At 46.0% G+C, this 72089-nt stretch overlaps 3 protein-coding genes and 2 pseudogenes across 3 annotated transcripts; 4 read left to right on the top strand and 1 right to left on the bottom strand.

Moving 5' to 3' along the window:
* Nucleotides 1-2370: 2370 nt before the first annotated feature.
* On the bottom strand, nucleotides 2371-14671 carry LOC136510630 (uncharacterized). Its single transcript, XM_066505017.1, has 6 exons — nucleotides 13643-14671; nucleotides 13247-13378; nucleotides 11402-13158; nucleotides 10937-11058; nucleotides 6144-10693; nucleotides 2371-6052 (listed from the first exon to the last, which is right to left on the bottom strand). The coding sequence occupies exon 1, from the start codon at nucleotides 14669-14671 to the stop codon at nucleotides 13649-13651; it is 1023 nt and encodes a 340-aa protein (XP_066361114.1). The 3' UTR covers nucleotides 2371-6052; nucleotides 6144-10693; nucleotides 10937-11058; nucleotides 11402-13158; nucleotides 13247-13378; nucleotides 13643-13648.
* Nucleotides 14672-23643: 8972 nt separating this feature from the next.
* Nucleotides 23644-48019, top strand: LOC136510632 (uncharacterized; annotated as a pseudogene).
* Nucleotides 48020-49651: 1632 nt separating this feature from the next.
* Nucleotides 49652-51142, top strand: LOC136510633 (uncharacterized). Its single transcript, XM_066505018.1, has 5 exons — nucleotides 49652-49782; nucleotides 50046-50068; nucleotides 50366-50527; nucleotides 50620-50820; nucleotides 51021-51142. The coding sequence occupies exons 1-5, from the start codon at nucleotides 49652-49654 to the stop codon at nucleotides 51140-51142; spliced, it is 639 nt and encodes a 212-aa protein (XP_066361115.1).
* A 1763-nt stretch (nucleotides 51143-52905) lies between these two features.
* Nucleotides 52906-53899, top strand: LOC136510634 (uncharacterized). Its single transcript, XM_066505019.1, has 4 exons — nucleotides 52906-53073; nucleotides 53169-53261; nucleotides 53340-53438; nucleotides 53582-53899. Exons 1-4 carry the CDS (start codon nucleotides 52906-52908, stop codon nucleotides 53897-53899), a joined length of 678 nt encoding a protein of 225 aa, XP_066361116.1.
* A 3737-nt stretch (nucleotides 53900-57636) lies between these two features.
* LOC136510635 (probable auxin efflux carrier component 5a) lies at nucleotides 57637-58345 on the top strand (annotated as a pseudogene).
* Nucleotides 58346-72089: the final 13744 nt, after the last annotated feature.

Here is a 72089-nt window from a genome sequence, read left to right on the forward strand (position 1 = left end):
CCGACGCGAGCACTAAGGGGAAAGGGTCCACAAGCAAAGTTGCCAACAGTATTAAAGGCCTATCCTCGAGGATCACACTAGGGACCCACCTGTTAGACACCACGATGAAGGCAGTTGAGGGAAGGCGCTACCTTGGGTCGGCCGACCATAGGGGTCGCCCGACCCCTACCTGCGCTTCTCACCTTCAACTCCGTGTGGCGCTTCCTTGTGAGTCCTCCAAGGCGGTTGTGCACGGATCCCCTAGAATATTCCCTGCAAACCGACCATTAGACTAGTATAAATAGAGGGAGAGGCCCCCACTCTTACACACACCACACTTGAAGCCTCTCCCTCTCCCTCTTGTCATCTTGGGTGAACTAGCTAAGAGACTTATACACTTTCATTCCTTGTGAAAATACGATAACATGAATACTTCCGAGTAAAGTGCTACAACGTTATATCCGTGCGCTTGCGGATTCTTCGTAAATGTTAAGAGGCATGGACACACCGCCAAGTCTGAATAGAAACTTGCTAGTCTCGGGTTGCTAATTTATAATTGAACGGACACTCTGTGGAGATTTACGAACACTAGCTCTATCACAGAAAGTCTGTAGCATCTAGAATGTTTGGCTCTCTGGTAGTAGGATCGGAACGTTCCGTCATGGGTGACGGACCATCTGTCTAGCCGGGTCTGTAGGGTAGCTTCCACGAAACGTTCCGCCAAGTTTGATAGAAACTCTGCCACGAACTAGCTGCTCTCGGGTTCTCTGGAGATTAAATTTATAATTATGTGGACACTCCTAGACCTCTCATGGACACTACACGGAGTTACTCAGTGCTCTGCTTAAGTGCTGACAGTCGAGTTGCAGCAGTGACGGACACTCCACCGCATATGACGAACACTCTGTCAACTGACTGACAGTGCTTTGTTCATACATCTCGAAATCTAAAACTTACCCTAGAGTGTTTGCATGTGTAATCCATCTCCAGGGTAGCTTCCTAGCATTCTATAGAGCATATCTAGCTAGGTGGTTCTAGCTACATCGTGTGCAAACTCGCTCTAGGTCACAAATAAACTATTTCTAGGTTTAGACTCATGTGAAGGAGGAAATAAATGGTGTTTAGCTCAGGTTTGATCCATACCAAGGGCAGCAAAACAAGTTTGCGAGGCTTGTCAAGGTGGTGGAGAAGCTGGATCTTCCCTTGGTGACTCGAGCTCTCCTCTTCTTGTTTCCTTCTCCTTGCTCCAAATTGTGATGGTGAGAGGGCTCCTCCCTCTTCCAACCCCTACCTCTTGTGGTGCTAGGCTCCTAGGTGAATTCCATGGTGATGAGCCACTACAGCAATCCCCAATCCCCTTCTCCTTTCCCCTCCTTTCTTCCTCCTTGCTTTCTTTGGTGTGAGAGAGGGTGTGAGAATGGGAGAATGGGCTGGCAGTGGCCTCTAGTTTGGCTCTCCATGAGCTAGATAGCTGTGGTGGTTGGGGGTCCAAAGGCTTTACAAAGTGACACGCCAACTCTGCTGCATGAGATGACTAGGCTGGCAGACACTCCACTGGCTCTAGCAGAGTCTCCGCTGCGAGTCGAAGTGCACTGATAGAGACCGATTTCTGTCAAACTGTGCAGCGGGTCTGACGGACACTCCGTCACACCCGACGAACCCTCCGTCAAAACCAACAGTGAGCAGTTTTTAGTTTAGATTTTGCACAAGTTGAATTCTAATTTGAGATTAGAATGCATATGATGCTCATGATGAGTATGATAAGCAACATGTCATGATCGGGTCATGATAAAAGGCCAATTGTTAGGGACTGTGCATTTCATTTGTTGTCTGCCTCTGTCACTCTTTTGTTTCCATTTGAAGGGATGCTGCAGCCAATGTCCATGAAGCCACAAGCACCGACAATGACCTTGACCACCAGAATTGTCACCCCGGCAATCCATAAGGTGCCTCCCATCGCCCTCCCTTTCCTCCTCCCAATTCTTGATAACATAAGTTTAGCACACATCAAAGAAGTTATTGTGGTAATGGATTCCGCAAATTGAACATGAAGATAAGATATTTTAGAGTCATGTAAAAGATTTTTGTTGAATATCTACAATTGAAATACTTGCAGGTGACATAATTTTGTACTCCCTCTATCCATAGTTATAAGTCATTACAACTTTCTTGGAGAGTCAAAACATCTAAAGTTTGACCAAATTTATATAATAAAATAATAACATTTATGATATCAAATAAGTATCATTAGATTCTTCATTAATTATGTTTTCATAGTATACTTATATGATGTCATAAATCTTTGTGATTCTTTCTATAATTCTAGTCAAACTTGAGATACTTTGACTCACAAAAAATTGAAATGACTTATAATTTGGAATGGAGAAAGTATTTATGGGGGAACTTATAATATTTTTACCTCCTCTGAAACTCAATGCCCTGTGTGACCATGTTCGTACTTGAAGAATTTAACGGATAGTGATAAAAATAAAGGGATAGCTGCTCACAAGAAGTCATACCACTTTAATTCTGTTATCTAAACTCATGAACTTAGAGAAACTAGTATAATGCCCGTGCTAACGCTATAGACAAATTAAATAACAAATTTTTTTGTAACAAAATATTTGTTTGCCAATCAACAAGATATTTGTTCACCAATCAACAAGATCTAAACATGGTACGAAAATATTTGTTTTCACATGTTTGGCACCATATGCTTGGAAGAATAGCATATTATAAGCCAATAACCAATACAACTTTGTTTTCTTTTTTCATTTGGACTAACAAAAATGATAAGTTGGCTATACACATGCATACAATAAAGCAAGGCTAATCCACCATTGTCCTAAAGCTCAAAATACAACTGAAAAGAGAAGTGCCGAGGTTATACTACCCCGGGTATCTCAAGACACCGATTAGGTAGCCACTCAAGCGGCCCACAGTACATCAGCTAGTATAAGCCCAAACGATCGAGGCCTAGCTAAGCTACGCGAACCTGGAACAAACACCAAGGTAGGGTTCGGCCATGACCTCTTCCTTCAGCCTTCACCGCACGCAGCGCAACTCCTCACGACCTCTCCCCCATCCCGAGCTCCGAGAGGAACGGGGAGAGATCGAGCCGCGCCAAGCACACCTGCTCTGACAGGAGCAGGCACGCCGCACTGACCCTGCAAGGATCCCCTCGGTCCGGTCAAGACACCATCCCTGCACCATGCAGCGTAGACAAGACAACATCACCGAGCGGTGGCGGCCAGTACGGCGGCCCACCGTCCAAATACGGCTCGACAAGACGGATGTACAACTCCAACCACTACGGGATGGAAGCCACGATAGAGGCCTTGACTTTTGAGGCCATCTAAGCCAACGATGGCCACGACCCCAGAGCACGGGATCATGACTACCGGCTCCACAAGCAGCAAGACGACCAATGACCTGGGTGTGGCTACCAACTCTTATACGACATCCGCGGGAGATCAGGAGGTGATGATGAAGGCCACAGCGAGTCCACGTTGCATAAGACGGTTGGTGAAACACCACCGAGCCTACAATGCCTCCACAACCGGCACAGTACTACCACGCCACACCATGCCGCGACGTGGGCACAAGACCATGACGATAACCACGCCCGGACGTGCACTACAAGATGGCGTTACTTGCTAGCCAAGTTAGCTAGGTTCCCTCCCTCAAGCTCACGACCCCTCGGTCGAGAGAACCTTCCTCTTTGTTTGTCACCTTGCCCCAAACTCTATATAAGGGCAGCCAGGGCACCCTTTCGTAGCATTAGACTCTCGAAGCTCTCATTCGGACAATCCATCTCCTAGCTCTAGCTCTCCTACCTCTTCCACCATTCTTGCACCCCTGTTGTAAGAACTTCAGGGCATTCAAGCGAGTAACACACACTCGATCATCTTAGAGACTGGACGTAGGGCTCCGGCCTGAACAAGTATAACTCCTCATGTCTTTTGGATCCTACCATCATCTTCCTGTAGCAGCGCAACATTCATATAAATTCACTAGTCTGCCTAGGAAACACCGAAAGTTGGCGCGCTAGGTAAGGGACAGTCGCGCACTCTCGTTGCTGAGAAGGAAGCGATGGCTCCTTGCACTGTTGATGGATTCGCCCATGGAACGGCCCATAGTAGCCGCATCCGTCACGGGAACCCTGAGTTCATCGGCGTCGAAGGTTCAGTGCCCATATCCGTCTTCGGCCACAGCCAAGTCCTCCACCCTGGAGACCTAGACACTATGGCCTACAGCAAAGATACTCTCAGAACGGCCCTCAATGGTTGCATCCTAGAGTTCACCTACATAGGTGGGCTAGTACCCTCTCTCATCACCGGCCATGGCCATGTTTTCCACCCAGGAAACCAGAGGCCTATGGTTCATGGTGAGCTCACCCACGGAATGGCCCTTGGTGGCCACATCCTTCGGGGAAACCATGAGATCATCCGCACTGACGAGTTAACGCCCGTCACCGGCTCTACCCCGTCTAGGCCCACCGCATGGGAGGCCTAGATCCCATAGTAGAGCCACGCTCTGAGCAGCTTCTCCGCTACCGGCAGAATGTGGCAAATCAGGGCACAGACGAGCGACAAAACTATCCGCCGCCATGCGGCGTTGTCACTAGTGACCAAGTGACCATCCGGTGCCACGCCTCGCCAGGCCACGCCTAGAACCAAGGTCAAATCCCTCATGACGGACTAGCCATCCGTCATGCCATCACGAGTTGTCAGCTTTCACACGGAGGCACGTGCATCCAAGGAAGCGAGCTCTCTGAGAGCACGACGCACCACGCCGAGCAAACATAGACACGTCGCCCTTGGAACCCACTTCCGCAACGATAGGTTGCACTAGTTCTTCATCAAGAGTGGCAACACCACCTAGAAGCGAAGACGTGACAACGTCGCGCCATGAGGACTCGTGCATCAGAATGCACGAGGCCTCTCAGCCATGGACTTCAATGAGTTGGACACAAACAAACCATCCCCAGGGGCTCGCGAGCCCGCCGAGGATGAGGAGTCGACAAGGATCGACCCAAGGTTGCTCGAGAGGTCGACCCACACCGGGTGTGACTGCCCCGAGCGATAAATAAGCAACCTCACCAGCTTGCGGTTCATGAACCGCAACAATCCTGCCACGGACGAGTGCTCGGGGGCTCGACACGCCGCGAGCAACGATAGTAGGATGAACAACGAGTCCCTGAACGCCCACCGGTGATGTCAACTCTATACCTCACTTCATTATTCGATCGCATTCGCATACACACAGAGATACGTTAATAACCCTAAATGGCTAAAATGGAGTGTGGAACAAACTTAGGCACCGTTCAATTAGCACTATTGCCGGCCATTCTAGGCCAGAACTATCCCAACGTTATGTAAATTAGTGAAGAAACCCTCTGGCTAGGAATCGTTCCCTCAAAACCGAACAAGGCCATAGGGGTACGAAATTCACACGGCTCGTTTCAAGGGCGCCCACCCTCGGGACGGCCCAATCCGCTTCTCGCAAGCGGCCAATACCATTAACCCACGGGGGGAGCGCACACGAGATTCCCCGCCAGCATACACCGCCACCGTGAGAAGCCGCACTTGCTACCCACGCACCCTCACCGCCTGCGCCCCGCAGCATGGCAAATACACAGCATGACATGCGACCTCTAGCTAAAATCTACACATTGTGGGAAATCAATCCCTAAGCAAGGATCATATGCCTCCCCATGCCGAAAAGAGAGTGCCACATCAGCGCAAACAAGGGAAACGTGAAACCAGTAAGAAGATTGTCGGTAGGCCATGCACACGGACGACTTAATCCTCATAACCTCACCAACAACATACACAAGTTTGCAAGCCAAGAACACTCAGCACAACTTAAGGGACCTAACCATAGCTACGAAGACTATCCTCTATGTTCACAATAGTCGCAGCGGTTCCCGCGACAGCGGGTCATCCACTAGCGCCAGCCCCCCGCTGGGCCCTGGGAACCACGCCGTGGCAGTGATTCTCGTTCGAGAGGCCTTCCTGGAGATGAGCCTCCTCCACCTCAACACGATACGCCGTGAGCTGCCCCTCCAGAACTATAACAAAAAGGTTCCCATTAAAATCCAAGAATAAAAAGAAAAAAAGGGGACAGACGACCACAGGAATTAGCGACAGCAGGAAACTCACCGCTTGCTCGCACCCGAGCGACGGTGGCCAACGCTCGCGCCTTGACGACCTCTTCTCTTGCCACCAAGAGGGACACCTAGAGATTCTCTAGGTGGGCCTTCAGCTAAACCGCCTCATGGGCAGAGTTCGAGTGCAACCGATGAGCCTCGTCCCTCTCGAACACGAAGACCCATATTTCCCACCGCCCGGTAGAAAGGGAAGAGTGACAGGGACTCGTCGGTCCTAGAGGTGGAATGAACCAGGGACAGACGGCGCCAGGAGGGTCCCCAATCCTCAACGTCGCACGGAAGGGGCAATCCTAAAAGCACAAGCAGTCAGCACAAACAATTCTAGACCTAAAAATGATTTAAAATCACTTGCCCTTGATCTTGCAGAAAAGAATGGAGACGCGACAGCGAACCATCAACCTCTAGTGACTCCTCGCGCTAGCATTTCCTGCAATACATCGCCCTGACTAGACGGGACAACTATGAGCACACGAATGGGACAAAAAAGAGGGTGATGCAAGGGACGGGGAGCGAACGCTTCGCACTGTGCACTGCACCATCGAACTTATAGCCACAAAGAAGACCCCGACAAGCGCCCCAGGTCCGTTCACGCTCTATGCCCATTACTAACCGCTTCAATAATCTCATAGAACAGGGGCAGTGACCGGGTGGAAGGCGGAGCGACAGCCGCCCACGCAATAAATCGAACCAGAACAGGGGCGGTGACCGGGTGGAAGGCGGAGCAACGACCGCCCACGCAACAACCCGAACCAGGTAAGCCCTGTATATTCCCACTTTCCATATCGTTTCAGTTTACGTGCTCGTGTTCTGTGGATGCATTACTGCTCGTGAGTGGGCGCCATTAACGCAATGTGATTAAGGAGGTCAAACACCCCTGAATCCGTGTGCAGAGCGACCCACCACGAACACGCCTCGCATCGTGCTTAGGAAACTTACTCTTGTGCCAGTACTTAGATGGGCTTGAGGCCACAAAGGGATAGAGGCAGGGTGAGATGGCCCCCGCGGCTCTTATCAGTGGTGCAGAGCCACATGACCATCTCTCCCTGTGTTCGAGTCGTCTGCTTCGAAGTCGCCTGGGTTGACCCCCTCTGGGGGGAGGCATCTTACCCTCTAACCATTGCGGAGGCAGTCGGGGACCAATGGGTTTCATGGCCGACGATTTATGCGATGTCTCACAATGAGGCACAGCCAAACTTCACGTCGATTATGGAGGATATCAGGTCCTGCTCGAACTACCCATCGACCCCAACGAGGTGCACCACTTCGACCGCGTGGTTACGATGGACAAGCCTCTCCCCACGTGGGGCAAAAACTAAACCTGACTGTAATAAGGCAGTACGACCCCTTAGGGTCGAAAAGGGCAATAGGGGGAACACGGAGCCGAGTCTAGGCGATCCCATTAAGGGCAGGGACCAAGCCACGACCAGCTCCTCCCCAAGTCCCAAAACCACGACCTAAGGCCAGCTCCCAAGCCTCGCATACCGACGAGGATCGATGACCCCTTTAGAGGAGATCGATGGAGCGGATGGCTAAGGTTGCATAACAGCACCTTCCTTGTGAAGCAGCGCTAGATCCCGCAAAACGCGACAGCGATCTGACCATGCATAGTCAAGGCCACTCAGCTCCCAAAAGGACGGTCCTCAGCCTCATGAAGACCACCCGAACAGACCTGAAAGCGTGGACGTAACCCCCTAAAAGCTGTCAGACCAAAGCGCTCGAGAGGAGAGGCCCAAGGTCGCAAGGCGACCTCGTTGCCCCATGTGGCGAGAGTTTAATGACCCGCTCGAAACCTACACCTTGGGCCCACAGACCCGATCCCGACCAAGTGGTCCAGGATTCAACGAGATCACACAAGAGGTCACAGGACCCCGAAAAGAGAAGTCCTTAAAGCTTTCATTCGAATATAACGATTACAAAGTGAACGCGGTCCGACCACATACAAAAAGGGTCAAGTACCTAACCAACCAAGGCCAAGGCACTCTAGCGGAAAGGCCCAAGGTCGCTAGACGCGCTCAACACCCTGCGTAACGAGAGGTCGATGACCCACTCGAGAGACCGTGATTTTGGACTAATGAACCCGAACTCGGCCAAACGGCTCGAGGGCTCACCACGGTTTCACAAGAGGCCGCAAAAACTCCAGAGGGAGGATTCCTTGAGCTTTTATTCATGCTTCATGATTACAAAGCGAAGTGCGATCGATCTACACACAAGGAATAAAAAACCGATACCACCCACTGAAAAGCCCCTAGGGAGCACGCTGCACGAGGACTCGCAAGCCCTCCTGCAGCATCGCAACCACCAAGGAGCAGAGCACGGGGAAGAAGAAAGCGGCAGAACTATCTAGTTCCAACAAGCACCTTGGCGACCACTCCGATGCCAAGGAACAAAAGGGAGGCCAAAGTGCAACCATGTCACAAAGGTTGCACGACCCCCTACACGACAGCCAGGCCATCCTGTCCTTCCCCGCTCGCAAGTCTCCACCTAACACTAGTTGTTGGAAAGGGCAGCGCTAGCTTTTGGCCACCGCAAGCGACCCTAGTGAGTCGCATGCTAGAAACCTCACTAGGAGCTCACTATCTCTCTCTCGTTTAGCCCTTCAAAAGGACTAAGAGCAAGTTTGTAGAAGTAGCTGCAAGTGGTTCGAACAGAAGGAAGCCCCTTATTTATAGGCCCAAGGGCAGACTGGGCAGCCTGAGACCCCCACATCACGTGGCAAACCACAGGAGGTCACAATCAATGTCAGAAGCCCGCATGAGGTCAGGAAAATCAGGATCCTCTCAAAGGCAGAGCCGGTATAGCATCGACGAGACCACTCGGCCCCGCCTGGATCACGAGCCTCGATTCGCATCACACTGACACGACCGGGCTCAGCAGTCATGTACCGCACAGTCAAGCCATCCTAGCAAGACTGAACGTAACAGCCGCCTACCACATTCAACGCACTAGCCCGCAAGGGGTCGAGCGACGAAGCTCGAATAGCCACAACTATGAACCCGCACACAACGCACATGAATATCAGCGCTTTAACGATCACTTCGTGATCGTAAAACCGCTCGGGGGCAACTGTCAGGGTTATGATACCCCGGATATCTTAAGACACCGATTAGTTAGCCGCTCGGACGACCCACGGTACATCAGCTAGTATAAGCCCAAACGATCGAGGCCCAACTAAGCTACGCAGACCTAGGCCAAACACCAAGGCAAGTGTCAGCCATGACCTCTTCCCCTAGCCTTCACTGCGCACAGCGCAACTCCTAACGACCTCTCCCCGTCCCGACCTCTGAGAGGAACAGGGAGAGATTGAGCCGCGCCAAGCACGCTGCTCTAACACGAGCAGGCACGCCACACTGACCCCGCAAGGACCAAGGGGACAGAAATCCCCTCAGTCCGATCAAGACACCATCCCTACGCCATGCAGCGTAGACAAGACAACACCGCCAAGCGATGGCAGCCAGTACGACAGCCCACCATCCAAATACGGCTCGACAAGACAGATGTACGACTCCATGCACTACGGGTTGGAAGCCACAACGACAGCCTTGACTTTTGAGGCCATCTAAGCTAACGAAGGCCACGACCCCGGAGCGCGGGATCGTGGCCACTGGCTCCACAACCAGCAAGATGACCAATGACCTGGGGGCGGCTACCAACTCTTGTACAACGCCACCGGGAGATCAGGAGGCAATGACGAAGGCCACAGCGAGACCACGTCGCACAGGACGGCTGACAAAACACCACTATGCCTACAATGCCGCCACCACCGGCATAGTAGCACCACGCCATACAATGCCGCGACGTGAGCACAAGACCATGACGAGAACCACACCTGGACGTGCACTACAAGATAGCATTACTTGCAAGCCAAGTTAGCTTGGTTCCCTCTCTTAGGCTCACGACCCCTCGGTCGGGAGAACCTTCCTCTTTGTATGTGACCTGGCCCCGGACTCTATATAAGTGTAGCTAGGACACCCTTCCGCAGCATCGGACTCTCGAAGCTCTCATTCAGACAGTCTATCTCCTAGCTCTAGCTCTCCTACTTCTTTCACCATTCTTGCACCCCCCCATTGTAAGAACTTCATAGCATTCAAGCGAGAAACACGCACCCGATCATCTCTGAGACTGGACGTAGGGCTTCGGCCTGAACTAGTATAACTCCTCGTGTCTTTTGAATGCTACCATCGTCTTCCTGGAGCAGCGCGACATTCGTATAAATTCACTAGTCGGTCTACGAAACACCGACAAGAAGTGTCAACATACTTGTTCGATGTTCCTAGACGGCTTGCATTACTCTTAAAAAAATCAATGTATCTTTTTGTGGTTCTTTATTTAGCGCAACTTCCAGCGATTCTATCAACTCATCTACTCCTTTTCTCTTTCCGTTTCCTTACTATCGGCGCTGAAATTTGAAGACATCAAATATTAGTAATTGAAATTAAAGTTGAAGAAAAAAAAGCCAATATGTCAGTGCAACATGCCGCCTGAAGACTTGCAAACAATATAACCGGTCAGGTTCAGGACTGAAATTTAGTAATGGAAGACCTGCTGCAAAAAAAATGGAAAGCATAATCTGGTGAGTTAACAAAAATCAAATTAGATTTTGTACTTTAAAATAGTTTCTGGTTTGTATCTAGCACTACAGTTGATTCCAATATGTAATCTGAAACAACTTTGGGTAATTAGAGTTCAATCCAATAGCTAAACAGATAACTAAAACTCTGCAAACTGTATTTAACTATGAATTAGGTCATAGTAACTACTTGGAAAACATTGTGGTTCAGGGCAAACCTTCCTGAACAGGTGATGAGCTTATTGGAACAAAATGCTCCTGGGGTCATTGTACTGGCTAATTATTGCCATATAACACAAAGCCCTGAATTTATGGTGACTAAGAAATCATTGAATAAGACCTGAGAGAACAGAGAAACATTCATGCACTCAGAAAAATTCAGCTATAATAAAGATTGGATATAAAATTGTCCATGAATTAAAAATCGAGAAATTGTTTGTCGCAACTTCTGGAAGGCATGTGCTTCCCTTGACAATACATCTTAAGACAAGTTTTCTGCTAACTTAAACAAGTTGCTGACACTTTGGCACAAGTGACCATGGACCTATATATCCACAAGAAGCACATTTGGAAATTTTAATTTGAGTCACTAATTGTAGTATGGTTTCATGTATTGCAACTAATGTATGCACAGGCTGTAGAGACAAAAAAAAAATGGGGGATTTGAGATTCGAGAACTTAACTGTGAGACCGCTTACAATCGGCGCTTGATAGCCATGGAATCAACTGGCGGACTGGAGTGGGGTGAGCTCCCTAACAAACAATGTTGCTGCTGCGTCCCTAACAAACAATTGTAGGCATGGCACTATAGCTTTGTATGAGCTCACGAAGGGTTAAAGCATGGTCTAAAGATGAAGAAAAAAACTTTGATTTTGCAGCTAAGCAAATTAATCAAGAGCAACTTCGTAGTATAGTATATTTGTCTGTGCTAACGCTACGGGCCACATTAAGTCCAAAGTTAATTCTATCAACTTTGAAGTACTTAACTAATTGTGCTTTGTTAAAGCTGAGTCAACCATGTTACAGGGTACTAAAGATTAAAAGATCAAATCAATTCAGGGTAGGAAATTGTAATTAACCTCAGAATATCAATCATCATTTGATCAACACTCTTGTAGCACAAAGGCATGTTTGCACATGGATTAATCACAAAAGTATCAAAATAGTACAAGTAGAATAGCATGCCACTGATTTTATGTGGGGTGTTACATTAGGGGGGGGGGGTTGACACTCTCGGTAGCTCACCACATATATATGGACCACTCCTTGGTACACCCCTCCACGGGCACGTGCAACAAGGGTTGATGCTCCTAACCTCAGAATATCAATCATCATTTGATCAACACTTTTGTAGCACAAAGGCATGTTTGCACATGGATTAATCACAAAAGTATTAGAATAGTACAAGTAGCATAGCATGCCACTGATTTTATGTGGGGTGTTACATTAGGGGGGGCTGACACTCTCGATAGCTCACCACATATATATGGAGCACTCCTTGGTACACCCCTCCACGGGCATGTGCAGCAAGGGTTGATGCTCCAATACCATCTGTAACACCCCGCAAGGGTTGATGCTCCAATACCATCTTGTAACACCCCGCACCGCATTCAAAACTGCCACGGGCACGTGCAATAAGAGTTGATACTCCCGTCCAAAATTGTTTATATGGCCCAGCTCCGCACGTGGAACGGGCCTGCATACGCGTAGCACGCCTCTTACACTTTCGTCCTCGTTTCGTGCAAAAGGGTTAATGCAGAGGTGCTACGCTTGGAACAATAAGGCTTATAAGCTGGCCCTCACCCTCCTAAACTTCCAAAGTGGTACTAAACCCACCAACAACAACTCCACATGTGCCACTTGGACCAACTTCACATATACTACAGGCTACTAATGGGCTGGGGTGTTACAATTCATTCACACAATGACACTAGAAGATAGAAGGGCCACTCACCAGATGGTTTATACGAGGGCAGTAGATTCTGCTGTTCGGTGCAGTGCCAGCCTCAAGCGTGCAATCATGAGGCTGCTATGAGATGCAAGTCAACCATGTTACAGGGCTCAGAGCAATCATGTTTCTTCCTCGACAGTTATGTCTAGTATAGGCTTCTCTTAGTTCAGATGGTCCTTTCTTAGCTATTCCGGAAATTAGAGCCTACTCCACTCCTAATCAAAAGCTAAGCTCTTATTATACTCATCCTATGTAGCAGCATAAGTTTTGTTTTTTAGACAAGCTGCGGTATAAGTCTAGTTTCCTGTGACATGACTGATAGAAACTACCTACCTGATAATCCTTGTGGAAACAGAGCCTGAGTTCTTGAACTTAGCCATTCTTACAGACAAGTAATGGCATTGCCCCAAATGCATACTCAATGACAGCAACAATATTGGCCCAAATGCATGCTCAATGACAGCAACAACATGGCACCAACATTAAGATCTACAACATAGCAAAAGTAATCACACTGAGATGACATACTTGCAGTGGTTCAGACATCTCATTCTAAAAAAGTTTGAGAAGCTTGCACCTTATTTATGTTGAATTTGGTTGGTCTGCAGCATGATGGCCAGCCCCCATAGTTGTACTGTGGCCAGAGACCAGCAGTACAGTACTTGGATGCAACTGTCTTGAGATCTATTGCTTTGGGGCCGAAGTGCAACTGCACAATGCATAAACATGGCATCGTTTACAGTTGCAATGGAACACCAACACATTTCATTTCAGTGTCAAGAAGTGCAACACCAGTTTATGTATGATGGCAACCAAACCAGCTTGTTGAAACAACAAATCAGGCAGTAAACTATTTGGGCTCACTGTTACTGCTCAGCATGTTTTACGTTCATTTTCAGATGCAGCAAAATAAAAAAAAAACACCAACATCTAGGGATTTAGGGATTCACCATCGGAAAAACAGAGAGGGCACCTGGGATTAATGATCGTGGCAGTCACAGGTGGAGGAGGTGCAGGTAGCCGTGTAGAAGTCGTCGTCGTGCTTCTGGCGCTGCTGAGCATAGAGCGCGGCGGCGAGCGCCTCGGCGTTGGTGGTGTCAGCGGCGTTGTCCAATGGCTCCCCACGAGCGTCCTGCTCCTGATCCCCACGTGCGTCGTGGCGGGCCCACTCCTCCTCCTCCTCCCCGTCGCAGGCGCGGAGCAGGGGCCCACCACCGGCGCCGGAGTCCCCGGCGCGCGAGGTAGCCGCAAGGAGCGCAGTGAGCAGCTCGTCCTGGTCGGTGGCCTCGCGCTCGAGTCGCTCGGTGCGGGCGCGCAGGTCGGCGGCGTCGGCCTCGGCATCTGCGAGGCGCGCAAGGAGGGAGGCGGCCTCGTCCCCGGCGGCGGCGGCGCGATGGCCCGCGAAGATCTCGGCGGCGCGGTGGCCCGCGGGCGTTGGCGCGGTCGTCCTCGCGGCGGCGCGCGCGGAGCTGCCGCAGCTGGTCCTCGGAGCGCCGGGGGAGGAGCGACTGCGACTCTGGCCAATCGGAGGCCGACGGAGCTGGAGAGTTCGTCGTCCGCGGCGGCGAGGGATGGCCCGGAGGCACGCCGGGCAGGAGCGGGGCGCGCGACGCGATGGGGGAAGGGAGGAGAGGGGGCGTCGGATGGGACGAGTGACCAGGCGTGGATGGTTGGATTTGAGTGAGTAAGATAGCTTTCGGTTTGAGGGATAAAGTGGGATGGGATGGGATGGGATGGGATCGGACGGACCTAGACGAGCTATATTTAGTTGAGTAGGGTGAGGATGTCCCTCGCGGGAATATTTTTGTGAGATACGGGGTGACCCTGTCCCTATAATTTCAATGGACGGGGGGCGTCCCTCCTGGGACGCGGGCTTGCGCGTGGAAGAACGACGCCGGTAGTGGGGAGCAGAAGAGAGAAGGTGGTCACCGCCAAGGTCCGGGCGCGGAGCTCCATCGTAGCTGTTGCACGGGCGAGTGCCAGGTCCAGCTCCGCCCGCCATGATCCGGCCACCAGGTCGCGTGGGGGGAGCTCCAACCGCCAAGATCCGGCATACACGAGTGAGCTCGCGCGTGATGAAGCCCTGCTGCCGCCGACCGTGCGGGCGAGGTAGAGCACCGCCACGAGGGTGAGCTGGAGCCACGTCGCTGCCGATCGCGCGGTAGAGCCCCAGCCCCGCTGGCCGCCGCCACGAGGACTGCCCTGCTGCAATGCCGACCACTCGCGGGGGAAGGAGGCGCGGGTGGAGGACACGAGATGCGCTATGTGCCCGTGCCCGTGCACGAGGCTAGGTGGTTGGAGATGAAGGGATAAGGAGAGAAGAAAGAAAAGGAGAAAAAAACTGAGAATTGGGTCCCACTTGTCCGTAGTTGATCCCACTTTTGTTGTCTCTGATCCAAACAGAAAACAGGTTCGTCCCATCCCTCCTCAACCAAACAGATAATGGGACCATCCCATCCCATAAACTAGAGTCAAGAGCATCCCAGTCCACCTTGACTCCTAACCAAATGCTACCTAAGAGAAAGGAGAGGCTAGGGTGCGATCTCGTCCGTTTGTTTAAAAGGTTGGTTGATTCTAGGTGTAATTTGTTTGGTGCATTTAGGAGAGGTCATGACTGTCAGAGATATGTGTTGGGTAGCTTTAATAAAGTTTACAACTGGTACTTTTATATTGTTAGAGAAGAGATAGAGATAGATATTCTCATCAATGGTGGTAAGTACACATAGAATAATAATCAAACTTGTCCTACTACTCCTGAATAGTTGGATAGAGTAGAACCAGGAAATGGGAGGATTAGTGTCCTTTGGCAAGAGCTATCAAGATTGTTAGGGGGATATTTGATCACAATCCTATTATTGACACTAGGACAATGCAACAACAAAAGCATCTAGAATTTAGATTTGATCTATTATGGCGGCTTAAGGATCCTAAATTCTTTACATATATCAAATTAATTTGGGATAAGCCTGTCAGAGCTAAGACAACTTTTGATAGAACCTAATCCAAGCTTAAGGTCTTTGTTTTTTTTCAAAGGCTGGGGTTTTAATATTTTGGGTGAAAGCATCTAGGCCCCTATTTGGGTTTCGATGATTAATGACAATACAAGATTACTATGACTAACGTGTGTTTTGCAGAGGCAATTAAGTTTGGTCATGATAATGGAGATCAATTGGGCAATCAAGGTGGTCAAGCCCCTACGATGGAAATCATTTCGGTTTTCAAAGGATGGACGACAAGGTTAAGGATGACTAGTTCTAAGTGTCGATTGGAGTTGGAGAGACACTTAGAGTAGTTTAGGACTTTGTTTTTCCTTTAGCCATACTATTAAGGGGGGTATGGACGGGTAGCTTAACCTAGATGAGTCTAGTGAGTTAGGTGTAGTGCACACTTGTTAAAACTAGCACTAGGTAGCTCCACCCTTGATCCTTACGTGGATCAAGGGGGAGCTACACCCTTGCGCGGGTGCTCCAACGAGGACTAGTGGAGAGTGGCGACTCTCCGATACCTCGGCAAAACATCGCCACGTTCCTCTCTCTCAATTTACTTTGAGCATTTACTTTGAGCAATTCAATACTTATTCTTACATTCATAGAATTGCCATGCTAGAATAAGTTTGGAACATAGGTTGTAAGTCCCTTGTGCGTTAGATTATTAGAAACACTTTTCTAGGCACAAGGGGTTAATTGGGCTAACCGTAGGATTTAATTATTACAAGAAAATTTAGAATTAACCCAATTCACCCCCCTCTTAGGCATCTTGATCATTTCAATTGGTATCAGAGCCTCGTGCTCATGTTTTTAAGCTTAATCGCTTAGAGCAAGATGTCTCACGGGGATGGACCTCCTCCTATCTTTGAGGGAGATAACTTTCCATATTGGAAAATCCGTATGGAGGCATACTTAGAAGCTCTAGACGTTGGTATACTTAGAGCCGCCTTACAAGGCTTCCCAAAACTTCGAGATGCTACACATTTACAAGGCGATGAGGTTAATTATGAAAAGTGAAATGCAAAGGCTCGAAACACCATCTTTAGAGGCCTTTGCAAAGATGTGTTCAACCGCGTAAGGAACCACAAAGATGCCTATGCACTATGGTCGGACGTTTGTGCGCTCTATAAAGGAACCAAGAGTGAGCGTGAGGAACGCTATCATCTTGTAATTAAAAAGCTAAATTCATTTGAGATGCTTCCTAAAGAATGTGCTAATGAGATGTATTCACGTTTGAATGTTCTTGTAGAGGAAGTCAATGGGCTTGGACTTACTCAAATGTCACCATCCGACATTGTGAGAAAGATCTTGAGTGTCCTCCCCATTGACAAATATGGGCATATTGTGACCGTGCTATACCAAGGTGATCTTTCCACCGCTACACCGACACAAATCTTGGGAAAGATCAATGCTCATGAGATGTACATGCACATCACGCCACAAGATGGCTCATCCTCTATCAAGAAGAAAGAGAAGGACTTAGCATTCAAAGCTAGCCAAGATAAGGGCAAAGCAAGACTTGAGTATGAGAGCTCATGTGATGAAGAAGATGAAGATGAAGATCTTGCTCTCATGGTGAAGAAAGCCGTCAAAATGCTAAAGAAGCTAAACAAGAGTGGCATCAAGTTCAACGGCAAGAAGTTCTTCACAAGCTCTAGAAGAAAGCCAATCTCCGAAATGGATTGCTTCAATTGTGGTGAACTTGGTCATCTAGCACATCAATGCACCAAGCCCAAGAAAGACAAGTTCAAGAACAAGAACAAGGGCAAGAAAGATGACTCAAGTAACGAAGATGAAGATGAGAAGAAGAAGAACAAGCCATACAAGAAGAGAGATGGCAAAAAGAGGGACTTCCACAAGAAGAAGAGTGGAAAGGCCTACATCATCGGTGATTGGCTCATGGACATTGATTCATCTAGTGGATCATCTGATGATGATAGTGAAAATGAGAAGGTGGCCGCCATTGCTATTGATCTTTCATCCTCACCGCCACTATCGCCATCATCCTCTACACACCTATGCCTTATGGCCAAAGGTGAACGCAAGGTAACTAATAATGATGATAGTAGTGATGATGAGCAAGCTAGTGATGATGATAGCGATAGCGATGATGATGACTCACCTTCATATGATGATCTTGTCAAAATACTAAGACAATACACTAAGATCATTAGAAAGAGTAGAGCTAAAAATAAAAAACTTGATGCTAAAAATGATTCACTCTTAACAAAGTTCGATACATTGGAAAAGGCTAATGTTGAGCTTAAAGAAACAAATAATGCTATATCATCCAAACTCAAGGAGCTCAAATCTTCTAAGAAAGAGCTTAAAGATAAACATGATAAACTTGAGTGGGTGCACAATGAGCTCATCACTAGCCACAACAAGCTAAAAGATGAATATACAACTCTAAAGATCAATTATGATACTCTTGTTATTGCTCAAGAATTTTTACCAAATGAGCCACATGATGCTACTAACCATGTTGTTAAGATTGATATAGCTACATCATGTGATGACTTAATTGATGAGAGCATTGAGCAAGGATCTAGTGGCAAAGGCAGGAAAGTGGTTGAGTGCAATGACTATGATGAATATGTCAAGCTCAAAAATGCAAATGAAAAGCTCATGAAAGATCTTGAAGAGATGAAAAGCCACAACACCATTGTGCTAGAAACTCTTGATCATGATGAATAGTTGATCCTTGAGAATGAGAAGCTCAAAGAAGAGAACAAGAAGCTCAAGGAAGAGAAGAACAATGATGTTCTCAAGAAAGAGAACAAGAAGCTCAAGATGGAGAAAGAGCATCTCAAGATGGGATTGAGCAAGTTTGCAAGAGGCAAGCATCTCCAAAGTGAGCTACTCATGAACACCATCATGAAGATGGATAGAAGTGGCATTGGATATGTGGCAAGTGTAGAGAAGAAGAAGGCTCAAGTTCAACAACAACAATCAAAGCTAAAGCCAAAGCCAAAGAGATGTTTTGAGTGTGGACAAGAAGGCCACTTTGCTCATGAGTGCCAAACTCCACCGCCACAACCCTTGCCCAAGCATGCTAGACCCTTTGCCTTCAATGCTCACTACATGCTTAGAAAGGATTCTAGTGGAAAGATGAAAGTCATGTTCTTAGGACCCCCTAACAAGAATATGCCTAAGAAGATTTGGGTGGCTAAGTCACTTGTTGAGAAGGTGAAGGGCCCTCAACAAGTTTGGATTCCTAAAGCTTGAATCTCTTGTGTGTAGGTGAACTACAAGACCGGTAGAAGTCATTAGGTTATTAATAGTGGTTGCACTCAACATATGACCGGTGATCCTCGTATGTTCACCTCACTAGATGAAGAGGTAGATGGACAAGAGAGAATAACATTTGAAGATAACTCAAAGGGCAAGGTTAAAGGATTGGGCAAAGTGGCAATATCAAATGATCATTCCATCTCCAATGTGCTTTATGTTGCTTCATTGAGCTTCAACTTACTATCCGTTGGACAATTGTGTGATCTTGGCTTCCAATGCTTGTTCACCGAGAAGGAGGTTGTTGTATCCAAGGTAGATGATAATCAAGTGATATTCAATAGATTTAGATACAACAACTTATATCTAGTGGACTTCACCTCCGAAGATGCAAATTTGAAGACCTGCCTATTCATCAAAACAACACTTGGGTGGCTATGGCATAGAAGACTTGCTCATGTTGGGATGAGCTCACTCAAGAAGCTAATGAAGAATGAGTTGGTCAGAGGGTTAAAGGATGTGAAGTTTGAGAAGGATAAGCTTTGTAGTGCATGTCAAGCCGGCAAGCAAGTTGCAAATACTCATCCAACCAAAGCTTTCATGTCAACCACAAGAGTGCTAGAACTCCTTCACATAGATTTATTTTGACCAACAACATACAAGAGTTTGGGAGGAAATCTTTATTGTCTTGTGATTATTGATGACTATTCAAGGTATACATGGGTATTCTTCCTTCATGACAAATCCGAAGTTGCATCTTGCTTCAAGAAGTTTGCCAAGAGAGCACAAAATGAATTTGAAGTGAAGCTCAAGAAGATAAGAAGTGACAATGGGAAAGAATTTGACAACACAAACATTGAAGCCTATTGTGATGAGGTTGGAATCAAACATAAAGTCTCCGCAACTTATACTCCTCAACAAAATGGTGTAGTTGAGAGGAAGAATCGGACATTGATCACTCTTGCAAGGACAATGCTAGATGAATACAACACCCCAAAGCTCTATGGGCGGAAGCAATCAACACCGCATGCTATGCATCCAACCGCCTATTCCTTCAAAAGTTCCTTGGCAAGACATCTTATGAGTTGCTCAATGGGAAGAAGTCGGACGTCTCCTTCTTTAGGGTGTTTGGTTGCAAATGCTACATCTACAAAAAGAGGCAACACCTAGAGAAGTTCCAAAGACATTGTGATATTGGTTTTTTTGTTGGTTACTCATCAAAGTCCAAAGCATATAGAGTATTTAATCATGCCATCGGCTTGGTTGAAGAAACATATGATGTGGAATTTGATGAATCTAACGGCTCCCAAGGAGCACATGAGAATCTTGATGATGTAGGTGATGAACCATTGAGGGAGGCTATGAAGAATATTCTGGTGGGAGACATCAAGCCTAAAGATGATGAAGATGATGTACACGTCATTGATCAACCTTCTTCATCAAATGTGCCACAAGATGATGAAAAAGATGGGAGAGTAGAAAATGAAGATACTCATGTCTCCCATGAGCAAATGGTGGTATAAGCACAAGATGTTGATGATCCACAACCTCCTCCTCAAATGGTCAATAGAAGAAATACACCTCTCCTACAAGATCATCCACAAGATCTCATCATAGGGAGTCCATCAAAGGGTGTAATGACTCGATCTCAAAAACTTGCTTCATTTATTGCTCATCACTCTTTTGTCTCTTGCTATGAGCCTACCAAGATAGAAGAAGCTCTTAAAGATCCGGATTGGATCAATGCCATGCATGAAGAGTTGAACAACTTCACTTGCAATGAAGTTTGGATTCTTGAAGAGCGACCAAAAGGTGCAAGAGTCATTGAAACAAACTGGGTGTTCCGCAACAAGCAAGATGATCAAGGTGTTGTTGTGGGGAACAAGGCAAGACTAGTTGCAAAGGGGTTCTCCTAAGTTGAAGGTTTGGATTTTGGAGAGACCTTTGCACCGGTTGCAAGATTAGAAGCCATCCGTATCCTACTTGCATATGCATCATATCATGAAATGAAACTATATCAAATGGATGTGAAAAGTGCATTTTTAAATGGCTTTATTAATGAACTAGTCTATGTTGATCAACCTCCCGGGTTTGAAGACCCTAGATATCCTAATCATGTTTATAGGTTGTCCAAGGCACTATATGGGCTTAAGCAAGCCCCAAGAGCTTGGTATGAGCGCCTTCGGGACTTCCTCATTGAGAAGGGCTTCACCATTAGGAAGATCGACACCACACTGTTCACCAAGAATCTTGATGGGCATATCTTCATTTGTCAAGTATATGTTGATGATATCATCTTTGGATCATCAAATGAAGACTCATGCAAAGAATTTGGTGAATTGATGTCAAAGGAGTTCAAGATGTCAATGATTGGTGAGCTTACATTCTTTCTTGGTTTTCAAGTCAAGCAAATGAAAGAAGGCATTTTCATCTCTCAAGAGAAATACACAAAAGATCTTCTCAAGAGATTCAAGATGGATGAATGTAAGCCAATCAAGACACCAATGCCTACCAATGGACATCTCGACCTAGATGAGGGAGGTAACCCGGTTGATCAAACTCTCTACCGTTCCATGATTGGTAGCTTGTTATATTTAACCGCATCTAGGCCCAACATCATGTTTAGTGTGTGTATGTGTGCTAGATTTCAAGCTAATCCTAAGGAAACACATTTAATTGCTGTAAAAAGAATCCTTAGGTATCTTAAGCACACACCAAGCATTGGCCTATGGTATCCCAAAGGAGCTATATTTGAATTAGTTGGCTATTCCGATTCGAATTATGCCGGTTGCAAAGTTGGTAGAAAAAGCACATCCGGAGGGTGCCATTTGCTTGGTAGATCACTTGTGTCTTGGTCCTCCAAGAAACAAAATAGTGTGGCTTTGTCCACCGCCGAAGTGGAATACATTGCCGCGGGTACTTGTTGTGCACAAATATTATACATGAAACAAACTTTGCTAGACTATGGTGTAGTTCTAGAAAAGGTACCTCTTTTGTGCAATAATAAAAGTGCGGTAAAACTTGCAAATAATCCGATTCAACACTCTCGCACCAAGCACATAGATATCCACCATCACTTTCTAAGAGATCATGTTGCTAAAAATGATATATCACTAGAAGGTGTAAGAACCGAAGATCAATTAGCGGATATCTTCACTAAACTACTAGATGAGGCTACATTTTGTAGATTGCGGAATGAGCTCAATGTACTTGATTTTAGTAACTTCACTAAAAGATGAGCTTGTGTTGTTCCTAGCATCACATTGTAATATACAACATGTTTAAATTTTTGGCAATGCATATAGGGCTTGTCTAACATGGTTAAGATAACCGCCGAAAAGCATATGAAGAAGCTTAACCTTGGATCAAACTTGACAAGCAACTAGATTTACTTACAAGTATTGTATATGCATGAATGTTGTTTTGTTGTTTTGTTCATTTTGCTCTCTTATTGCCTATTTTCTTAAAAAGAATTATAGCCTAAGGCAAAATATTTTGAAAAATATGAGGGTTTGAGAGAGGTCACTCACATCAGTCCCAATTGGTGTTTATTTGGATCTTATTTGAGTTGGGACTTGATTGGGAATAGGCAGCACGGAGGAACATTGAAGATTTGCTAGAAAAGAGTGACCGGACGCTGTACCGGACTCTGTAGTCCAGCGTTCGGTCAGTTCACAGGAGGTGAACTCGCTGCGAAGGAGTGATCGGACTCTGTCTGTCAGCGTTCGGTCAGAAGACGTCTCAGCGTCCAGTCGTGTGAAGAAGACAAAGGCTAAGTTGACCAGACTCTAGCTACGTCCGGTCGGTGTCCACCGGACGCGTCCGGTCATGATTCTAGAGGAATTGGACCTCTCTAGAATCGACCGGACGCTGGGTGGTAGCGTCTGGTTGCTACCACCAGAGCGTCCGGTCAGTAGAAAACATGTGTTTTCTAGACTTCTCATCCGTTTCCTTTTCTACTCACGTGGGGGACCCTTTATAACCAAATCCGGCTGTACCTATCCCGCATCCGCTCCCTGCCCTAGCCGCAAGGCGCCGGAACCACCGAGTCACCGCAGCCATCGCCTCCTGTGCCTGGGCCGCCGTCTCTAGCTGCCAGCTCGCCGCGCCAGCGCCACCGCACGCCCCCACTGGCAGCCGCCACGCAGCCACCGCGTCCCAGTCATCTGCGCCAGCACCATTGCCAGCCTCACCGTGCCACCTTGCCTCTTGCGTAGCTCAAGCCCGCCACCGCCATGCCACCATAGTGCCGCCGAGCCGAGCTCTGGTGCCCTAGCACCTCCGTCAGCCCTCGCCGCCAAGATTCACTGCAAGTTCTCACCCATTGCTCCACGCCGGTAAGGCCATGCCCTAGCACCCACTTTGCTTTGCTCTTGATCTAGATCGGCTTCAAAGTTTTGACTTCAATTGCATCCAGGGCTGTCAATTCACTGCTCCACCCTTACCCTAGCCAATTCGGTGTTCCCCCCGCGTGATGCTTTTCTCTTCTTGGATCGTTGGTTCATCAGGTAGCAAGCTAGTCGCTTCAATTTCGTACCTACATTGCTTGCTCTCTTAGAGTTTCGCATCTATTAGAAATATCATATTTATTCATATATCTATCTATTCCATCATGCAACGAGTTGGTGTCATTGAGGTGATAGTTGTAGTTGACAGTTAACTCGGAGCCAAGCTCGCGAGTATGGATCGAGGCCAAGCCTCGAAAGTGTCAGTGTATAGTTGCTCTTATCAGCGGAAGTGGTTTTAGGCAGATCAGATGGCTTGCACCAAGAATGTTGGTGGTGGTCCAGGAGATGATGATCAGAGGCCTCTGCCTCGCCTGCCTATAGGTCCAAAAGGCAAGGCGATGAAGAAGGTTGCATCAAAGAAGCGCAAGTACCCTGATGCAGAGATAGCGAGAGCAGCGACAGTTGTAGAGGCCGTAGAGCGAGCCGAGAGAGGAGGTGCCCACAGTGGAGTTGTTATTGCAGATCCGCTTCCACCAGATGCAATGGCTACACTTCAGCTTGTTGAGCGTCTTCATGGTGGTCTAGCTAGGACCCTCATGATTGGAGGATGGCGTGTTGCCATTGACGAGGTTCAGCCTCAGGGGAGCCACAACAGCAGCCTCAGCCATCATAGCAGACTCAGGAGCCTCAGTCAGCTCAGGAGACATAGGAGGGACAGCTGTCATAGCAGTCTCAAGAGGGTGAGCAGGTCCAGCAGGCCGAGGAGACAAAGTAGGCACCATAGCCCCAGCTACGCCAATCTGGTCATACCCGTGTTCTAGTCTCACCGAGGCCACCGACACAACGGAGGGGATCTTGTCCACCGCCTAGACCATAGGGTCTGCCTCTAGTGACCCACCTTGACTTGAGGGCCACCACAGCCAAGCAGGTTCAGCAGCTTCGCTTTGTGGAGTTTGATGTGTGGTTTCCACCCAGGAGGGATGAGAGAGCAGCAGAGGGTTTCTACACGCCACTGCAGGAGGATTTCTATAATACATATCTGAACAGTAGAGCCGTCTTTAGATCTCAAAGAGTCTACAACATAGAGGCTATAGTCGCAGCAGCTGGAGAGCACATTTGCCCCTACCTTGCATATCTACCAAGGCTGACAGATCTGATTGGCCGGACAGGATTGTATGTACCATCTTGGGTTCGGCAGTTCTATGCTTCGCTCTACATTGACCCGCATCATAACTTTATACACTTTGCATTCAGAGGCAGAGACTACAGGATGATGAGTCAGAGGGCTAGGGAGATACTGAGGCTATAGGAGGAGCCTGTCAAGTTACATGAGGTATGTTATGGACAACAAGAGCCTCCTAGGCATCCTCATGGTGGTATGGTGCCCCTTACAGATCTTGTGTGCCATTGCTTCAAGGAGCCCTTTGGTGAGAGGTCAAGGAGGAACCCTAGTGACCTTACTCCGACAGCTAGAGTGCTTGAGGCTATCATAAGGAGGACACTACTTCCCAAAATGGGATACAGAGAGGGTTTGACTCGCCTCTAGCTTTGGCTCCTCAATGCCCTGATGCAGCAGACAGTGTTTGATATTTAGGACCTCCTTCTATCCAAGATGGAGGATACTATAGCTGAGGGCTTCAAGGGTCATAGGCAGCTTCCATATGCACATTGGATCACATTCCTTATTCTCAAGGCTGTGCAAGTTAGGACACCAGAGATGGTTGTAGAGTATAGAGGTGCCACCATAGAGTTTCTAGCTTATAACATGGCATACAGGATCAGGCATAGCACACCACAGACACCCACTCAGCCTTGCTGTTGTCTAGATGTACCAGAGTCCACAGCTCAGCAGGACGAGATTATCAGGAACATAGTAGCTACTGAGGAGGAGCAGCTTGAGGCTCAGGAGGAGAGGAGCAAGTCTAGTGATAGTTCAGATGACGACTACCTACCTATTCCTTAGATGCCTCCACACAGACATGATGCAGAGGCCGGTAGTTCCAGCTTTGCTCCACCTGCACCACAGACGGACCCCGCTTTGATTGCTATCCTTGAGTGGATGTAGCAAGATCAGGCTAGACAAGGCTTAGGAGACCACTGCCAACTTTGCACAATTTCAGGCTTGTCAGGACGAGTTCTAGTGATAGCAGCAGGTCCTCCAGCAGTAGCAGCAGATGCATCAGCAGCAGTTACTCATGCAGCAGCAGCTTTTGGGATTCATGCAGCATGTAGTGACAGCCATTGGGGCCCCACAACCACACCTTTTGCCCTAGATTGGTCAGCCTACTACCACTATGATGACTCCAGCAGTACAGCCCAGTGGGCTTCAGAGTCAGGGATAGCCTACAGCTCCATTTGCCTCTCCCACAGTATAGGTGTCCCAGTGGTTATCCTCGCCAGTGGTAGCCCTGTAGTTCACACCACTTCAGACGGGCTTTACACCGGATCAGTCACCCTCGCTATTTGTGCCGGACATGTCAGTCTCCAGAAGTCTTGGAGCATCTTTTAGCAAGTTAACAGGGATGCCTACACCGCCACATATGCATGCCCCAGGTCCTTCTACAGCAGCTCCCGTCGCCGTGACTACTCAGAGGCTTCCTTCTTCTGTCGCATCTTTAGATCCTACGATAGACATACCAGCAGCATCACAGACAGCACCTACCCTAGCTCAAACCCAGGCTGCTTCAGCGACGCTTTCAGCCATAGAGGGTCAGTCAGTTTAGAGCTCAGGGTTAGATGATAATGGCGCCCAGTTCCAGCTTGCCCCTTGTACCTCAGTGCTTGGCTCGTCCACTGCAGCCCCGCCGACCGACCCTTAGGTTTTGGTGTTTGATGCCAAAGGGGGAGAGGGTTCGAGTATGTAGACTTAGGGGGAGCGACTTTTAGGGGGAGCCTAGTTAGCTATTAGTCTATTATATACATTTGGAGTTTTATTTGTGTGTTACACTACTACTATTATGCATTCGTGTGTTTACTTTCATGCATACTATTATATATACGTGATTGTGATATATGACATGTGTGCTCTCTACTTTGAATTCCCTTATATGTCATATCACTTGTGTTATGCTCATTTGCTTTTGCTTCCGCTCTTTACTCCGATGCAAATGAGCTTCACCACTTGTACTCATGCTTATTTCATATCTTCTGAGTACATCGTGTTGGCTTGGGTCATATAAGCTTGCCTAACTATTTTGTTCTTATTGACAAAAGCTTATGCGAACCAAGCATGTCAAAAACCTCACTCTTTCATATACTTGAGGTGGTATTGTCATCAATCACCAAAAAGGGGGAGATTGAAAGCATCTAGGCCCCTAGTTGGGTTTCGATGATTAATGGCAATACAAGATTACTATGACTAACGTGTGTTTTGCAGAGGCAATTAAGTTAGGTCATGGTAATGGAGATCAATTGGGCAATCAAGGTGGTCATGCCCCTACGATGGAAATTATTTTGGTTTTCAAAGGATGGACGACAAGGTTAAGGATGACTAGTTCTAAGTGTCGATTGGAGTTGGAGAGACACTTAGAGTAGTTTAGGACTTTGTTTTTCCTTTGGCCGTACTATTAAGGGGGGTATGGATGGGTAGCTTGACCTAGATGAGTCTAGTGAGTTAGGTGTGGTGCACACTTATTAAAACTAGCACTAGGTAGCTCCACAATAGCCCTATGATCCTATGGAGCAAACTTCATTCTCATATGATCGAGAGTTGGAAATGAATGGAGGGTCAAATGCTGACCGAACGCTGGCTCCGGTCGGACCGGACACTGGTTGTAGGGTTCGGTCAGTTCATTTGATCAAGGAGATTGCGTCTGGCGTGACCGGACGCTGAGTGGTCAAGTGACCGGACGCTGAGGTCCAGCATCTGGTCGACTCCAGTAAGGTTCTAGAGAAGGAATTCTGCGACCAGACGTGTCTGGTCAGTACTGACCAGACCCTAGGGGTTCAGCGTCCGGTCGAGTACAGTAAGGTTCCAGTGAGGGATATTTGCAACCAGACGCGTCTGGTCAGTGGTGACCGGATCCTGCCAGCATCCGGTCAACATTTAAACACTGGTGTGCAGGTGGAACTGACTGGAGCATCCGGTCAACATGACCGGAGCGTCCGGTCACCCCACAGAGGCACATACGGTTCATTTTTCAGGCTGCCTTATAAATAGAAGCTCCACTCGTGTGTGGAGTAACTTTTGCTCATTCCAACAGCTGAGAAACATGTTTGTGAGTGCCAAGAAGTGCAAGGTCCTAGTGAGGTGATTGAGATTTGAGAATCCAAGAGAGTAGCGTCATTAGTGAATCAAGAGTAGCAAAGTGTGCATCCACCGTTCTCATTAGGCTTCGCGTGGTCAAGTGAGAGTTCGTGCTTGTTACTCTTGGTGATCGCCATCACCTAGATAGCTTGGTGGTTATTGGGAGCTTGGTGATCACCCAGCGGAGCTTGTGGGTGACCCAACTCAAGTTGTGAGCGGTTGTGGGTGATTCACCGTAACGGAGTGTCAAAGAATCAACCCGTAGAGAGCACTTGATCCTTGCGCGGATCAAGGGGGAGCTACACCCTTGTGCGGGTGCTCCAACGAGGACTAGTGGGGAGTGGCGACTCTCCGATACCTCGGCAAAACATTGCCGCGTTCCTCTCTCTCAATTTACTTTGAGCATTTGCTTTGAGCATTTCAATACTTGTTCTTACATTCATAGAATTGCCATGCTAGAGTAAGTTTGGAACATAGGTTGCAAGTCCCTTGTGCGTTAGATTATTAGAAGCACTTTTCTAGGCACAAGGGGTTAATTGGGCTAACCGTAGGATTTAATTATTGCAAGAAAATTTAGAATTAGCACAATTCACCCCCCTCTTGGGCATCTTGATCCTTTCATTGGGTAATAATAAAAAATAAAAGGAAGGAATAATACTCTAAACTAGAGCTTCTAGAACACTTGAAAGAAAATGTCGTTCTAGTTTAGGAATAACTTACTAGAAAGGTAGAGTTGAAACGGAACCTTTGAAGTTGTTGGAATATGAAACCTGACTTGTCAAAGGTGATATGAATATTGAACTCTTTCACAGAGTCACCAATGGTAGAAAAAGAAAAAAACTATATCCCATTGCTCATGCCACTGGATACTATAAAAATACATTTGGGTCAGTACCTAGAAACATATTGTCAATTAAAAATCACTTTGGGAGACAAATGAGGTGGTAAATTTTGAAGACAATGAGGATTTATGTAAACCTTTCAATGAAGTGGAAATAAAAGAAGCTCTATTCCAATTGGAAACCAACAAAGCTATAGGACATGATGCTATTCCTATATTGTTTCATTAGGCTTGGGATATAATTAAAGCTAATTTCAATAGAATTAACTATGATATCATTACCCTACTTCCTAAAACAAAAGATGCTTGTAAATTCAGCAGTTCAAGCCTATATGTTTGTTGAATTGCTCAAGATGATTAGTATAGCACACTAAATTTCAATGTCTCAAAATTAGACTTAATTTGAATTAATTTGCTTAGTTGTATTTATTTTCTAGGAAGAAATAAATCTTTTTACAAAAATAAACTAAAAAGAAATATAAGGTAGAAACAATGTATTATTGCATTTATGTTGTTGCACAATTGCTTGGTTGCCCTTGTGTGATTAGTTAGTGCTTAATCGATTTTTGGTAAAAATCCTTTTCAAAATCCCTTTCTAAAAGAAAAGGAAAACTTTTTTTTTATTTTTCCTTTCCCCCTCCCCCTTCCCTCTCTCCCGCATAGGCCCGTGGCCTATTTTTCTCCTCTAGCCCACAGCGCTCGCCAGCCGGCCCAGCCCAACAGTGGCCTAGCCACACCCCTCCCCTCTCTCTTGTGCTCGCTGCCAAGTGGGACCCTGCACCAGAGCCATCGACAGGTGGGATCCACCTATTGGTGACCCTAGCTACAAGGTCGTTCCCTTTCCCACGATGCCCGCTCGCCCCCACAATGCCCCGAGCTGCTCTGCCGCGCGCACATGGCCGACCACGCCTAGCCTTGCGGCATTCATAGCTGTGCTGACCCCCGCTCTTGCCACATGCCCGCTCAGACAGTAGGGGCCGCCATTCCCAATATCCAGACAAGCTCAAAGTACCTTATTTCAGCGGATGTGTGCCCCTTCATGGGAAACCGGAAACCTGGTTGGCCAAGGGCTGTAACCAAAGTACGAGCTCCTAGAATCTAGAAAAAGAGTTTATGACATGCCCATGCTGGTCAGGCTTTGTCATGTCGCCCCTATTCATTAGGACGCGGACGCTCACTCGTTCTACCCGCTATCAGCTTGAGGAGTAACATACGCAATTACTGGTAGCTACTCACGCATGGTTCCCAACCTAGGACACTGCTATATTGGCCTGAGGGCTTTGAGATAATGACCTCACTTTTTCCACTATAGAGGCTCACAAAAATTCGAGATCACGTTACTCAGCAGGTCTTGAAGAAAAACGTGATGCCCTTAGTGTCTGTTAACAAACGACCCGCACCAGGTCATCTTAAAAAACGACTGGCATAGTGACGCATAAATGATAGCAGTGCAATTACCCTATCTTGACTATCTATTCTTCGATTAGGACTTAATGAATTGCAACCACTAGTGGACGCCAGAATACATATCAGGAATTGACTTCCCGAGTAAGGCAGTGCTACCACCCAAACATGACGTTAACAATGTCCTAGAAGCCACACTTCCAGTTAAAGGGTGCCACCACCTGAATGCGGCGTTAACAATGTCCCAAGGGCTATGCCTAGGAGACCATGTTTTCCAATATGAGGTGTTACCACCTGAGCCAGACACTCATAGCGTCTAGGGAACTACGTTCCTTGATGAACGGTGAACCACCATGCTTCTCGGTACTCGAGGAAAGTTCTCGGTACCTGAGAAATGCTCTTGGCACCCGAGCAGTTATATACTTGAGAACAACAAGCTGCACTGCTCATAACTTAGGTACCCGATGAACAGCTCACTGGTACTCATAGTATTTGAAACTTACAGGGCTTTGCGACATCCCAAAGGCTAAAGCTACTAGCTAGCTTGTCATTAAGTCCTATGGAGGCTACTATCAGATATATGGGCCAGTGATACATGCACCGCCTGTATATATGACCATATCCAAGCTATCGGCCCAGCAGTCATCACGAAAGAGGCCCACGATGGGCTAAGGTGATCGACAAACATGGAGATCAAGGCAAGCCAAGTATATCTAAGATAGGCGTATTTGGACGATAGCTAGGATCAATATGTTGCGCATTACATGCAACAAACTAGGAATTCGATCTGTTAGCCTGATCGCCCTCATTGTAACCCTATCCCCTCTGCCTATATAAAGGAGGGTAGGGACCTCAGGCATAGGATTTGATCCAACCTCTATCATTCCAATCTACTATGTAGCTAGGAGCAACAACCTTTGTAATTGAGCATACGAATACAAGAGTAGCAGCACCACTGGAGTAGAGTTTAGTGCTCCACCATGCCCCGAACCAGTATAAATTCTTGTGTCTTATGTGTTAGCATCTGATTCATCTTACACGATCTTGTTGCTAGGCATTGCTGGAGCTAAGTTATGCGATAGGAGGGTAGATTTTCCTGCTAAACCTATCATACTTGAGTCAGAAGGGATTGATGTCATACTTGGGATGAGTTGGCTTACCTGTTGGAAGGGCCAGGTGTGGGGGTATGGCCCTCGATATCCTCAAGACAAGACATGGGCCGCACCATCAGAGGTGGCCCGTCCCACAAGATCAAGGCGTGCACGGCACTGCTCGGTGTGCACTATAAGATATTGCATAGTACCAAATAGGCTACTTTCCTTGTAACCCTACCCCTCCAGAGTATATAAGGATAGGTAGGGGTCACCCTAGTGGACACAATCCAGATCAATACAATACATCAAAGACACAGGATGTAGGGTATTACGTTGATCAGACGGCCCGAACCTGTCTAAATCGCTGTCTCTACGCCTTGTGTCACCATCCGGTTCCTGATCACGCGCAAATCTACCATCGTGGGATACCCCTCGGTGGACTGCCGAGCATCTTTTGTCGACAGTTGGTGCGCCAGGTACTTGATGAATTGCTCTCTCCAATCGGTGACCGGCAATGGTACCGCAAGTACCAACTGCTCGGTAGGGGGAACTTCTTCGACTTCCTTATCTTCTTTGATGGATGGCGCTGGGAGATCTTGAACGAAGACCCCTGGCGGGATCGTGGCACGAGAAGAACCCAGCTTGGATAAGTGCTCGAGGACTAAGTGGGCACACTTCACTTCACTTACGTCGCCAGCTACACCCAGGACTCCTTGGTGCTCGGACATCAACAGCTACACCCGGGACTCCTCGATGCTCGAACATTGCTAGCGACACCGGGGACTCCTCGCTCCTCGCTCCTCGGACATCGCTAGCAACACCGAGGACTCCTCACTCCTCGAACATCGCTAGCGATGCTGGGGACTCCTTGCTCCTCGGTGCTCAGACAATGCCAGTGACGTCAGGGACTCCTCGCTCCTCGGTGCTCGAAAATCACCAGCAACACCGGGGACTCCTCGCTCTTCGGTGCTCGGACAACGCCAACGACGTCGGAGACTCCTCGCTTCTTGGTGCTCAAACATCACCCGCGACACCGGGGACTCCTCGCTCCTCAATGCACGAACAACGCCAGCGGCACTGGGGAATCCTCGCTCCTCGATGCTCGGACATCGCTAGCGTTGCCGGGGACTCCTCACTCCTTGGTGCACGGACAACGCCAGCGACATTGGGGACTCCTCGCTCCTCAGTGCTCAGACAATGCCAGCGACACCGGGGACTCCTCGCTCCTCGGTGCTCGACCATCGCCAGCGGCGCCGGGGACTCCTCGCTCCTCGATGCTCGGACATCACCGCCTACGCCGGGGACTCCTCGCTCCTCGGTGCTCGATCATCGCTGGTGACGCCAGGGGCTCCTCGCTCCTTGGTGCTCGGTCATCACCGGCAACGCCGGGACTCCTCACTCCTTAGTGCTCGGTCATCGCCAGCGACGTTGGGACTCCTCGCTCCTCGGTGCTCGGACATCGCCGCCTATACCGGGGACTCCTTGCTCCTCAGTGCTCGGTCATCGCCAGCGACGCTGAGGACTCCTCGCTCGTCGGTGCTCGGTCATTGCCAGCGATGCCGGGGACTCCTCGCTCCTCGGTGCTCGATCATCGCCAGTGATGCCGAGGACTCCTCGCTCCTCGGTGCTCGGTCATCGCCAGCGACACCGGGGACTCCTCGCTCCTCGGTGCTCGGACATCACCAGTGATGCCGAAGACTCCTCGCTCCTCAGTGCTCAGTCTCACCAGCGATGCTGGGGACTCCACGCTCCTCGGTGCTCGGTCATCACCAGCGACACCGGGGAGTCCTCGCTCCTCAGTGCTCAAATATCACCAGCGATGCCGGGGACTCCTCTCTCCACGATGCTCAGTCATCGCCAGCGACACCAGGGACTCCTCGCTCCTCGGTGCTTGGACATCACCAGCGACGCCGGGGACTCCTTGCTCCTCGGTGCTCGGTCATCGCCAGCGACGTCAGGGACTCCTTGGCCCTCGGTGCTCGGACATCACCAGCGATGCCGGTGACTCCTCGGTGCTGCCTTGGTGGTTGGATCTTGCTGTGTCTCGTTGGTGTGCTATCAAGCTACTCCATGCTATTCGGATCAGGGTGCTGATCTTGGGCAGCACATCTGGGGTCTTGATACGCGCATGTCAGACAACGTCAACAAGCTTTTAGACTTCTTTTTCTTTGACCCTGCTACAAGATTCATTCTTCATCTTCCAGCAGGCTCGGGGACTAAGTGGGCACACTTCACCTTGCGGTGAATGTGCTTGTTCTCATCTCGAGGCTATGCCCGAGGACTAGCTGCTTGCTCGACTGGTCTTCTACTTTCTGACCCTAGCAACACGTGACTACATCACCTACTATCAGGATCAGGGACTAGCTATGGGGGTATGGCCCCTGGTATCCTCAAGATAAGACATGGGCCGCACCATCAAAGGTGACCCAGCCCACAAGATCAAGGCATGCACGGCGCTGCTCGGTGTGCACCGTAAGATATTGTATAGTACCAAATAGGCTACTTTCCTTGTAACCCTACCCCTCTAGAGTATATAAGGAGAGGCAGGGGTCACCCTAGTGGACATGATCCAGATCAATACAATACATCAAAGACACATGACATAGGGTATTATGTCGATCAGACGGCCTGAACCTATCTAAATCGCTGTCTCTGCGCCATGTGTCACCATCCGATTCCTGATCACGCGCATCTCCACCGACAAATCTACCATCGTGGGATACCCCTCGGTGGACTGCCGAGCATCTTTTGTCGACACCGGGAGTGATCTAGCTAGTGTGCCGAAAGGACAGTGTCACTAACAACATCCTGTTGGGAGAAAGTAGAAGTTATAGCCACCATAACGCTAGTCATTCAGGGAGAGGTCAACCACTTAGGAGGCAGTATGGCCAAGGATATCAAGGTCGTATGTGAAAGGTCCTAAATGGCTAGAGGGGGGTGAATAGCCTACAAAATTTTTCTACAACAACACTAAGACAAATGGTTATACAACTAAATGGCGTAATGCAAGTTTTGCGCTAGCACCACTTGTGTTGCAAGCCACCTATCCACAAGTCTAGTTTGCTATGATCTCTATTTATCAAGCAATGGCTATGTCACTACTTCTACTACTAGTGAACAACCTAGCAAGGAAAATTACAACTAATTAAGCTACACTACTCACTAGCTACAACTAGCACTACATAAGTATATAACAAAGTAAATACAAGTGCTAGGAATGATATACCAAGCCGGGCAAGAGATCAATCACAATAAATACCAATGAAATCCATGGAGACAAGATGACACAATGATTTTCCTCTAAGGTTCATTTGCTTGCCGGCAAGCCACGTCCCCATTGTAGCGATTCACCCACTTAGAGGTTAATGTGCTAATAGGTATCACACGCCTAACCCACAACTGGGTGCCACACAACCAACACAAGATGGAGATCCACAAGCTATGAGCAATCCACTAGAGTTGCCTTTCGTGATCTCCCACGGGAAAGGCACAAGAACCCCACACAATCCACCGATTAGAGCCAGAGACAAACACCACCCTCCGCTCAATGATCCTTGCTGCTCCAAGCTATCTAGGTGTCAGCAAACACCAAGAGTAACAAGAGACATCCGCAGTAGAAACACAATCACCAAGTGCCTCTAGATGCAATCACCCAAGCAATGCACTTGGATGCTCTCCAATCTCACCAAATGATGACTCAATCAAGCAAGATGAGTGAGAGAGGAATGGCTAGGCTCACAAGGTTGTATTCTCAATAGAAATGGCCAAGACAATGAGCCCAAGCCAGCCAACCTCTATTTATAGAGGTCCCAAACAAATAGAGTCGTTATACCCCTTCATTGGGCATTCTATGAGCTGATCAGACTCTCAGTTAATAATGACTGGACTCAATGATGCCATCGTCTAGTCAACAAATGGCTGCCACACGTCCCTCCCTTCAACGTTGTCCATGCGATCTCAACGATCACCTATACATGCACCAATGGTAAAGTCATGATCGGACGCGCCTGATGCCAATCAGACGCGCCAGCCCTATGACTGATCCCGCATGACCCTGTGCCCATGAGCCAATGACCGAACTCACTACCAAATGACTAGACTCACCCTAGGTGGAGTCCCATCTAGAATAGAGAGGTTCCAGAGCTAGTTTTTCAATACCGGATGTGTTTGCTCGAGCATGACCGAACTTGGCTAGAGTCCGGTCCTCACCCGCAGCCATGCGCCCAAGATTCGTGATGCCATGTCACGCTGACCGAACATGGGAACAATGTTCCCGGTGCGTCTGGTCGAGCTCCTTAGCTAGGGTCCAGTCAAAGACCAGAGCTGCGCCTCCTCTGAGTGGATGACCGGACTCACCACCACATGGTTTGGTCCTCCCGAGACCAGGGTTCGGTCACACCAAACTCCTCCTTTTCTTCTCCAACATCTTCACCCTTGCTCCCAAGTGCTAACCACAAAGTGTATCACCATTGTGCACGTGTGTTTGCATTTTCACAAAGCATTTTCAAGGGTGTTAGCACTCACTAGAATCTAAATGCATATGCAATGAGTTAGAACATCTAGTGTCACTTTGATAACCGTATTTCACAACTGAATTTTGCCCCTCTTCATAGTACGACTATCTATCATAAACTCACTCATACCCACTTGGTGTCTTGAGTGGCAAAACAAAATAGCCCTATCAATATACCTTTTCCTTAAGTCCATTTTGTTTTTCTCTTTCTTCTTTTCCTAGTTGGAGCTTGATCATCACCATCACATGTCCATCATCACCTCCATGGACTTCATCTTGCTCCACCACTTGGTGTGTACTAATCTATCCACTACAAGAAAACCAAACATTAACAACTAGATTCTAATGACCACGTCCAATATGTGGTCGTCGGGTGCCATTAGCTGGCTTTCTAGGTCCTCTCGACGTTGCCCGACGACCACAATCTTGGTGGTTGTTGTCCAGACTTGACTGTGGTCGCTATTTATATTTTTCTTATACTCCCGCGCGATCCATTTTGACGCCTGGTTTTCATTTTTCTACTACGATGCTTTTTCCCGCTCTATTTTTCCCACGATGCTTTTTCCAGCTCTATTTTCCCCGCGATGTTTTTTCCCAGCTGCTCGGTCACTTTTCACGGAGTCCAGCGGGAGGAGATGAAATAAAAATATAAAAATTTTCACGTTGAAAATATGCTGGATATGAGATCGAACAAGTTAACTGTTGAGTTCTGGTTGGCGACTCAACCACTTGGCTGTGTTCCCTTTTGATTCAACACAACGAAGTTAATTTGTTTTGTACACGAAGTTTAGAAAAATATTTTGTTTAATAGAAGCTTTGATCTAGTAGTTTCATAAGAATGAAGTAGATCTTAATCATCGACTCCATTCGATTTCAAATATTTATCTATTCATCCCAAAAAGAGTGGCATTGTAGAAAATGACACCTCTATGTTAAAGGTAAATTTTGCTCATGAACACTGCTCATAAGTGGTATTTGCTGACATACACCACCAACTCGTAAATTTGCCGAACCATATGAAACCATGTTTCTTTACCACCGGACATCCCATCCATTAAAATATTTTATTTTTACCTTCCCGGAGAGAGAAAGATGGGTGAATAGACCATATTACCTCTTATCCATGCAGTCATCTTCCATATCTTGGCATTACAGGCATCGACACTTATGAGCAACGTGGCATGGTGACTGGCTTGAGCGTGTCGCGCTTCCCTCCGCATTGCATGTATGCACAAAAGTTAACAAAAGGAATCAACCAAACCAAGTCATTGAATTGGATTGGGCGATTCTTGTGCGTGTGACGTGAATCGGCGCACCACGCATGTTAGGATTTTGTGGAGCACCAACACTACACGCATCCTCCACGTCTTCTTCGCCACCTCGTGGCCGTGGCTCCAGATGTCCCCCACCCTAAACTTTGGCCTCATTGACCTCTGCCACTACGAGTTGGAGCTCCTTGCACTCGCGCTTGCACACCTCCACGCTATATGCATGCTCGACGTCTCCTTCCACCATGGCAAGGACAATGAATGCGGTGGCAGGCGGCACATTCGGTCTCCCAAGCACACACTCGTTAGACAAATCACCAGGGAGTGAGCGGCGTCGTTAGAGAGTGGGATGGGCTCTGAGGGCACTGCGTGGCCGGCCTAGCCGCATGTGAGTATTAGTTATAGCACAATGTTGTAGATCAGATGGTATCCTAAGGGACTTTTTTTGACCTTGGACTACTAGTTAACAAATGCATTGTCAATGTCTTGAGATATTATAAAACACTCATTTATAATATAATATTGTCTTCTCATTGTTTCAAGTTGCAAAATGTCAAGCCGTGCACAATGTCAAATCCTGAGATGATTAAATTCATGCTTACATTATTTTTCATATACTATGATTTATGTATTTGAATATATGAAGTGAGATTTGAACAAAAGAAATTCTATGTGCATATATTTTGTTATATTATGAAAAAACTTTCCGCTCATATATTTTGGTCTCCCTCCTTAAAAAATAGTATGTACTTCTTTTTTTGGCGCTAAAAGAAATGCGGGATGCTGATCCATTCTGTTTTGACGCTAAAAAAATGCGGAATGCATCTCTTCAGTTTTGGCACAAACTTCATTTTTCTGCAGGTACATATATAAATGAGAAATCTCATATCTGTCTAACCTCTGCCCACCGCCCCACCCGCTCAGCTCTCCAGAGCCTAGCGATCTGCAAGGACGGTTTCTATAGCAGCGCGGATCCTAGAGCCACTGCCTCACCGGCCCCTCCGGCGGTGGTCGTCCTCGCCGCCCTTCCGTCCTTGGGCCTTCTACCACAGCAGTCCACCGCTTCCCTGCACCTCCTCCCGGCGTGGATCCTAGAGCCGTCGCCTCACCGGCCCTTCCTGTGGCGGCCGTCCTTACTGCCCTTCCGTCCCTGTGCAGTCCCTGTATCGCTTCCCTTCTGTACTCGTACTGCAGTGGCCTCCCCATCGTTGTCCACCGGTGCCTCCTGTGGGTCAGTTAGCTTCAATTTCCATCTCCCTAATTCTGTTTCTCTACATTGATATGATACAAAGCCCTGCACCTTAGGATCTGACGCCCCTTTGTTCACCTGAAATTAGCTATACCGATCTGATATTGTGCAATCAACTGAACGTGCAGCAGTTGTAGATATAAATTAATTTCATAATTTTGCAATGTAGATGATAGATATCTCTGTTATATTATGTTGATAACCATCTTGTTACAGAAATCCAAACTGCAGTTGTGTAGATCCAAACCCTGTACGTTTTGCTTGATTATAGTTCTTTTCTTTTAAGCTGCAGTTGTGTAGAAGAAGGTTGTTGTGGACATTGCATCCTGTGGTCCTAAACAAGGCAGTATGTATCCTCTCTTCATTACCTAATTCATTGTTCTGCAATTTTTTTTGTCTTTTATTAAGCTTTGACAATGATGTAGGCTTAATTGATCTAGCCAAAGATGAGAGATGGCTCTGTGTTTACTCCATATCTATTCACATTTGCATTTGTTTACTTACTTTTGCTGTATCAATCTAAGATCATCTAAACAAGCGCACATTTTGATTCAAGGATTCCAACTAAGGCATTTGTGTTAAAAATTCATGGATGTAGGGATTGTAATTGAGGGCACATTTTGATTACTCATAGTTCTTTGTTTTTTCCTGTAGTTACGAAGGGTGTAGGGTGTTCTAGATGACAGTGCATCCTCTGATCCTAAAAAGGCAGTATGTATTTGCTCTTTATTATCAAAACCTCTTTACTGTTAAAATTTGAAAGAATGTGGAATCTGAAACTGCTGCCTAGTGGCTGATTTCCTTCACTTAGGCTGGTAGATACCCTTGTTTTGACTCCGTCCATATTTACTAGCCATTGCTGCCCGCGCTTCGCTGCGGGTGATGTGCTTGGTATAGGAAAAATTTTGAGAAATATGGCTCATATGTCTAATATGTTTTCTTATCGTGTTGGTACGGAAGGTTGGTCTCAATATTGTAAACAGACATAGAGGTTGGCTGTCATTACATGGTGCCTATTCTAGGCCAGCAAATCAATGGCATGTTAGTGGAAAGAAGTATTTGATGGAGTTGGGCTCAAGCAACGAACACACTTAGATTTAAAGCACAACATTGGATAGGATTACATTATAGGTGAAAATAGCAAAAACTACAACACGCATCCAACAACTACGGACGACAACAACGGCAAGAGTACAATACAGGAGGACAACGACGAAAAACACTACTACTATGGGTACAACATCCCAAGGCAACTAATCTACCTTGGAACCACGCATCTTTATTCGTGTGCTCGGCGAATTCTTCTACCGCCCTGGCTATGGATCTGCATCTTCTCGTGGCAATGGCTGAGTGAGAGGAACCAAGGGTTCTGCTTTGAACACTTCCGAAGGTGGAGGTGCTAGCGGTTCTGCATCACCAGTTCTCCTTCTTTCAGGCGGGTGGATAGGTATCCCCTCCAAGATCGGGGCATCCTGCCTTTCATCAACCAGCGTCCTCTGCTTCGCCCTAGTGAACAGATAGGCCTCACCCAGCTAATGAACATGTCGATCTTTGACCTCCTTCAGAGTTTCTGACATGGCAGTCTCCCAGCTCTCAGCAGCTGCAACACTGGCATGCGCTTCAGTGAGCTGCACCTAGAGCATCCGAGTGAAGATCTCGGCTTCTTCGGCGCGCTGGAGGCACGCCCTCAGCTCCAAGGCTTGCCGGTCATACTGCTCATCCAGAGCAAGTAGGTATGTGGTCAAGTGCACCATGGTAGGACTATCTTCTTACGCATCCCACCCTTGCAAAGCCTCCATGCGATCCCTCCATGCCCGCTAATTCCTATCAAAGGGTGGAAAGAACCTCATGGGGGTACGGGCAATGGGCTCTTCATAGAGCTAGCAAAGGTACCGCAAGGCTTTGCAGGCCACAACCTAGTAGGTGTCGGTGAAGCTAAACCCAATTGCAGTCACACTCCAGGCTTCGGTGATGTTGGGGAACTCTTCACTCTTTCCAATGTAGACGGTAACCTCACACCGATCGGTGCCATGCTTCTCATACTCACGGCCCTCATACTCGGGACGATCTTTGACTCTGAGCTTTTGCAGGGTGGCATGCAGGATTCTAGGAAAACCCTAAACATTCAAGTAGTAACTACTAACCCAGGCTCCTGCCATTTCTGGCGGTGGCTACAAAGAAGGGCTAAGCAAAAAGCTTGCTTAAAGGGAAAACCTAAGCGAGCTAAAGTGCGCCGAGTGGTGGTACCAATGGCTAAGCCAAGCTCTGCTTATAAAGGCGGAGCAGTCTATGGTCTTGGCGCGGTTCACTAGGGTTCCTGCGTGGGATCACTATGAACGAATCGACCAAATTCTGTGCATTCGAGGTGAGTGACGTGCGGTGCCATTGCTGAGTAGTATGACTGCAGGGCAAGGGTCAGACAAGAGCGCAGAAAAGGGGTACAAGGAGACGTGGGTCACTACTGACGTGACTCACGGGCAAACGTAGAGCACCAAGCCACAATGCAGACCTAACTCTATAACAAGAATGAGTAGGCCATGCACAGTACGACACGCGTGACACCTATGGATGGCGTATCTACCAGCAATACGGCACAATAACGCACAAACAGGATATGCATTAATGCACGTCCTATGCGTCCAAGGTGAGCGATGTCTGAGGCCATTAATGACTAATACGGCTGCAAGCCAAGGTTTCGACAAGAACCCAAAAAAGAGTGCGGGGAGACTTGGGTCATGGTATGCGTAACCGCAGGTGACACAAAGCACAAAGCGACAAGGAACGAGCGCCTCTACAAGCATGGATGCAGATGCAATTATGGCAGTTATAGTAATGGCGACCAACCCCAACCACCGACCATCTCGGGAGCAACGTGCACACAACCCAAGGTGTGTCGTAGATGCATGGATGCATGTGTAAGTACAAATAGTCCTACATGGTCGGTGAATCATTTTTATCTGATGGTAAGGAGAAGAGGCATTAAATGTGTCCACCTGCCCGACTTGTTTTTATCTGATGGTAACATGAAGGGGAGGCATCAAATGTGTCCACCTGCTATCGACCCACCCTGTGTAGGTGAAGATGTCCAGTGCTTTCAAACTTAGTGAATTTCTAGATACCTTAGGGAATGGCTTCGGACACTGCTCGTTTCGTGCGCGTAAAAATCCTGACGCTTTCCTTTTATTGATCTCCATGCCAGACTAAATAGTGGATTGCGCCAGGACCAATGACCGCTCCACCATTACAAAGGCTAGTGGTGCTCAAAGGAAAAGCTAAGCAAGCTAAAGTGCGCCGAGTGGCGGTACCAATGGCTAAGCCAGGCTTTGCTTATAAAGGCGGAGCAGTCTATGGTCCTGACACGGTTCACTAGGGTTCCTACATGGGATCACTATGAATGAATCAACCAAATTCTGCGTGTTCGAGGTAAGCGACGTGCGGCGCCATTACTGAGTAGTACGACTGCAGGGCAAGGGTCCAATAAGAGCGCAGAAAAGGGGTACGAGGAGACATGGGTCACTACAGGCGTGAACCACGGGCGAGCGCGGAGGACAAAGCCACAGCGTAGACCTAGCTCTAGAACAGGAATGAGTAGGTCATGCACAATACGACACGCGTGACACCTATGGATGGCGTATCTACCAGCAATGCGGCACTATAATGCACAAATAGGATATGCATGAATGCACGTCCTATACGTTCTTTCACTGTTGCCAACATATAGGGAAACTGGTCTCAGCTTTTTGGCACATCGTTCTCTCTCTGTTGGCGACCAACCCGAACCACCGACCACCTCAGGAGCAACGTGCACACAAACCAAGCCGTGTCTTAGATGCATTTAATGCCTTTCCCCCACAAACCTAATTCCCTCAGCCGTTAATGCTACTCAGTGCCACCGATAATGACGCGCACCCACCCTCTAAACCTACCGCCAATCGCCTATAAAACGCCCCCAGCTCCCCCTTCACAACAAGGCACTCCACACTCAACACTAATCACCCGCATAAGCCCCCTATTCAAATGCCAACCTATCTCAATATTTTAAGAAGAAGCCTGAGACAAATGCTGCAAGCTAGAGACTATCGAACAAAACATCAAGCAGGAGCCGGAGTACATTGTTAGAAGCAAGAAGCTGACACTCTCAAGATGTGCTTAGATGAAGATGAGGTCACAATGACCATCTTTGCTATCCTAACTCCACTATGGTGGCATCAATCATATTGTATATCCTTATAATGCACCCGCTACCCAACTAGAGGCCCTAAAATAGTTGTTGAAACAAGAAGAGCTGAATAAATATTCAAGCTTCGTGGATTTATTCAAATTTCGAGGGCATAGGGCCTGTCCACAACTTGACTACGCATGACTAAGCTATTTCTTACATTCACCAAATAAATAGCAGCGCAATTCCTATACTAGCTATATTGTGATGCGAGGTCATTTGAAATTGTCATTGCGGTTAAGTTTTCACGTACCTAGCATAGTATCAGTGCTGGGTTGTTTCTAGGGTTATATAGGTAGAAGTAGATAGGTATAGGATACCATTACTCAAATATACATGGGTAGATGTTTGATACAGATAATATTGAAATATTGCATTGTGCAGAGATGACCAGCCTGGTTGGGCGATTACAGTTGTTGCTGAGGCAAGTGCTTCATCATTGAGTAATGCGGTGCATAGGCAGGCAACAGGAAAGCTTTTGAATGTCAATATATAGACTGCAATATATAATTTTTACGGGAGCAAGTACTTATTCATATATTACATGCATAATAGCTGTCGTATGGTACAATTGCAGAATATAGTAAACCTAAAGTAGAAGATGTACTAAGCGGAGATACATCAATAGATGAGGCCATGAAATGGAGCCTCTTGAGCTCACGGCATGGTTGTGAGTTACTGCTGTAGTTTATGTCTAGGCCGTTTCATTCCGATGAGTCCACAGAACCTATGGAAGATGGAAGGAAATGAGAGTATATATAATCATGTCTCGGAAATGTAGCGGCATTGCATTGCAAGTATTTAGTCTCAATGTTTCCATGTTCTGAAAATAATATGTATCCATTTGAAATGAGTATATATAATCATGCCTTAGAAATGTAGCAACATTGCAGGTGTTTAGTCTCCACAAAACAGAGCAATCTTTGCATACAACAAAAATTGTAGCCTAAGTGCCATGTTTCATGAGAGAAAGTCAAGTTATAATAATTGTAAAATTATATGCTAACAGCGGTAGATAATGGAGCTAAGAGCATAGAGTTTAGTAAGAGCATAGAGTATAAGTCCCACAATTGTGAGGGAATTGGCATAGACTATAGAAAGTAAGTTTCATAAGTCTTTTTTTTCGCTGCAGAACTCAAAGCAGAACTGAATCGGGAAAACCATAACAGAATACTAAAGGGTTCAAACAAAGAGGATGAGATGGCAAAGTGGATAGGGAGGTGTCTAACCCTTGCCTAGACAATATCACAGCTACATGGTGCGGTACAGTATAAGCAAGACCCCAAACAAGGACCTGGACCAGTACATCCTTGCAAAACAAATAAAAAGGAGATGAGGACAGGTAATGGGAATCAAGCAAACGGACCAAAGTAAGAAAGGAAAGTTAGAATACCGGGATGTTGCTACAGCAGCAATCGGTGAAATGGCAGCACATGCTGATCTCTTCTTTCCTGGCAGGTGGTCCAGCAACTACATATCTACCGGCAGCCTATAGAACTTGAAGCAAAGGAATATCGCATCAGTCATAAATGTATCAATAATTTCTAAGCAAAAGGAAGGGGCAGATGGCAGCCTGACAGGGCAACCATGTTTAAGCCTTCATAGATTATATCCCATAGGACTGTATGCCTGAGCCTTTATAGACCATCACAGTGCATAGACGATCTAAGCACCAGAAGCACCCCATAGTCAGGTAATCAGCAAAGAGAGAGAGAAACAAGAGTAAATTAACAACAAAAGAAGAACCAAGGCTTGTGCTAACTACCAATCACAAACATGACAAAGTTTGGCTGAGGGAAACAGCACCTATAATCAGCTAATGATGTGCAGAATCCGACTGAAGGAGAAACAACATTATTAGACTGGAAACAAAAATACATAGGCGCTGGCAGAGTTTGTTTAGGAAAAAAAAACTTCAGAGCCTGTTTCAAAGCCTGCAAATCTTAATTAAAAGGTGATGTAGCTGGGCTTGAATGAGCCAGATCAACAGGAAGCAGCAAGCGGCATCAGGTTGGCATGACAGCCATCCTAAACTCCACCAAAGCGCAATAGGTTTCGTTTTTTTTCTTATATCAAAACGCAGTTGGAGAAGCCTAGTCGATATTAAGTTGTCAACTTGCATAAACCCCATAGTTCATTGCAGGTGCTAAGGTAAAAAAAAATAACCCATGTTATACTATAATTTTTGTAGAATTCGTATAGATGATATATGATATATGTCAGTTGAAAGAAGCACAAGGCCACAAATAAAATAAAGTTAGTTGAATAAGATCATTATTTGGGTCACTGACTACTTTTGTAGTACAGGCTAAATCTAAACCAACCTCCGAAAGATAAACGTGTCCACAGCATACAGTGAAAGGCTAGAAGCAGCCAATTCATGATTTAGGCTGTAGCTGTAGCGTAGTAAACAAATAGGAGGCATCAGAGTAATTACCGAAGCTTTGTCATATGTGCTATGTCAAACACCAATGCGAAAAACTAGGAGAACCTGCCAATGAGAGAAATAAAGACAAAGGGAAAATTATTAAAACAAAGGACCTGGACCAGTACATCCTTGCAAAACAAATAAAAAGGAGATGAGGACAGGTAATAGGAGTCAAGCAAACGGACCAAAGTAGGAAAGGAAAGTTAGAATACCGGGATGTTGCTACAGCAGCAATCGGCAGTCCCATTAGTCATTGGTCAGATTAGTATGTATCTTAATTTGTCCAAGGTTAATTTGATCAAAGTCACCAAACATGAAAGTGTGGTGGAGTATGGCTATGGCTTTTTATCACGATCATGGTCTCTAGAAACTTTTCACATCAAATAGAAGCATGGTCATTTCATGGTTCATGTGCTATGCTGTAATAGCTAGCTAGTTATAGTGGAATCTTGTACCATTATAATAGGATATTGCTCTGTTTGGCCTACAAAAATAACGATATTAACTGTTACTGCATCCAAAATTGGGAAACAAATGCTTTTGAAAAGCCACAGCAATGCAAGCGGAGTTTACTGTACTTTGTCTGCACTTATCTTCCCTTTCAATATAGTCTATCTGTAAAGAGAAAATTGTTAGTAGTTCATGTTTAATCCCTAAACTACATCCATAGAATACTAAGTACAAATGAAAGTAAACAAGAAATATGCACATCCAACTCAATCTTTCCAGAGGCATTTGAGAATAGCATAGCTGGTTCATCTTGTAGTTGATTTGCTATACTTTGGCAACATGGGAGCACCATATGCTACAATGTCTATTTACAAAAATGTATATTTGCAGGCTCCACCATGCTAGGTACTAAAATGACATTACATTTTGTATAAAAAAGTATATGATGAGTCTAGTTTTAGTAGACATTGCTTCATATTATTTCAAGGCAATCACTATATAACATAACATTTTTACTACTTCTGTATTGTTAGGTATAGAGGATATCAGGATGAGTAAGAATAACATAACGCTACTTCCGAGAGCCTACAAAGCCTAAGAATAACATAATGGCCATACATGGTGGTCACGTGCAGGTTTATTTTCAGTTAAGCAAGGAAGGAGCTGCTCCAATTGAGGTGCTATATGTAAGGTGTTTCAAGGCTAGACATGCAAACACTTTCAAATGGATTTTCTTTTAGATACATATGCAGACACCAACATTGATGATTATACACATTTGTTAGTGTAGAGCATCCTGTAATAAGGATCTAGCAACAAATGCCAACAATATCTATTTCAATAAGAATATATGAAATCATGTTTCATAGGCAGTGAAGAATTAAGTGCCAGATAGACCCATGGCAGGCTAATCAAAGCATTGAGCTAATAGTTTAATATCCTCCAAGGTAGGCGTTCAACGTTAGCATGACAGAACACCTCATGAGCAAACATGCAGCCAAATGTTTCTGTTCCATTTACAATAAAGTCAACAATACTTGGTAAGAATGTAACTACCTAATAAGAATCAAATTAATGCAGAATTACTAAGCCTGCTAAGTGGGAAAAAGATAATTCAGATTGTTACTGCAACTTTGCACATTTGTGAAACAGTAAAACAAACACTAGTTTTCCCTAACCTATATTTCTTTTTATTTCTAGAACCATGGTACTATCAGTCAATGGTCAAACTTACAATGTCATGCAAAGTATGATTCTATTTGCATTCAGTATTGTCATGACAAAACCATCATATTGCCAATTTAGGGTGTACGTAAGCAGAAATTTCATGACGATTTACAGAAGAGCAGGAGAAAAATTCCCACATTGTAAACAGGCCCTTGGAAGAAAGATGGATGCAACAAAACTACAGTGTTGCACATGCGAAATCTTTCCATACCCAAACCATGAAGATAGTGTCAAACCTAGAATCATGCCTTCATAAGTTAGTCCATATAAATCACCCCTGAGAGGACTTCAATATTGACACTATTTATAGATATATATTTATCTGGAAGCATCACATCACAGTTTAGTTTTAAAATGCAAGTAGCCAACTAAGTCACTATATTCAATTGAACATCCTCTTATTCTGCAAGTAAATACTGAGAATATTCTGCCGTATGGTCCAATTGTTGATGTAAACTGCAATAGCTGTAGCACTTTAGAGCATTCTATCTGCCTTTTCTGTTAGTGTTTTCTATGAACTATCTATCCAGCCTGTTATTCAAGAACACCTCATCAACCAAATATTATTGTCTTCTTTTTGATAGAAAGAAAAAGAAATTAATAAAGAGATGAGGAGGAAAGTTGACGAACTGGAAGCCAAAACATCTATCCTGAGTATTGAGAGGGCAGAATTGAAAAACAAGCTCATGGATTCAGAAACTACCACCACATATCTTACCAACACCCAGAAAGAATTGGAAGCAGCTCTTGTGGAGAAAGAGAGCCATATCAACCAAATGAAAGAGAATGCAGCTGCTTCAAACCCAGATCAGACAACTATAAAGGAACTCCTACAGCAGAAAGAAGCTGAGCTTGAGCTTAACAAATCCAAAAATTATAGTGATTCCATTCCTGCTATAGTAGAAGATAATTCTAACAGTACTACTATATCAGAGAGCAACCACAATGATGAGAGCATTGTAGTGGGAGCAAACACCGAAAATGCAACTTCTGAAACCGTTGTACTTGACAAATCTGAAAACTCCAGTGATTCCATGTCTCCTCCAGCAGAAGAAAATTCAAGCAACACTAATCCATCAGATAGCAGCCACCAAGATGAGGGTATTGTAGTGGAAGCAAAAAATGTTAATGCAACTTTTGACCTTGTGGTACTTGACAAATCTGAAAACACCAATGGTTCTGTACCTGTAGCAGAAGAACAAAATTCCTACAACACCACTACACGGGAGAGCAACCAACAAGATAACAGTTCCTCACAAGAACAATTCTTAAAGTTAACAACCGACATAGAAGATGTCCAGCTTCAATAGAACAAAGGTGATGCCAATGAGCAATCAGATGATGCTCTAGAGGGAAGCCATTCAGATAAATCTGAGCCTCAGCAGGGGAACCAAAAACTGATAGATAATTAGGAAGCCAGCAAAGAAGAATCAGATGGAATAAGACAGGTGGAGGACCCTCAAGGTGAGGCCAGCAACAACAGTAGAGAAACTAAATTGCTGGAGAAGGAAAATGAGAAAGAAAGAAATCCTGAGGGCACGAGCTTAGAAGACAGCTTGAGAGAAGCCAACCAAAACAAAATGCAAGCAGTGGAACCTGTTGTAGACCCCACAGATGTAAACCCCAGCACATCCACAAATAATGAGGAGAGAAGAGAAACAAACAAGAGACATAGAAGGAGAAGCTCTAGATCTAGAAGGAATAGGAAGGTCACTGTTGAGGTAGATGCCGTAGCAAACCCATGAACTTTGGATTGGAAACGGCATACTCCGAAGATTTACTTGCAACCATACTGATCGCTTCATGCCGTGCTCGCCGAGCCACCGCTCCAGCACGAACTCCAAGCAGTCCTCGCCCCACAGCTTCTCCATCCGCCACATTGTGTACGTCGAGTAGTTGGCGTACCGCCCGCTCGCAGCACCGCGCCGCTCGACAGCATGTCGTCGCGCACCGCGACTCGGCCATCGAACGGCATAGGTAGGTACAGCAGCATCGCCTCGGTGATGACGGCGTGTAGGTAGCTACTCGCCGCGCGCCGCAGTAGCAACACCGCCTCTGCCTCCGCGTGGGAGCCTACCACTGCTGAGGCCATGATGCCAGGATGCCGCGCCGGCGCACCGCCGTGCCACCTCTGCGTGGGGCCCACCCTTGGTGAGGACGCACGCCGGCAGCGTGAGCGAGGCCTCGCCCGCGCTGGGGTCCTCTTGTGCCGGTGGCCGCTACGCCGGACCCACCTGCCCACGCCAGAGCTCTTGCGCCGGTGCTGAGAGTGAGGGAGGGAGTAGAGGAGCAAGTAGCTGCTGCCGCCTGCCATTTACATGAGAGAGAGAAAGAAGATAAGTGTGAAGCCCGCCAAATAGTGTGCATGCTCCTAGTTCATTGAATGCACGCCGAGAATTCATTGAATGGACGGTGCCGACCATCGGCGCTTTCCTAGGCCCCGGCACGCGTACTTGCATGTGTGTCGATCACCGTACTAATTAGGCACCGGCCATGCATGTCGAAAATCCATCGTTTCCTGCTACGCGCCACCGTCCATTTGCATGCCGCCTACGATCAGAGGAAGCCGTACTTCATTTAATGCGTGCAGTTGCTTCATCTATCTACTACGGAATGCACGGATGAAGACCGGTTGTGACGCACCTCATCTGTGCCATGGAATTTCGATCTAACGCACAAAATAAAAAGAACTTACGTGGACACCCTAGAAGACCGCCGATTCGGCGTGCCTTCATATCTTTAATTCTCATAGGTAGTCTTATAGTTATTCATATATACACTATATGGCACCAAGTAAAGCTTGGATGGACCTAGTTGATGATCGTATAAGTGATGAATGTTTAGATGGAAACACCTCAAAAAAAATATTTATTTGGCTAGTGTTAAAAAGTTCCTGGACTATGCCTTCAGTAGGACTGGTGGGGATGTTGAAATTAAATGTCCATGTGTCAGATGCTGCAATACATACTCTAGGTCTCGTGAAGTAGTGTATTCTCATATTAAAATCTATGAATCTACATTTATGCTTCGACACTCATGGATATAGATTTCGCATTGAAAGTCTTGATAGAAATTGGCGCACATAGAATAGTGGGGTGGCTATTATTTCAGAAGAAAATATGGATGGTGACCATGTAGACTACTATGATGTCTTGACAGAGATACTTGAGCTTCAGTTTTTAGGTGGAAGGCGTGTGCCATTATTTCGCTGCAAGTGGGTTGACATCTTTAATAAAACATAAGGGATAAAGACAAATGTTTTTGGTCTTGTTAGTGTAAACTTCAAATGTTTACTTTGAACAGATGAGCCATTTGTCTTAGCTAGCCAAGCCTCCTAAGTATTTTATGTTAAGGACAATCTAATCAAAGGATGGCACATGGTCTCCAAAATGCATCCACATGACACTTATGATGTACCCCCTGGAGATTCAGATAATGAAGGTGATGAACCTGAGGATAATGATGGAGATGATGAAGAGGACATGCCTGAAGATGCCTCAGCCATATTGTTCCGTGGAAAGAGAAAATTGCGATGATCCAATGTTTTACATTGCTAGACTAGACATAGGAGCATGTCACATTTGCATTAGTTTTGGAACTTTTGCTAGTCGAGTTAGACAACAACTATTATAATATTCAGTGATTTATTTTTTCCCATAATCTTTCTTCAATTTTCAATGCAATTATAGGGTTCAGTGCTTACCACATTGATGTTACTCTTGTACTATCACACCAATTATAAATTAATTGATATGGTTGCTATTTGTGCAGGTCCTCACAATGCAACGAGGCAGGTATGGAAATCTCATAGCCGCAGCATTGAAAAGGGTCACAATTCGTAAGTCCTAAATTGCTTCATTAACAGTAAGTGAGGCGAACATACCCACACATTAGTAGTGACACAACAATCCACAACAGTCCAAATGAAGACACCAATAATGTTCATACATCAGTTAGGAAAACTACTCAAGTACCAGAAGTAGGTTAAGGATGTTCTAAGTCATCTCTATTTAACTGAAAGTTCATGACAATGTATGTCTAAGAAATAGTTTACATAACCTGTTGTTCCACTTAACATTGTATTCCTATAGATGACTCAGAACATGGAGGTGCATCAGATACTTTATCTGATAGGATAGTAAAAGCAAAGAAATCCAAATATGCAAGTCAGCCATGTTCTTCAGATGCTAGCGAAAATTCAGATGATGAAGAAGCAACAGATGAATGGCATCAATGGAACAGGAAAACAAGAAGTTCAAATGTTAGACTCTGGCATCTTAAATGAGTAGAAAATCTATATCGAACTAATTTTTTATTATTTACAATTAGCACTTATGTGTTGCAGCCACCTTCAGTAGGGATGACTGTAGGGATATTGATCAAGATAGGATGCTTTCTGGAAGGAGCAGAGATGACAATAGGCCTAATGATCAGTACAGGGCACGTGCTACAAGGAGTAGCGATGATCACAGGGCCATTGATCAAGAAAACACGCATGCTGAAAGGAGACGGATTACACAGAGTTCTACATGTTCAATGCAGGATGGTATGGAAAAATACTCATGTTAAACACTTTGTAGATGAACATTTGTTTTTTGACGGTGCATGTTACGATAAAAATTACCAATCATAGATGAAGAAAAATCATAATGAGGTGCTAATAACATATTCAGGAATAAGAGTTTAGTGCACATGTTACAATACTCATTTATTGATAGATACTCCATTTGGACCATTTGCTTTCAGATGAATTATCGGATAATGACAACATGGAAACTGAGGAAGTACAAGAGCAGCAGCGACCTGCAGATACATCAAATGGTCTGGAAACTAAACCAAGTAAAAAATACTTTTCTTTACCAAAATGAATTTGACTCTTCTTTTGTATATGTTTTAGGTAGCAAAATAGTACAGAAACAACAAGGCCATGGAAGAAATATGTCGGATACCATAAAAAGGGGTACCCTAAGCAAGAACCGAAAAAATTGCTTAGACCTTGTAAATATCGAAGCCAAGACACAACCACGAGGCCTCGGACGATTCTCCGATTCGCCCGAGGCCCGCGCCGCAAGGCCTCGAACGAGGTACCAACTCTCCGCCTCACCCGAGGCCCCCTCGCTCGAGTTCCCACCCGTAAGGCCTCGGACGAGGTGTCGATTCTCCACCTCGCTCGAGGCCCCGCGCGTAAGGCCTCAGACGAGGTACCGATTCTCCGCCTCGCTCGAGGCTGGCTCGGCAGCCACCCCATCTCCGCTACCTCAACCGAGATGTCACGCCTAACTAACATGGCCAATCACTCTCGCGACATCAGCCGAACGACGGCCTGGTATAGCGGAGTGGTCGACGAGATGGGAGTCACATCAACGCCACGCCGTCCGGGACAAGACGGGGCTAGGGTTACCGGTCGCTGTGCTCGACGCTGTGCCCATGACCGATGCCCATGCTACACTATGCTGCCTAACCCCAACTACTCCAAGGACAGTGTGGCGTGGGGAGTTAAGTTCAGGTACCCGTAGCCTCGGAATCAGTGTACAGGACCAACTACTCCCTCCGAGCCTCGGCCATCCGCTTCGGGGTCTCGGCAGCCTCGGGGTTCGTGCCCGCCGAGCCTCCCATGATGGTTCAGCCTCTGCACCAACTGAGCCTTGGCTCTCTACGCTGTCGACATACAGCGACCGGCACGTCGTCCGCCGTGCCCTGCATCAAGCTATCACTGGAGCTCCCATGTCACATAGGATCGGGCGTGACCGGCGCGTCACTCTAGTGCGTCAAGGAAAAGACCGCTCCGTCGACCATGCCACCATAGTGACAAGCACAGGGCTCAGACATACTGCCTCCGCTCACAAAACACCACGTAGCAAACGCATGTATCACCCCTATCCCCCCTTCAACTATAAAAGGGAGTGACTGGGGCTGTTTCTATGGGCGAACGTTCACGCATAGACAGACTCACGTAGACTCAGACACACACATGCTCCAGCAACGCTCGACACTCTGTAATATGCACGCTCCCCCACCGCCTGAGATCAACATCTCAAGCAACCCACGCCGCTCCACGCAGAGACCTGGGACAAGCTCCCTCTCTCGCCCAGCTTGTAAACCCCTACTACAAGCACCTCGGTGCAAGGAATACAAGATTGCTCTCTCAGACTAGATGTAGGGCACTTATTGCCCGAACCAGTATAAACCTTGTGTCTCTTTGCATCACCATCCGGGATTAGGGGCATGTAGTACACTTTTACTAGTTGGTTGAGGATCCACCGATCCAAAACACCGACAAAATAAATGTAAGAAGGTTGCAAAACTAAAGGCAGGCGAGAAAATTAAAGTAATGTTCTACAATGATCGGGCTTTATCTAAAACATTCCCAAGACAATTGGGTAGAATAGTCCGTGATTGTAACATTACTCCAAACAGAGTGAAGAAATGGACTGATATAAGTCCAGCAGCTCAAAAACACATTTTTGATGCAATTAAGGTACACACTTCCTTACATATATAAGTCTTGCATACTTAGTCTTTTCCTTCAAGAATCTTGTACTCATATTGAAACATTGGTTGAATATCTATGGAGGACAAGTTTGAAAATGCAAATCCGGACATTGAAATTGATGTATACAAAGCTGAGATCATGGAGCACGCTAGAGATCTATGGAATAATTGGCTTGGAGACTTGAATCGGCAATTTGTTAAGCCAACAAGGAATATGCAGCAAGCTATTAAGAATTGCCCTAAAGGGATTAAAAAACCTGATTGGGAGTGGCTTGTCAAGGAACATTTCTACAGCAAGGATTTCATAGTAAGTTTTAATCTTCTCACATACATAGTGACAACATTGTTGCACATTTTGTACCTGGTGACCATGGTTAGTAAAATTATTTCATGGAACTGTAGGATAAGAGCAAGAGAAACTCCAAAAATAGATCATACTTGAAAATTCTTCATCACAGTGGCAGCAAACCATATAGACAGATCATATGGGACAATGTATGTATAGTATTCTACGCTCACTTTTTTCAATTATTACCTCTCGTTACTTGTGTTATGATGTTCTACCCGTAATAGGGTGGCAAGGAAAATAATCTTTCAACTTTGGATAAATTATTTTCTCTCACTCACATGAAGGATGGCACTTTTGTGGATTCTGAAACCTCTACCAAGCACGTAAGTTTATAGTTGCCTTTGAATTCATTTTGCTGGACATTATTGTAGATTAATGACAATTGTATTTGGAGATATCCGTGTTACACAAGAATAAATACACATGTGCTGGTAGAAGCACCTAATTCTAATTGCTTTGTTCGCAGGTAGAGATTGAGGTGGAAAGGCTACTAAACCCTTCCCTTTCTAATGTGGAACTTATGGATAAGTGCTTCAAATCAAATAGGCGCCATGTTATTGGTTATGGTGGCGGAGTAAAAGCAAGAGACTTATGGAGTCCGGTTGTTACCAAAGCTGAACTGGTAGAAAAGCTTACATGGTCTGAACAGGAAAAGAAAGAACTTCAAGAAGATAATAGAGCACTTAATGATGAAAATAGAATGATTACCAATCGTGTTAGCCGAATGGAAGAAGAATGGGCAGAATTAAAGCGTAATATGAGTTCTAGTTTAGCTCATGAATAAAGAGTGATCATCTGTAAGCATCTACACCCAGAAAGATTAATTATTTATACATGATATCTTTAGTCGATTTTATTTGTTTGTTGCTGATATGAATTTTGCATATTGCACGGAGCAAGATGAAGAGCAACACATTACCAGCATGACCTCACAATTGTTCATGAGAAGGCATTTGATGGGTGGATCCCTTCAAGCATAGCTTAGTACTACCTTGTTATTTGTAGGATTGGTCTCATGTCCGCCACTATTAGTTTCATGTTTTGGATTGTGTTTTCCACCTTGGTCGCATGAACCATCCAGGACCATTGTGAAGTTGAATTTGTGGAATGTTGAAAATTAATTTATTTATAAATTGCCTATTGTGAAAGCATGTCGCTGTTATGTCCCATATTGGTTGCTGATGCTATAGAAGTGCCATTCCAATATAAAATTATTAGTGATAAATGTGTGGTTGTTAATGCTATAGAAGTGGTCACTAATACCCTTCATAGTAGCTTATAGAAACAATTTGCGACCACAAATGTGGTTGTTAATGCATTATGCTAAGATGACACTATGATATTAACGATGACAAATGTGGTTGTTGTTATTATAAATGTGGTCGTTAATGCTATAGTATCAACGACCACATATTATCATGTCGTTGAAAAGTTATCGACGGGAAATTGTATGTGGTCGCTAATTGTATTAACGACGAAGCCTTTAATGACCATGGACGACCACATTTTTGTGGTCGTTAGAAACTTTTAGCGACCACATACCAACTTTTAACGACCACATATCCCATTGTTAATACCACTTTTTCTTGTAGTGATCTCATATTCACTTAGAACCAAAGGTTAGTACTTAGGGTTTCATCAATTAACCAAAACCAGACTAGGGCTTTCAGTATGTGAGTACCAAGATGTCTTTCCTGATGATCTGCCAGGTATGCCACCTGAACGAGAAATAGAGTTCGTCATTAAGTTGTTACCTGGCACTGCACCCATATCTAAGAGACCCTATAGGATGGCTGTCGATGAATTAGAAGAACTAAAGAAACAATTAAGAGAATTGTAAGATAAGGGGTATATCCACCCTAGTTCTTCACCTTGGCGAGCCCCGGTCATATTTGTGGATAAGAAGGGTGGTACATAAATGATGTGTGTAGACTATAGATCCCTAAATGAGGTTATCATCCAGAATAAATACCCACTCCCTAGGATTGAGGATTTGTTTGACCAATTAAAAGGTGCCTTTGTGTTCTCCAAGATTGACCTGACCAGCAAAGCAACCACAACTTTGTCCAAATATAACATCCAACTAGCAGGCAGCTGCTAGCTGCCTAACCTGTTACCAACAACCACTACCAGAAAGGTCAAATTTGCTGAGTGTTTTTATGTTTGCCGAGTGTATTTCCTCGGGCACTCGGCAAACAAGTCCTTTGCCGAGTGCTTCACTAAAAACACTCGGGAAAAAAAACACTCGGCAAAGAGAAGGTTTGCCAAGTCTCAAAAAAACACTCGGCAAAGAGGGTGGTTTGCCGAGTGTTTTTTTGCACTCGGCGAAGAAATAAAATATTTTTTCTCGAAAAGAACAAGAGAAAAAAAATAAAAAAAACTTTGCCGAGTGCCCAGATCTAGACACTCGGCAAAGAAATAAAATCTTTTTTCTGGAAAAGAAGGAGAGAAAAAAAAACTTTGCCGAGTGCTCAGATCTAGGACACTCGACAAAGAAATAAAATCTTTTTTTCTAGGAAAGAAGGAGAAAAAAAATAAAAAAAACTTTGCTGAGTGTCCAGATCTAGGACACTCGGCAAAGAAATAACATCTTTTTTTCTGAGAAAGAAAGAGAAAAAAATAAAAAAAAACTTTGCCGAGTGCCCAGATCTGAGACACTCGGCAAAGGACAAAAATCCACTTAACAAACCGGCCCAGCGCCCCTCCCGAGCACCCCGCCCTTCTCTTCCCCAGCGCCCCTCCCTCTCCCGGATCTCGCGAGTCACGAGGAACCACCGCCGAGGGTGTGCTCTGCCTCCTCCCCGGAGCGTCGCCTCGGGCGAGCACGGCCGCCTCGACGGAGCCCTGGCGACGAGCAGCACCAGCTCCGGCGGATTCAGACTCTTCCAGTCACGCCACCTCCGTCCTCAGCGACTACGGCGGCGGTCGAGTGGCACCGGCCCCGGCGGATTCGGCCTCCTCTAGTCGCGCCACCTCCATCCTCACTGACACCGGCGGCCGTCGAGCGGTACCGGCCCCAGCAGCGCGCCCGCTCCCTACACGGCCAGCGCGGCCCCTCCCTCCCTAAGCGGCCGGCGCGGCTCCTCCGATGGCGAGGTCCCGATGGCCCCCTTCGCCTCGATCCGCCCGCTCAGCCAAGCGCGGCTGTGCTGGCCCTCCACAACGGTATGTGGTGGTGGCGTCCCCTCCCCTTGCAGATCCTGTGGCGTGGTACCTAGCTGGAGGTTGGCTGCAGCCATGGTGCACGTCGATCTCTATCCTTGGACTTCGATTTGATTAGTAACTGCTGCCCTATTGGTGCTCGATGAAATGCTCTGCTGGTGTTCTGTCTTGGATAAATGATTATTGGTTTGCATCCACAGGGGCTGATTTCCTTGCTGTCCGGATAATTATTATTTTTTCTTTGGAAAATAGGTTTGCCGAGTGTATTTTGAAAAACACTCGGCAAATTAATTTTTGTGCGCGATAAAAAACACTCGGCAAATAGCTGTTTACCGACACTGTAGATGCCGTGCGCTGTTTGCCAAGTGTTACACTCGGCAAAGCCTTTGTCGAGTGTTTTTTTATCTTTACCGAGTGCCTGTGGCACACGACAAAGTCACTGTTTCCGGTAGTGAATAGTACAACACCACGCTACACTCTCAGGATAGGAAATCGTGCCAGACATGCTAATGTAACTGGAGGCACCAACTCATCTCTACTTGCAATCACTTGGGAATTTCATCGAACACAAGCTATGCTAATGTGCATTGGGATGTCTTTCTCCTGCAGCACACACATCCCAATGCACATCCAATGGTGAATTGGGTAGGAGCATATGCTTCTAGGGGGAAAAACCGCCTCGCACACGCTAGCTCAATATAGACTGAACGGTTCAACCAACAATCACCAGCTGAAGTTCCAATTCTCGAACTGATCACTGCATGAACACACGAACGAGCCACCGATGATCTGAGGCGGACAGCGCATCGCAGAGCGCGACGATCATTCGACACCAAAAAGAAACTGGGCGGATGATTCAATGGTTTCAGTCGCTGGGACACGCGATGGAAGTTGTGGAGCAGCGATTGCAATTCCTCGGCCCCAGACGTTGTTGCCTCCATTGACTCGCCTCTTCGCGTTGCTTGGCTACGCCGCTCCGGTGGACGATGGTGGTGCACGGACGGTGGGCCAGTCAGTTCACCTGAGCAGACGACTTGTCGATGAAGAGGAAAGAGCTCGATCTAATTTTGATGGGCGCCGACTCCTACCGTACCAGAGGGGACACGACTTCGACTACAACAAGCAAGCCGCGCTATGGATGATTTTTTTTTTACGTTAACGTATTCCATTTTAATATAGGGACCAACTCCCCTGTCCTATATTCTTGGGTCGCTGGAGGTCGGACCTAACAACCTCTGCGCGAATGGATGCAACAAACTCTTGGAGGCTATCTCTCCGTCCTTGGTTCTCTAGCGCGACCAATTTCTCAGATTTGACCAACACACAGCTTTGCTCAATTCGTGTAAGCTAATTGAAGCCATGATCTCGTGGGGCGACGTGTACAAGGTGGCGGCAGCGATGGTGCCGCTGCTGCTGGGTTTTCTGTCGGTCCGGTGGTGGAACTGGAAGATCTTCACGCCGGAGCAGTGCCTCGCGATACCCTTCTTCACGTTCTGGTTCACGGTCCACATCGACCCCTTCTGTGCCGCCATCGTCGCCGACGTCGTCTCCAAGGTCGTCATCGGCGTCTGGTGGGTGCTGTTCGCCCGGGGCCGCAACGCCACCGTCAACTGGTCCATCACCGGCTTCTCCCTGTCCGCGCTCACGAGCTCGCTCGTCGTCGGCGTGCCCATGGCGCAGGCCATGTACGGCGACTGGGCTCAGCAGCTCCTTGTGCAGCCCCTTCCAGGCCATCGTCTGGATCACGCTCCTCCTATTCGCGCTCGAGGTCAGGAAGGCCGCCCACGGGACGGAGATCTGCGGCCGGGGTGATCGCGTTCAGGACTTCACTGCTCGATCTCGATCTCAGGAGGAGGGGCGAAGCCATCAGATCGATGACATTGAAGCTACTGCGTATGCCGCCAACGACGTCGTCTCAACGACATCTGTGCATACTCAGTCGCCGCCCCCGCCGCTGCCGCGGGTCAATGGCGTTCAGGCGGCCATCGAACTCATCACCGTGGTGCCTGAGGGAGATGCCAGGAAGACGGCTGAGGAACGTTCCAGACTCGACCGCTCGAGTTCATGAAAGCTGCCGTCAGATCGTTGAAGATACCGCCGACAACGCTGATACATCGTCCACGTTTTCTCAGTCGCCACCGGACAAGAAGGACGACATTGAGGAAAGCATCACCGCCGCGGCAAGGATGTCGTCGTGCCAGTGGCAGGCGGCAGGCCGATGATCTGGACGCTGGTCAAGGTAGTGTCGTACAAATTAGGGCGCAACCCCAACACACGCCAGCGTCGGTGGCATCATTTGGGCCTGCATTGCCAACAGGTACGCACTGGATTTACAGCTATTACTTAGTGTAAAATACTGCTCGCTCCTACCTAATTTTGAGTACTTCTTAGTAGTACATGAATACGAAGTAGCTGACTATTTTCCATTGAAGTCCAAGTACATCAATCCTATATAATAAATTATTTTAATAATAGTTTCCGACTATTTATTTATATTATGATCGTTTATTTATGTTTTAGGTCTTGTTTGATGAACATGTATTTATCTCAATCCACATGTGTTGAAGTAGATTGGAGTTGAATTAAACTAAATTACATTCCATTTCACTCCAACACATATGGATTGAGGTGGACACATGAATCTAAACAAGGTCTTAAGAGTCTGACAGAAGCACGGGGAAATGGTTCTTGACCTCTTGTGGTGGGAGGAAGTATTTTGTTTAGATAATGGAGGTAACCTCCAGCCTCTACATCACACCGCCAATACATACACACTCATTTTATCTTTTTAAAATTCAACTAAATACAAACACTGAAAAAGATATTTTGTTTCATTGATACGCATATACCCCCTACTGTTTTTTCCCTTGTCTTTCAACAACCACTACGAGTTGTTTGGAATTAATAATGCATGCATGTACATTACACCCTGTGTGTATCTGACCAGCAGTTCCCTTCCCAAACTAAAACAGGTTGCACATATGTTTGCCCATCATAATCGAGAATTCCATTGGAATAATGGCCCGGTGCGGGAATGGACTTGCCATGTTCAGCATGGGCAAGACTGTAAGAGAAGCCTTCATGTGTTTATTATTATAATTAACTTCATTCCCTCTTGCACATAGCGGTTAATAAGGTGGCTACAGTTACATAGTATAACTAGAATGGACGATGTTCTCTGCAGTTAAAAATTACAAGATAACGCTAGAAAAATTAAAGGAAAAGTACCATTGGAAAATTGTAGGTAAATAGCTTAACTAGAGGTTTTTTACTAGGGAAACTACAGATGAAATGCCCTCAATGGTAGGGAACCTTGCCTACATGCTCATGGGCAATATTTTAGGGAATGCTTAATAATGTTTCGTTTTTGTAGTTGTACCGTAGGGATACCAACTTAATTTCCTAGGATCAAGGTTGTGTGATTCAGTCCGGAATAACCCAATGGTGAAATTTAAATGTTTCAGTGGGGCCCGAAACAATATCATACTGGTCAGAAATGTATGTTACATTCAAATTTTTAGTCAAGTCTAAAGTTGAAAAAACTTACAAGTTCTTGATCATTCAATATAGAAGTGCACACTTATGAAACTATAATTCATTCATTTCTGCTTCGTGCCTCTTGGTCAAATTTTGGCTAAAATTCAGTCAAATGTTAGCTAAATCTGAATATGTTTTTACTGGTCGTAACAAGTGAATCCCGGTTTAAAAATACCGAAATTTATGAGATTCACCCATTTCAATGAGGTCCAAAAAAAATTCATTTGAATCCCATAACCCTACCTAGGATTGTATTTTTATAGAATCTTAAAGAATGACAAACAACCTAAAAAATTACTTTTGGCTTTGACCAGTAAAACAGATATCCAATGCTGTTCTAAAAAATGACGTGGCTATTTTTATCTGTCGCCACCTCACCCGCCAGACGTCTCATTTTTCTGCTAGCTCCCGGATCGCCCAATCAGCCTACGCGCGCTTCAGGGAGTCTGTGTCAGTGCTGCTGTCCACGCCGCCGCGCCCTGCAACTCACCCTCCTCCACCACTGTCGCCAACATCAACGATGTTACTTTCAAAGCTCACATGCTCAACTCAAACCACGTTTAGTTGCGCGGGAATCGGCATTTGCACATGGTTTGATGTGACGGCAAACACTGTATCCATTTCGTTTGTATTTGTGAATTATTGTCTAAACATTGACTAATTAGGCTCAAAAGATTCGTCTAGCAAAGTTCAACTAAACTGTGCAATTAGTTTTTGATTTCATCTACATTTAGTACTCCATACATGTACCGCAAGTTTAATGTGATGGGGAATCTTCTTTTTGTATAGTGTCAAAGTTGGGAGTTTGGTGGTAACTAAACATGGCCTTGTTTAGTTGCTCCCAACTCCCAACTTTGGCACTATACAAAAAGAAGATTCCCCGTCACATCAAACTTGTGGTACATGCATGGAGTACTAAATGTAGACGAAATCAAAAACTAATTGCACAGTTAGGTTGTACTTTGCGAGACGAACATTTTGAGCCTAAGTAGTCAATGATTGGACAATTATTACCAAATACAAACAAAATGCTACAGCGCGCTACAACGGCGCACAGTGAATCCGACGGCGCCGAATTCGGCCAACTAAACGTGGCCCTGCTTGAGGGCTCAGCATTGGCCTGCCGAGCGCGCGTGCTGGCATGGTGGCACCTACTTTCACCCTCCCTACTTCTTGGCATCTTGTCACAAGACACTATGCGTCAGCCATTGGTGCCACATCACCTTTTCCTGTGGCATGCTGTGGCAGCCGTTCTCTCCCTTGCCAATGATGTAGCCCCATCGAGATGCTTGACTAGGTGATGCTTTTGTGTTGCTGCAGTGCAAGCTAGGCTTGCACATGAACGTTGTTGTTTAGGGAAGAGATGTTGTGGCAAAGCAAGCATGGCGGAAAAGACATGAAAAAGAAATGAGGAAAAGGTGGAAGAATAGAAGACCTGAAGGCTGAAGCTGCCAGGAAGTTCCATACAATGGTGTAATAATCATGTTTAGGGATTTGACGGGGAGAAACACTGTGGCGAAATTTAGTAGCAGGAGGTTAGTAGCCATGATATGGATTATTACTTTGTGCTAGGATAGTTCAATTTGTGTGATCAAAACCAGTTTGAGCTTAAACAAAAGTTTAAGTACTAGCCCTGTTTGGATCATTTAGTTTTAGCATGCTAATTATTTTTGTTCCTAATACATGCTAATTAGTTTTAGCAACATTTTCCTTCCTAATACATGCTAATAAATTTATAGGTGAAAATACGGGTTATTGGCACTTCTTTGTTTGCGTGAACTCTTGCTAGTTTTAGCATATTATCTATTAGCACCAAGGATATATGAACATACCTAAACATGCCCTACAATGGTCGGTCTTAGACTCTTAGGATGAAATTGGGTGTGGAGGAATGTTGAGGGACATACATAGCTATTTAGCTATTTTGGACTCCCTTGTCCCTAAATAAATCAATTTCTAGATATGTCTTCCAAAAATAAATATGAATTTGATTCTATAAAAAAATAATTGACAAGAAATCATAATGTATTTTTGTGTCACAAGTTAAGTTGTTCTCTATCACCTTATCAATTTGAACACAAAACTCACCTTAACGTCGAGAAACAAAAAAAGACAATTTTATTAAGAAGTGGATTTGGCCAACTAAAAAAATCTTGAGGGACAAAATGAAACACAGGATTAGTTTAGGGGGTTATCAGGATAACATTCCCGTGCGGAGGGAGTAAATTTGAATTTTCCCTTATATATTACTAGTTAACACTATGTAAAAAAGCACATCACAGACGCGCGTTCAGGCACATCACTGCCATAACGCATCTGTAATAAAGCTTATTAATAAGCACATACTACAGACGCGTGTTACCAATACGCTACTGTGACAAAAACGAACACGCGTATATGATAAAGCCCTTAACAGAGACTGGTGAGTATCTACACGCGTCTACAGTAAGCTTTTACCGGAGACGTGTGTTGTCAACACGCGTCCGCGACAAGATTAAGACACGTCTGTGTGAAGAACCATATCTCAGACATGTGTCTATTATACGCGTCTGTAGTAAGAATCCTACTGCATACGATATTTGTAAGCGCGTCGGTGTGAAGAAATATAGTGCCGACGCGTGTGCAATACACGCGTCTGTAGTAAGAATCCTACTACAGACGATGTTTGTAAACATGTCTGTGTGAAGAAATATAGTGCCGACGCGTGTACAATATAAGCGTCTTGTAACACCCTCGGTGTTACACCGTACAACTTTTTGCTAAAACACTGCATGAGCATCATATTTGTGTGTAAATATGTGTAATATAGGGTATAAAGTAATATACGTGAAACGTTCATTTGAAACATGAAACGCATGTAACATTTCATGTCGCGTTGTATTACTTAGGGTGCTAAATGAATTTTTATGGAACGAAAATGCTATAGAACGTATATGCAAAGCCTTGGTAAAGTTTGTCGCATGAGCTTCGTAGGTGACGGTGAAATACGAACGGTCGAGAACAGGATTCGCTGGCTAGTGTATCGAGTAGCTTGGAAGTCGCACTCGACGCAAAACCGTTTAGGACTTAGCTGAAATTTCGTAAGTCGAACAACGCATTGACGGAGCTAAGTTTGGCAATTTTTGTGGAACGATCAGGTTAGGTAGTGGCATGGTTTTGGGGTTTCTTTTAGTAGCCTAATATACCGGCTAGAGTGTAAAATAGGTGGTGTAGCTACTGGATCGTCGAGTTGGGTTTTTAGGCAGCTTTAAAAAGCATGCAAGCCACTGTCCTGGCCGATTGCAGTGTCTGGGCACGATCACCGCGCCGGCACTCGTCGTCGCCGCGTCTGCTGCCCAACGTGTGCACCATGCGCGGGCCGCCGCGCTGGCCGACCCTGCCGCTGGTCCCGCGCTGCAGTCCACGCCACCGTTGCTGTGCCTGGGACGCCGTGCACACACGCGCACCGCTGCCGAGCCTGCCTCTGGCCACCGTCGCCTGCACCGCTGTGGCCGGTCCTGCTGCTAGTCCCGCGCTGTAGGCCACACCATCGTTGCTGCCCTGGCATGCCACGCACGTACATGCTCATGCACAGCTGTGTGGACCCGCACCACCATGCCACACACTAGCCCCTCTGCCACCTCACGCTCAACCAACGGTGCCGTGTCGCTGCCGCGTGGCCATGCTTGGCTCTACCCGCACGTCGCCTTGCCACGCATGGGAGTGTCGCCTGCTCTTGCCATCAATTTGGCTAGTCAACGCTACGCTGTTACCTCCCCTGGTCGGCGCCATCCATTACGGTGCAGTGCCGTGTCGCCGTCGGCTTGCGGGTTGTGACAGTGCGGCCAAGCATCTTGTGCACGTCTTGCTGTTCACCATCGCCCATGCGTGCTTGCGCTTTGAGATGACGGCCACGTCTGCCGCGACAGCGCCGGGCCAACCTTGCCTAACTTCCTTGTTCCTCTATCATCGGGCCGTGCTGAGGCAAGCTCACCGCGTTGGCCAAATCCATGAAATTGCGTGCGCCCATGGTTGGAGTACAGACCTAGCTAAGCGCCGAACCCTTCCACTGCTGCTGCCAAGCCTCAATTTGACGGTTCCATTGCCGTCGGTCATTTTAAGACCCCACGGTAGCGCCCGTCCAATTCCCCTAGCCCCATCCACATCCATCCAATTCATTGGCACGGTACCTTTGCCCTGCTCCGCTCTATCCCGTGCGCACCCCATTTCGCCCTGCTGCTGCCTGCTCAGCGCTGTCGCCGTAGTCGCGCCATCACCACCGTCGCAAGGCTTGCCGTGCGTGTGTGGCTAGGCTCACTCGGTCAGTCTCTAGTCAAGCCATCACGACCGGTAGGTTCGGGGTGAGTCTCTGTTGCCCATCCTTGAGCTTGTTCACGTTGTCGGTGCCTTGGCTCACGGGAATGCGTCTGTCGTTGTAGGAAGGAGTCTGCCGCCGTGGAGGGAGCTTGGGACAGCGTCCCCATTCGCCGTATCGCCTCCCACCGCTTCGTGTTGATGTTGAGGTGAGCATCGGCTCCTTAGATAGGGCTGTGAGGGTCTGGTGTGGCCGGCGTAGCCGCCCGGTGTCAGCGCCGCCGTGCCAATGCGCGCATGGGTGCCGTGGGACGTGGCTGTGGTAAAGAAGGGAAGGGAAGGGTGGTAGATGCAAACTCCGTGACTTGATGGAATAGTGCTCGAGCGAGTTTCGCAAATAGGGTAGAGAACGGGGGGCTCTTTCGCAAAAGAGCCAGCCACGCGTGGGCTCTGCCGAGGGCCGCGTTCGTGCGCCTCTGCATGGGCCGCGCTGAGTGCTGTGCATGCACATTGGCAGGACGCCAGGGTGGGCCGAGCCGTCGCTCACGGGCCACGCTGTGAACTCGTTTTCCAATTTTCCAGTGAATTACAAATGTTTATTCAATATAGTTTTTAGCTGAACTTTGATAAATTATAGTAAATCTTGTAGGTGTCCAAAAATAGTGAAACCAAGTTTGTTAGGATCACAAAAATGCCATCTATCTGTTAGTGTAGTTAGATTACAGTTAGCTCTGATAGTGATGCGTTCATAAATCCAAACTAGAGAGCTTAGTATTATGTAGATTAATATTTGTAGGAATTTTTGTGGTAAATTGGTGATAGCTATAGCTATGAAAATTTTATAGTATGCTCACTAGATTATTCTGTACTTGTAAATTTTGTAGCCCTAGAGTAGGTTGATAAATAGAGTAGCTATTATCCTTGTTTTATAATATGTAGAGTAAATCGGTATTAGGAGTAAAAATACTTTTAGTTGCTATGATAATGTATGTCATGCTTCATACTTGTTAGTGGTAACAGTAGGTGATGTATACTAGGCCTGATCTTCCGAAAGGTATGATAGCGTCGATTGGTGGAGACTCGACGTTCACGATCTAGGCTTCGAACCAAGATTGATTCGGACCCCCGCAACCGTTACACCACTGCTCCGTTGGTTATCAACCACACGAACGCGATTGACCTCGCCGAGAAGGCTTTCCTGCAAGCGAATCGGGAACACAAGCAAGAACAGGATGAACGCAATCTGAAATTGCAAATAAATATGAGGCTTATAAAATCAAGAAGGAGTTCAAGTCTTTATTCGAAAGGACTAATCGCCATAGGTGAACAAGATCAAGAACTGGGGCCCTGGTTCACAGCAAGCGACCTTGGCGGCGACAGTTGCAGCAAAATGATGTCTGTTTCACGAGAAAATCAAGAACTAAACAAAACCCAAACCCTAAGGAGAGCGACGGCTGGTATTTTTAGAGTCTTGGGCATCACCCCCCTGGACGCACCCCCTAATGGGCCCAAACACGATACACGGTCCAACGGACCAAAAGACGGTGTCATAGCACCCTGATAGATTCTGTACACTGACTTGTTTCGACGATTCCTGTTGATTCCGAAGGCCTTTTGACGTGAAACCAATTGGGTTGGTTTCCTTATCCAATTAGCTTTCCATCCATACGTGGATCGTCGAAAACGGAGTCCGGATGCGTCCTGGGTGACCAGTTTAAGGCAGACTGGTCCTGGAGCCCGAACCGGACTCGAACTTGAGTTGGACTCGGCTTCCACCATGAAAAAGATGAATTGGATGCCCATGCTGGACCTCCTCCTCTACTTGGCTTGTATGCGATGAAGTAGTGATGTCCTCATCATCCTCCCTTTCTTGAATTGAAGTCGTCCTCGACTGAAGTAGATCGTCTCCTCCATTGGATGACAGCAATGATGGTTCCGGAAGAAGACGTTCATCTTGGCGCCCCATCCTTCGCAAAGGCGGCTGCCATGGTGGCTTCCCTATTGGGAATTCATCCTCCTCCTGTAAAAGGTTAGTACCAACAAGAGGCATAGCACTAGGAGTAGGACCAAGTGGACATATCGGTGATGTACAAGTTAGAGCATAACATGGTTCATCATGATCAACAAGAACATATTTAAGAGCAAATAAAACTTCTTTCATGTTACTTGATGGTTCATTTGTTGGTTTGCTAAAGTCTTTATCATGGCCTTTCTTTTTCTTTTCAGCAAGTTCCTTTTCATATTGCACAATTTCAGCAGGTGATAAAGGAAGTAAAGCAATGGTCTTTCCTTTAAACATAAAAGTATATCTATTTTGCCTACCATGATGTACAACATCATTATCATATTGCCAAGGGTGGCCTAACAAAAGTGAATAAGCTTGCATAGGCACGACATCAAAATTAGCATAATCATGGTATGACCCGATAGAAAATTGCACACGAGCAGATTGTGTTACCTTTGCCTTACCACTATTGTTGAACCACTGAACATGGTATGAATGTGGAAGAGCACGTGTAGATAAACCAAGAATCTTGACAAGCTCAGAACTTACTAAATTATTACTACTCCCTCCATCAATTATAGCACGAACACAGAAATTATTGACAATGAGGAACATTTGAAACAAATTATGGCATTGTAGCTTGTCTACTAGCTCAACTTTTGTACTCAAAACACGCTGAACAAGGATTGATTTGTAGTCTGCAGTGCATGCCACACTATCAATTACCTCATTAGGATCTTCAGCACTATCCGCAATTTTATCTGCATAAAGATCAGTTGCAAGTGCAAATTCATTCTCTTCATCATTAGCACTAGCATACCCACCATCATCAGTAGCAATATATGCACATTTGCTGGGGCATTCTTTAGCAATATGTCCGATGCCCTTGCAGCGGTGGCACACAACTTTAGAAGAGCTGCTAGAGGAAGGTGTAGCAGATCCACTGGAAGAAGGTGTGATAGGAGAATTCTTCTTTATAGGCACTGGTGGTGTCTGCACATTAGAAAATTTACTTACCTCGGTTGGACGTGACGGAATGGATGGAGTCATGGATGGAGTCATGGATCGCCTAGGTTGTCATCCCTTGACTTCTCTTTTAGCTTTAATAGCATAATGATATAATTGGGAAAATCTAGTCCATTCTTTATAGTCAAGAACATCCTGTATTTCACAACGTAAACCTCCAAAAAATCTAGAACACTTATCCATATCATCCTCTTGTATGTTACTATGTGCTAGACCAATTAAAAGCTCCTGATAATATTCCTCAACAGTTTTACTACCTTGATTTAAACGTTGCAGTTTTCATCGTAGATCACGCTGATAGTATGGAGGAACAAATCTTGATTTCATTTGTCATTTAAGTACAGTCTAGGTTTGAGGTATTTGAGCATTAGCATTAGCATTATTGCAAATATCATTCCACTAGAAAAGAGCAAAACTAGTAAACTCACTAGTAGCAAGTCTAACTCTATATTCTTCAGGTACTTGATGGGAGCTAAATTTTTGATCTACAGCCATCTCCCAATCTAAATATGCTTCAGGATCAGCATAACCAGAAAAAGGAGGTATCTTAAACTTGGTTTTAGAGAAAGGATCATTATTACCTTGGTTGTTACCTCCCATACCGCGTTGGTTGAAGTTTAACCGATTACGGTTACATGCATCCTCAGCACGTCGTTGAGCTTCGGCTTCAGCCTCCACATCGCCATCGTCCTCCTCAGAGAGATCATCATCATCTTCTTTAGGACGTGGTTCCGGATGTCATTGTTCAACATCTTCAATCCTCTTGGCCAAATTGGTGATTTGTTGAAGGATCTCGTTGAACTGGTCATCAAGAGCGGCATGGAGCTCATTCTTAGAAACACAGTCATTGAAATCCATGGGTGCATCCTCGTTTCCTTGGCCGCTGCCTCTGGCTTTTCCTGACATGGTTAGTAGAAAGAAAAAGACAACACAAATAGTATTATCCCTACCAACTACTTAGGTTGTCGACAATGAAAAATAAGGCACTCAACTCTCAAGCGTCTTACCACGGTCTTACAAGTGTTCTTACCAAAGCAACAGGCGGTGCAATCGATCGGTGACTGTGATACCGTTGCAGCTTGAGTGTAACAGTTGCAAGGCGAACCTATACTTGGTTAGAAGAAAGTGGAGCTTGGATAGGCACAATATAGTAGCAAGGAATAACAAAATTTGCAACTGAATAGCAAAGCTGAATAAGTATCCCAAGTACTTGTCTTAGTTGCTGGCCTACTCATGTTCCAAGTACCAGATGTGTCAAGTGATGTGGACAACAAGAATATGATTAGGAACAAGGTAGAAATCAGCACACGCAAATACAGCTCAAATGGCGCTCTCTATGTGCTCCTCTAGATATTGTTCCACTTTTGCCCCTCTCTTTTTTCTTTATTTTTGGGCTATCATTGTTTTTTTGGGATTCTTTGACTTTTTCTATTTATTTTTTTGATATTTTTTCTTCAGTTAGGAGCACAAAAGAAGTAACCACAGAAAATTTGAGCTTAAACAAGTGAAAGACGTGGCCTATGGAATTTCCAGAAGACGTGCTCAAAATCGACAAAGACCTTGTGACCACGAAAAGAAGATCTTGTGACCACTTTTTGACCAATCTAAAATTTTCGAACCCCGTTAGAGTGGGAGATGGACGGATCTGAATTTTTTTTCTGATCAATTTGCATATATGGAACGTCGAAAACGGAGTTCGTATGCGAAAACTAGACCAGTTTTAAGAACGGACTCCGAATTAGAGGACAAAACGGGAATAATGTGCGCAAAATTGGTCACGACAGCAAGGATTTGATGAAAACAGTGAAGACAAGTGTAACAAATAAGATGGCGTGGACTAGGGTTTGATGAATACAAAGGAATCACAGCAATACTTGAAGGTGTTCATGGATTATGATGAAAAACAAAGGGAAAAACACAAACTGGACTTAAAAAATGATCTAAAACCAGCAACAAGAACTTGACCTAGGGCAGAAACTCAACAACGCAAATCAGAGATGAACTTGCACGGCACAATGAGGCTATAGGACAGGGAATATGTGACGATGTATATTTTTTTGGCTTTTTGTGGACTGTAGGTAATGCAAAAACAGTAATAATCTAAAGGGGGAAACAAAGTTATACCTAACGGGCAACAAGGTCTCTGATACCACTTGATGTAGACTAGGCCCGATCTTCCGAAAGGTATGATAGCGTCGATTGGTGGAGACTCGACGTTCATGATCTAGGCTTCGAACCAAGATTGATTCGGACCCCCGCAACCATTACACCACTGCTCCGTTGGTTATCAACCACGCGAACGCGATTGACCTCGCCGAGAAGGCTTTCCTGCAAGCGAATCGAGAACACAAGCAAGAACGGGATGAACGCAATCTGAAATTGCAAATAAATATGAGGCTTATGAAATAAAAAAGGAGTTCAAGTCTTTATTTGAAAGGACTAATCGCCACAGGCGAACAAGATCAAGAACTGGGGTCCTGGTTCAAAGCAAGCGGCCTTGGCGGCGACAGTTGCAGCAAAACGATGTCTGTTTCACGAGGAAATCAAGAACTAAACAAAACACAAACCCTAAGGAGAGCGACGGCTGGTATTTATAGAGTCTTGGGCATCACACCCCTAGACGCGGCCCCTAATGGGTCCAAACACGATACACGGTCCAACGGACCAAAAGACGGTGTTGCAGCACCCTGATAGATTCTGGACACTGACTTGTTTTGACGATTCCTGTTGATTCTGAAGGCCTTTTGATGTGAAACCAATTGGGTTGGTTTCCTTATCCAATTAGCTTTCCATCCATATATGGATTGTCGAAAACGGAGTCCGGATGCGTCCTGGGTGACCAGTTTAAGGCAGACTGGTCCTGGAGCCCGAACCAGACTCGAACTTGAGTTGGACTCGGCTTCCACCACGAAAAAGATGAATTGGACGCCCATGCTGGACCTCCTCCTCTACTTGGCTTGTATGCGATGAAGTAGTGATGTCCTCATCAGTAGGTAGCTTAGTACCTTCACCAGTAGGACTAGCTTAGTAACTTGATAAGATATAGTTTATTTTAAGAGCTGCTGTTGCCATATTATTAAGTGTTGCATCATTATTTCATGCATGTAGATCACAAGTTTGCAGAGTTCATGCCCGTGGATGAGCAAGATTATGAAGAGGTCATTGAGGAGTATGAGGAGGAAATCCTCATGCAGGAGGGAGCCTCAGAGCCTTTTTGTGCTGACTTTGCTGACCCGTCGCCTGCCCAAGGCAAGCCCCGGTGCATAACCTCTATTTTTAATGATCATTGTATATATACATATGATGTGCATTTACGTTATAGGTATTTTATGGAAACTACATGCATAAATATATCTACCTATGAGTCCTACTAGTATAGGTCGAGTAGCTGCTATGCTAAGGATATCGGTAGCGTGAGTAACCCGCTATTACTCACAATAGGTGATAATTATGATTACTCATGATAAAATGGTGGAAAGAAAAATGTTGACCGAGCAGGGATATGGTTGGGTACTGGTGGGTGTGAGAGGTTGTGTCCTGCGGCCAATAGGGCATAGCTTATTTATACTTTTTCCCTGTCTGTGTCGGTTAAGGACCAGCCATTGCATAAGTCTCGAGGCAAGTCACAGATTTATTATCCTGAGCACATACTTGGGTATGGGCATAGGGAAGGCTCGTTGCTCTCTTGTCGTGGAATCCGGCTCTTTCCGGACTGACTGATTGGAGGCGGGTGGTGGAGGTCCTTGCACCGCACTGAGTCTGGGACTCAGGAGTGGGGGCTTGGAGTCCTAGTTTGGATGGGGACCTGGACACCCAGGATAGGAGGGTGATGGGTTAGTCCTGCTTGTGCCTGGGGTACAAGTAGGGCATATGTTTTTGGGGTACCCAGCTGGGGGCATTGATTCACGAATCACCGGGCAATCCAGTATGGCTTGTTTTTGGGTCTAGAACCGTAGTAAGAACTAAAAGATGGAAGGTGATGAAATGAAACTGATTGCTCAACTCTTGCTTGAAAGTAGAACAGGTGCTTACATAGAATGGATAGATAATAAATTAATACGGCTATTAATAATATCATAATTAAGGACACACTAATAGTATTGCTTTCGGCCAAAAGGGAAACCAACAAACCATAAAGCTTATCATATCCCTTGGAGTTGGGAAATTATTCCCACTAGTCAGATAAGTCTTGCGAGTACATTGTGTACTTAGGGTTTATTTACCCTTGTTGCAGGTAATGCATGAGAAGTACCATTGTGTGGAGGATTCTTCTGGTGGGCATAGATGGATCCTCGTTCCTTATCGTTAGATGTTTATTTTTAAATTCCGTTGTTTATTATTCCGCACTTTGACATTTGGTAATATAATAATGTATTTTTTAAGAACTTCTAATGTATGAAATGGACAAGTATTGTAACTCGTTCTCATTATTGGATCCTTGGGAAAAATGTGGATCTTTTGGGTTCTCCCTTGGGGTGTGCCTGATGGATACCGGCCACTTTAGCTTGCTTTCGGGATGCTTAGTGTCGGGTGTAAGATGAGCACCTCCGTAAGTGTGTTATTTCAGGCGGTTCTGCCATAGTTGGTACTAGAGCAAATAATGGGTTACGAGTTCATCACTCTTTTCAAAACTTAAAAATTTGACCAACAAAAGTTTTGCGAAAAGTAGGATGCAATTAAATTATGTAAATAAGTATAAGCCCTAGCAATATGGTCTATCTAGGATAGCGGCACTGGTTTTATCTAATCAGTTTTCTATAGGTACACTGACTTACGTTGCGTAAGAAATCATCTAGCATACAGAAAGTGAGTGTGCGATGTGCCAAAATTTTTTGCGAATGCCGCTATATTCTGGCTTGAGTGAACGTATAGGACGATACATGCATCATGATAATAGCATCTTGCTTAAACTAAAATCCCCCTACATGTATAATTGGATTAGTAAATTGAT

Source organism: Miscanthus floridulus, chromosome 16 (assembly GCF_019320115.1).
Source record: "Miscanthus floridulus cultivar M001 chromosome 16, ASM1932011v1, whole genome shotgun sequence".
Taxonomy (NCBI): Eukaryota; Viridiplantae; Streptophyta; class Magnoliopsida; order Poales; family Poaceae; genus Miscanthus; species Miscanthus floridulus.

Excerpts from the sequence above, each read along its gene's own strand:
- LOC136510630 (XM_066505017.1), bottom strand. The coding sequence starts at position 14,671 with ATGGCGGGCGGAGCTGGACCTGGCACTCGCCCGTGCAACAGCTACGAT.
- LOC136510633 (XM_066505018.1), top strand. The coding sequence starts at position 49,652 with ATGGTCTCCAAAATGCATCCACATGACACTTATGATGTACCCCCTGGA. Across the intron at positions 50,069-50,365 it reads CTCACAATGCAACGAGGCAG|ATGACTCAGAACATGGAGGT; the intron begins GTATGGAAATCT and ends GTATTCCTATAG. Across the intron at positions 50,821-51,020 it reads TACATGTTCAATGCAGGATG|ATGAATTATCGGATAATGAC; the intron begins GTATGGAAAAAT and ends ATTTGCTTTCAG.
- LOC136510634 (XM_066505019.1), top strand. The coding sequence starts at position 52,906 with ATGGAGCACGCTAGAGATCTATGGAATAATTGGCTTGGAGACTTGAAT. Across the intron at positions 53,074-53,168 it reads TCTACAGCAAGGATTTCATA|GATAAGAGCAAGAGAAACTC; the intron begins GTAAGTTTTAAT and ends ATGGAACTGTAG. Across the intron at positions 53,262-53,339 it reads GACAGATCATATGGGACAAT|GGTGGCAAGGAAAATAATCT; the intron begins GTATGTATAGTA and ends TACCCGTAATAG.